This window comes from Scomber japonicus, chromosome 20 (genome assembly GCF_027409825.1).
Source record: "Scomber japonicus isolate fScoJap1 chromosome 20, fScoJap1.pri, whole genome shotgun sequence".
NCBI lineage: Eukaryota > Metazoa > Chordata > Actinopteri > Scombriformes > Scombridae > Scomber > Scomber japonicus.
Window position 1 is genome coordinate 18,517,077 of NC_070597.1, and position 69,298 is coordinate 18,586,374.

The 69,298-nt window shown below is 38.6% G+C and overlaps 9 protein-coding genes, 1 long non-coding RNA gene and 1 other non-coding gene across 13 annotated transcripts in view; 5 read left to right on the forward strand and 6 right to left on the reverse strand.

The window, feature by feature from the left end:
• Window positions 1–1,604: 1,604 nt before the first annotated feature.
• On the forward strand, window positions 1,605–1,698 carry trnai-uau (transfer RNA isoleucine (anticodon UAU)). Its single transcript has 2 exons — window positions 1,605–1,642; window positions 1,663–1,698. It is a non-coding gene; the product is annotated as a tRNA-Ile (tRNA).
• Window positions 1,699–4,414: 2,716 nt separating this feature from the next.
• On the reverse strand, window positions 4,415–9,099 carry faap100 (FA core complex associated protein 100). The gene is made up of 8 exons (XM_053341217.1): window positions 8,824–9,099; window positions 8,582–8,700; window positions 7,556–8,466; window positions 6,798–6,954; window positions 5,734–6,692; window positions 5,552–5,646; window positions 5,053–5,139; window positions 4,415–4,662 (listed from the first exon to the last, which is right to left on the reverse strand). Exons 1-8 carry the CDS (start codon window positions 8,977–8,979, stop codon window positions 4,531–4,533), a joined length of 2,616 nt encoding a protein of 871 aa, XP_053197192.1. The 5' UTR covers window positions 8,980–9,099; the 3' UTR covers window positions 4,415–4,530.
• Window positions 9,100–9,445: 346 nt separating this feature from the next.
• Window positions 9,446–11,751, forward strand: birc5a (baculoviral IAP repeat containing 5a). The gene is made up of 4 exons (XM_053341214.1): window positions 9,446–9,622; window positions 10,443–10,552; window positions 11,265–11,382; window positions 11,544–11,751. The coding sequence occupies exons 1-4, from the start codon at window positions 9,515–9,517 to the stop codon at window positions 11,634–11,636; spliced, it is 429 nt and encodes a 142-aa protein (XP_053197189.1). The 5' UTR covers window positions 9,446–9,514; the 3' UTR covers window positions 11,637–11,751.
• A 935-nt stretch (window positions 11,752–12,686) lies between these two features.
• Window positions 12,687–20,151, forward strand: tmem235b (transmembrane protein 235b). The gene is made up of 4 exons (XM_053341109.1): window positions 12,687–12,864; window positions 13,016–13,096; window positions 13,264–13,401; window positions 19,922–20,151. Exons 1-4 carry the CDS (start codon window positions 12,687–12,689, stop codon window positions 20,149–20,151), a joined length of 627 nt encoding a protein of 208 aa, XP_053197084.1.
• A 3,066-nt stretch (window positions 20,152–23,217) lies between these two features.
• Window positions 23,218–31,887, reverse strand: LOC128381254 (uncharacterized protein C16orf52 homolog B-like). The gene is made up of 3 exons (XM_053341213.1): window positions 30,998–31,887; window positions 25,134–25,346; window positions 23,218–23,998 (listed from the first exon to the last, which is right to left on the reverse strand). Exons 1-3 carry the CDS (start codon window positions 31,101–31,103, stop codon window positions 23,814–23,816), a joined length of 504 nt encoding a protein of 167 aa, XP_053197188.1. The 5' UTR covers window positions 31,104–31,887; the 3' UTR covers window positions 23,218–23,813.
• A 686-nt stretch (window positions 31,888–32,573) lies between these two features.
• LOC128381249 (cytochrome b-c1 complex subunit 2, mitochondrial) lies at window positions 32,574–39,413 on the reverse strand. Of its 2 annotated transcripts, none has more exons than XM_053341207.1 (14): window positions 39,318–39,413; window positions 37,375–37,476; window positions 36,952–37,101; window positions 36,488–36,552; window positions 36,327–36,383; window positions 36,051–36,175; window positions 35,580–35,677; window positions 35,421–35,478; window positions 35,137–35,232; window positions 34,388–34,584; window positions 34,114–34,194; window positions 33,927–34,003; window positions 33,056–33,209; window positions 32,574–32,947 (listed from the first exon to the last, which is right to left on the reverse strand). In XM_053341207.1, the coding sequence occupies exons 1-14, from the start codon at window positions 39,348–39,350 to the stop codon at window positions 32,864–32,866; spliced, it is 1,377 nt and encodes a 458-aa protein (XP_053197182.1). In that variant the 5' UTR covers window positions 39,351–39,413; the 3' UTR covers window positions 32,574–32,863. The 2 variants fall into 2 exon arrangements, with proteins under 2 accessions (XP_053197182.1, XP_053197183.1); XM_053341208.1 differs by lacking the exon at window positions 37,375–37,476 and adding an exon at window positions 37,513–37,599 and having other exon boundaries at window positions 39,318–39,410.
• A 1,591-nt stretch (window positions 39,414–41,004) lies between these two features.
• On the forward strand, window positions 41,005–42,648 carry snu13b (SNU13 homolog, small nuclear ribonucleoprotein b (U4/U6.U5)). The gene is made up of 3 exons (XM_053341216.1): window positions 41,005–41,185; window positions 41,352–41,472; window positions 42,168–42,648. The coding sequence occupies exons 1-3, from the start codon at window positions 41,183–41,185 to the stop codon at window positions 42,428–42,430; spliced, it is 387 nt and encodes a 128-aa protein (XP_053197191.1). The 5' UTR covers window positions 41,005–41,182; the 3' UTR covers window positions 42,431–42,648.
• A 3,635-nt stretch (window positions 42,649–46,283) lies between these two features.
• LOC128381261 (uncharacterized) lies at window positions 46,284–47,593 on the reverse strand. The gene is made up of 3 exons (XR_008323535.1): window positions 47,430–47,593; window positions 47,258–47,306; window positions 46,284–46,693 (listed from the first exon to the last, which is right to left on the reverse strand). It is a non-coding gene; the product is annotated as an uncharacterized LOC128381261 (long non-coding RNA).
• Window positions 47,594–48,115: 522 nt separating this feature from the next.
• On the reverse strand, window positions 48,116–53,860 carry LOC128381159 (tumor necrosis factor receptor superfamily member 14-like). Its single transcript, XM_053341110.1, has 7 exons — window positions 53,414–53,860; window positions 52,796–52,889; window positions 52,387–52,512; window positions 49,413–49,571; window positions 48,627–48,714; window positions 48,352–48,530; window positions 48,116–48,126 (listed from the first exon to the last, which is right to left on the reverse strand). The coding sequence occupies exons 1-7, from the start codon at window positions 53,489–53,491 to the stop codon at window positions 48,116–48,118; spliced, it is 735 nt and encodes a 244-aa protein (XP_053197085.1). The 5' UTR covers window positions 53,492–53,860.
• A 10,892-nt stretch (window positions 53,861–64,752) lies between these two features.
• On the forward strand, window positions 64,753–67,860 carry crym (crystallin, mu). Of its 2 annotated transcripts, XM_053341210.1 has the most exons (9): window positions 64,781–64,820; window positions 64,966–65,236; window positions 65,322–65,472; window positions 65,553–65,615; window positions 65,719–65,820; window positions 66,758–66,941; window positions 67,105–67,226; window positions 67,342–67,426; window positions 67,523–67,860. In XM_053341210.1, coding segments are annotated over exons 1-9 (1,053 nt in total). In that variant the 5' UTR covers window positions 64,781–64,819; the 3' UTR covers window positions 67,597–67,860. The 2 variants fall into 2 exon arrangements, with proteins under 2 accessions (XP_053197186.1, XP_053197185.1); XM_053341211.1 differs by having other exon boundaries at window positions 64,753–65,236.
• Window positions 67,861–68,601: 741 nt separating this feature from the next.
• The window catches only part of rac1a (Rac family small GTPase 1a), a 5,157-nt gene continuing 4,460 nt past the window's right edge, over window positions 68,602–69,298 (reverse strand). Inside the window, exon 6 of the mRNA XM_053341212.1 lies at window positions 68,602–69,298. This exon is cut by the window's right edge and continues 1,066 nt beyond it. The gene's annotated coding sequence lies outside the window, so the exon portion shown is untranslated.

Genomic DNA, 69,298 nt, shown 5'->3' on the forward strand with positions numbered 1-69,298 from the left:
TTACATGAGTGACTTCAAGGCAACAAAATGGTGACACAGGTGTATAATGATACTTGTCACTTGTCTATTCCAAGAAGGGAGTCAAGATGCCATTTGAGACAGCCACCATTAAGTGTGAGGTCACCTTTTAGAGGAGTTCAGTCATTAGCATTGGTAATACTGTCCAATACTGTTTATTAGCAGATGAGAATGATTGGGTTTCTAGTAAATGCCTGTAGAAATAGAAGAAGACTGTAACTAAGACTCATGTCCTATACATGGTAGCAGTACTAACTGGATCTTTTTAACTGGTGACTGGATGTGGGTGGGTTTTTCATTTGTGTCTCTGTTATGTTTTCTACATTTCTTCTTTCTTTTATGAACATAGAGATTAAAAAAACAAACTTTTATGGCTGGTTATATTTTGTTTTAGTAATGTCACATTTATTTTAGGACAAGAAGACTCAAGAACTCAAGAATCAATCTACGTATATAAGGGCACTTTCTCATCTTTTTTGTTATACAGACTGTAACTCAAGCCAATAATACAATAACAAAAAAAGTGTTACCTTGTGAGTTGAACACTTGTGTAAGACTACGAGGTAAACCAACTTTAATCTTAACTTCCATATGCACACATACCATTTCTAAAATATTCAAAATAACAGTAAGAGAGGGAAAACTCACTTTTTGGTTGAATTGTCCACTAATCATGTACATCCTATAGAGCAATAAGTGATTAGGGGTTACAAGTAGACATTGGTTCATTTCAGGTGGTCATAAGCCCAAAGAAGTTGCAGTAATATTGAAGTAAAAGTACAACAGAAAAAATTCCTCCTAGCCTATCAAAAATAAGACACTGTTTTATTACACTGGATTGGATACAACTGATGCATTACTGTGTAAGAAGCATTTTAATTGTTGAATTGAAGCTAATTGTTCATCAGCATCATATAAAATTGCGATCCTCAAATAACCTCAATATCCTCAAATTTATGTTGGCCTAGGCCAGTGCAAAGTGTGAACCAGAAATGTCCCTGTAATTCAGTACCTTTGTGCATGTGGAGACCAGCAGTTTACAGTTTCAGTCATTGTTGTTGCTGTTTTTCTGAGTAAAGCAGCTGCTGCCATGACAATAGCAGTAGGTGATGATCAACCAGTGACTGGTGGATGATGTCATTGGGTCTCTCCAGACCAGCCACTGCTCTTGAGTAGTTAAGTGCTCTTACAGCATGATCATTTACAGGAACTCTTTCTGCCATAGTAACTAGCAGTCTTTTGTTTTTAATTTGAGCTTAAGTAGTCAGTGGAGGCCTGAATTTCATTTTTGCCCCGGGGCCTAGATAGATAGGGGTAATCTTTCCTAATGTAAAAAAATGAAAAGAGCAGCAGCCCTCCATAGCTCACCAACACAGCTATTTTCTCTTGCTTCTTCTCAGTACGGTGTGGATGTGAACTGGCTGTGAGGGGGAACAACTTCCATCTCAATGATTCCTTTCTGATTTTGATGACCTCAGCAAACTCCCAGCATAGCTCTAGCCAAATTCAACCTAATAACAGATCTGGCCAAAATAATCACTCTGATCTCTTTCACTTGTTCAGTGTTGAACTCTGTCCCTCAGCAAGCTCCAGTGGCGCAATCGGTCAGCGCGCGGTACTTATAAGACAGTAACCTGCAGAGTGATGCCGAGGTTGTGAGTTCGAGCCTCACCTGGAGCAGCAGAGTTTTAACATACTGCAGAAGAAAAATAACAGTCTGATAACAAGACTGAACCAACAATATCAAGATTCTCTAAACTCTCTGTACTAGCCTCACTACTACTGTACTAATACTCATAAGACTCATGAATCAACACAAGTAGTCAAGGGGCAAAGTCATCTGCATGTGCACTGGGCTCTTTTTTCACTCACCAGTCTCATAAAAACATAGAGATCTCAGAAACTAATTTGGAGTGCTCATTGGCCCAAGCCATTAGTAGTTTTAAATGTGTGATGCTTTTCTTTTATTATGGAAGTGTGTGCCTTTCATTAGAATTTGAACAGTACCAGCTTGAGCAGAATAGTGTGCTCACATCTGTTCCAGTGGTGCAGTTGGTTAGTGTGTGGTACTTATAAGACTGTGACCTGCAGAGATTGTGAGTTCAAATCCTCATCTGCAGCAGTGAAGTTTTACATGCAGCAGGTGAGGTGAAATGACATCACTTACTGACTAATGATCATCCACACAGGTCTATCAGTCTAGTGATGGCTCATAAGAAGACAATCTGATAGTTCACATAGGCCTTTATGTGTTTCTTCTCCAATACTCCACACTGACCACAGGTCAGCATCTCTTATGTGAACATGAAGAAATTTGGTTAAATCACATTAACTAGCACAGCAAAACATGATATACTTATTCACTGAGTTGTTTATATCAGTTTCATTCTCACTGATAAGACCAATGACCGTGTCACATCACTGCTACCTAACAGACAATAGGTTCATGTTTGAGATCGGGCACTGCAAGTGGTCAACATTGGAATCAATTTCAAAGTCTCTGACCTCTCACCTCTGTACAACACATTTAGTGTAATAATGATGATGATACATAACAGAATAGAGTGGAATAAAATAGTGCTGATGAAATTAAAATGACATTTCCTTTCTCGTATTTTTGATATATACAGCCCAATGAGCCCATTGTAACAATAGACATGACTGCATTTTTGTTAAAGAGGGATTCCCCTCATAATGCAGTCAACCTTCTTCGTGTGTCTTCAGAGGGTAGCAGCTGACATAATGATATGAAGGTATGAATCCATAAAAACTCAAATACATTTTTTATTTATTTTGGATTTATAGTTAGTTTAAAAAAAATTTAAAATCCTATTTGATTTATAAGGTGGTTATTATTTAAGAGATTAATCTGTGTTACTCTGTGTATAAAGAGCTCTATCTTGCAGTTGTTCAGCTTCAAACATCACTGTCAAAGCAGCAGGACTGACATAAAGCCACCAAACAAGAGCTGCTGTATGTCTCCCCACATGTAATGGTGGGTGGAGGGGTCATGGAGGGTCACTTTTATTAATGTGGTGACTTCTAGGGGTGACGAGAGGTTCCTACTTGATCACCTTACTGGCAGCAGCACAAGCTTTCACTCACTTTTTTTTTTGTCCACAGACATACAGCAGTCAAGAGGTTATCCATCTCCAAAATGCTGCAGATTTAATTCCCGGAATAGCTAGCAGGTCTAACAGAAGTCAGAGGACTGTTGGTCTTCAGTGTATAATGTTTGATAAATGTGTAATTTTTCTGTTAGTGTCTCGTTCTATCTCTAGGAACATATGCATTTTCTTTAATAAGTCAACCTTCCACTCATAAAAACAACAAACTGGCTGAAGTCTACATTCACAACAAGAGCTGATCTGCTGCTATGTGAGGGATAAGACAAACATGTAGAAACAGTCACAGTCCACATATTTGAAGAGGACTGAGCTTTAATATCTATTAATATACATATGAACCACCTCAGGTGTTACTAATAATATAACAATGCCTCTGTTATATTCATGTTTCCCACTAAGCCGTGACAGTGAGTCAGCATGCACAATAAATTAGCAGGATGCTCAAACTGAAGCTAAATGGAATTCAGACTTAATTTTATTATTCAGTGCTTTCCCCACTTCAACATATAAAAATGTAATCTGTTAAAAAAAGGCCTGTATTGTATCTTGGTCAGTGCTTGATAAAAAAAAAGAGTTTATCTGAGTGCAACTGACCAAACATGCCTAAAATCCCAGACTAAAATCAAGACTGGATCATCAGTGGGAGAACTGCTCAATGGCGCCACACTCTAAGAGGCCCTGATAGCCTTCAATTCAGTGTGGCAATTGGTTTGTGTTGTAATTTTGTACTGGACTATCATAGCAAGCTTTATTCAAATTAATTCCTTACTTTTTAAAAATGTGTTGGTCATTCACAATCAAGCCCCTGTGATCTAGCAGCCAACTGTATGCATTTGTTTCCATGGTAAGACATCAGATGCTACATCACTGTTACACCTACATGTCTGGCACTATGTGAACCTGAGGGCTTTCATCCAGCTGTAAGACACACTCTTCCCATTTGGACTATAAATATATACATTATTACTCCACCTGAGCTCTTTGGTTACACTGTACTGAACACATTGGTCAGTAATGATGTAAGTGACCATTATTATTATGGCTGTAGGACAGAACAGAAAAATAATAATGGAAACAAATGAGTCACATGAGAATAACCATGAAGGATAAAGTACACAGAAATATAGTTCATTTAATTAATTGTCATGTGACTGGAACCAAATAATCACCTCTACACATCAGCAAATAAGATCATCTTCAAAGTCATGTCAAAAAATTCTTCTGTGTTAAATATAAAATGGTCACACACTCATTTAGAGCGATACAAAAGCATGAAGTATAAAGGACCATGAGTGCTTATTATTTTTTAATCAGCTGCAAAGCAAGATAGCGTAACAACGGAGAAAGGCCAAGGGCAGTGATGCAGGCTCAGCTGAGATAAATGTTAAATTATGAGGAGAGGATTTTCTCTCAGTTCTCGGTACACGCTGAGGAGAGATCGGGTCATCTGCCCTGCGGACACACCCACACCAAAGGCCCCAGAGATACGACTCTGCTGGATCTGCTGCAAGAGGCGCTGGCATAAGAGGAGGAGGGGGAAAAGAGTTTAAAAAGACAGAAGCAGAGAGATCATTTAGACGAAAACATAAAAATGGACTATTGATGTAAAGCTAATCCAGTGCACCTCTGTTCATAATAGCAACATTTAAAAAAATATTACAATTAATTTTAAAAATCTTTTTAAGACATGAGTCAAACATGGATTTATTTATTTATCAATACAATAATAAATCAGGTATGAAGTTAACTTAAAAAAACAAGCATTTGCTGATCAGATATCGAATACTTTTTCATTTTTTGGTCACTTGTTAATAACTAATTACTCAAAATGATAAACATATTTGTCAGTAATGTTAATAAAAATTAGTTGCAACTCTAATTAGTAACAAAATCAAGTTGGTCTTACCTCAGCCAGTTGTAGTGCTTGTCTTAAACCTAAACTCTGCATCCTCATTGAGGAGGCAGCCCTCTCAGGAGCCCTCTGCATCAGAGTCTGTGTCAAGAAACACACATGTTGAAACACAAGGAATTTTAAATATGAATTCTGAGAAACCTCTTTCTGTGTATCTAATCCCACTTCTGTGTATCTAATGGCAGGTACATTCTACATAAATCTTTTCATAATCCTCTAGTTTGGGCTAGAAAAAAAAAAAGGACAAATTATAATAAGATTATTTACAGTAGTGAAATAAAATTGAGTTCGGAAAAGGGGATGAAGGCTTATTATCCATTACATATTATAAAAGTGATACTGGACTATATATTTTGAATGTACCATGAAACCCAAGCTACTTATGTGTGTATGTGTGTGAAGCATAACATAGGAGACTCCAGATGTCCTATAAACATCACTGTACTTGTTTTAATTTACTAGTAATGTTGTGTGTGTGTGTGTGTGTGTGTACCTGTACTCTACGCAGGACAGCGTGGTGCACCCCACACACTGCTGCCATAGATGAGCTCTCAACTTGAACCTCCACTATGGCCTGAGACTCGTCCCCTTCGTATACCTGTACAACAAAAGGCATACAATACCTGTTTTATTAAATGCATCTACACCACCCAAGATGAAATATACATGGTAAACTTGTTAGGAGATGCTTTGCCTCTTTTGCAGTTAGTTTGACTGTGTGTCCATTGGGATCTCGAGCATGGACAGAGGAGCTGTTGATCTTGTCTCTTTGCTGTCCCGTCTCCACTCCTCCAGGACCTTCAGACAACAGCCAATCCAGTAGAGAAAAGCATACATTTGGAGGAGCCAACTTTGCCCCATGAAGGTCCGAATCTGAGGTTTTCAACATTACTGTATCTCTTAGTAACTCTGACGACACCCTCACACTTGCCGAATACTGCTCCTTCTCAGGGTTTGGAGCGCTCTCTCCTCCTCCGTCCCCTCTTCCTCTGCACCTCATCTGGCGTGACATTAAAAAAGCTTGGATGGGATCAGCGGTGGTGATGTTGTTGGATTGAGATGTGGTGTTCTTGTGCGTGGCTGTGGGACCGTTCACCTGCAGGGCATGCAACCAATCCACTGTCAGTGTGTTCAAGGGCAAACTGATGCAGGTGCTCTGTGAGCCAGGAAGGTTTGCCGCCTCCTCCTCTCCAAGGAGACTTGCGAGTGAGAAGATGAGTGAGCAGCTGACTGTAATGGGGAAGGATGTGCCACCTGTAGTTGCTAGGGGCAGTGACACCTCCAGCTTTTCCCCTGGATGCAGATTGTGAAAGGGGAATGAAAAATTTGTGGAGGAGCTTTCCCCTCCTGCACTAAAGGAGCAGGAGAGAGGAAACACAGTGATGTTCAGTGTCCAGCCTCGTTCCAGTAGATAAGGACTTCCATTATTCAGGATACATTTTAAGTTCAAGGAGTCTTTCTGAAGCAATCTGCTCCAAGTGGTTACAGCGTGACATCTAATTGGCTTCTCCTGGATGGGAGGCTGTTCTGCACTGTTTGCATTGGCTGCCAACAGGAAGCTGATGTTGAGCACCTGATTCAGGTGCCTCAAAGTTTGGTTTTTGGATTTGATGGCAGTTTTCAGACAGGATGCTCTAAAGGGAAACAAGAACAAGAACATTTATTTGCTGACAACAATAATTCTACAGAATTTTGTTTCAGAGTCGTATTGTTAGAAAAAAGGGGGATCATGCAGTTACCTTTCACAAGCATCTCCAATAGCTGACAGTAGGTCCCGCACGCTGCGGCCCACCTGTGTGGAAGGGAGCCCAGATGATCCTGCATCGTCTCTCTCTACAGGCAAGGTCATTATCTGCAGCTGTCCTCTGCTAGACAGCCCCAGCAGCTGAGTTTCACCTAGAATGTAAAAGCAATTTTAAGTTAGAAAAAAATATTCTAAAGAGCACATAGTGAAGTTCAGAGTCAAGAGGTAAGCAAATATACAAGGATACAAGATGAGTGAAACTGAGGCCCAGATAACAGAGGCAGCATACATTAAGGGCCAATTAAACCACAGCCAACATAATTGCAGTGAACTCACAGAGTGTCTTAGAAGCAGAATGCAGAGCAACAAAGTGGTTCAATAAAAAAGTTTTATCACCCCACTGTGATTTTATCTGCCAAATATTTAGACTAATGTTAAGAATGAGCATCATGCTCTTTGCAAATTAATTTAAAACAGAAAGGAATTCAAAAAAACAGACAACACTGCTTGCTGATGAAATTATATAAACCAGAGAAGAAAAAACATGAATATATACGAAAAGTGTTACATGGATCATGTTAATCGGGTGATTTCTTCAATTGTGGAGTTTCCCACAAGAACACAATAGCACATCTACAGTATGGAATGATTACGTAAAATTGTGGCTACAAAGGAAATCTCTCTAAAAATAAATTGTTTGATTTGTTAGCTCAACACTTATATGCATTTGACAGTGAACCTGAGTTTGATCACCTGCAGAGTTGTATGTGCGTTCAGTCAATGCAATGACTCTACACACATTTAAACTGGTGGGGCTTTGAAGGGCAGCTACTGTCTTGCTGTATGAATCCTCATCCCTTCCTTGCACTGCTCTACCAGATGATCCCTCTGATAGATCCAGTGCCAGCAGGTCTGAACCAGTGCTGTAGTATAGACAGTGTTTATCCACACAGGCACACAACACAGGCCCTGGTACACAACCTTCTGTAAAACCAGCTATCATACCCCTTCCCTCTGGCCCTCCCTCATCAACTTTTATCAGCACCACTCTCCCTTGTTCGCCCACTGCCACCAAACACTGTGCATGTCCTTCACTCGTTTCCATGACAACAGATGCCCGAACAAATATGACTGGTTGCTCAAGGTTATGCAGGACCTTGAGTCTTGATCCTGGGAGACGCAGAGGGAGGAAACACAGGCGCCCATCTGGCAGGCCGCAGAGTATAACTGGTGATTTGGCGAGAGCCGTGTCAATCCCAAACAGAAGTTTGAAGAGGACGGGCTCCAGGTGAAAGTGGCCACCAGTTAAAGCTGCCTCAGATGAAGAAGCGCAGGAAGACGATGGTAGTGTTGTATCGCCAGAGTGGACGCACATTAGCACGGGCCTTCTCCTTAGTCCACTCTTTCCCTCCGTGCTATCATGCGCAACAGCTGAGACCAGTGGGAGATTGAATGAACTGAGCAACTCATAGCTGCTGGATACTGAATGTGTTGGCGTTTTGTACAAAGTCAACAGCCAGGACGTGTCTCTCTGGGAAAGGCTGAGGAGTGCAGAGCCGACGAGGAGCAGAGACGACACTCCTTCCTCTTCAACGACAAGAAACTCTGAGGTGATTTTAAGCTGAGCCAGACTGGAGGATGCATCAGCCAGGGAGCTTTGAACCCTGCAGGTGTGAAAAGGTCACTGGAGTTTTTTTATACAACACATGGTCAATTCTACAAATATAGATTAGTTTATAAATTAGAGGAACTGAATGAAAACCTAGCTACGGTTTATACCTCGATAGCAAAAATGATGAGCTGACACAGTAAACTCCACTCCTACAGGCTACATATAGGAGCTGCTTGTCATGGCTCGCAACCAGGTCACTCACTGCAGCAGGAAACTGGAGGACAGCCTGCACAAATAAAACGACAGAACACAGAAAATCTCAGAAAATGTGGAGAATGATTTTTCTTGACTCTCCAGTGAAATGGTAGCACCTGATCAAAGTATAATATTGTACACATCAGTTACTTGCCTTGAGTTTTCTCTCTTGGGTATTGAAGACGTAGACCTCCTCGCTGCCAGTACAGATGCACACATCTGTCCCAAAACAGAGCAGGACCTTTTCTGTGAACGACGTCGCTGAGAAGCCAAACTCTGCCAAAGTCTCAACAGCACACCTTCCTTCCATAGCCACAACAGAAGAAGAAACTGTCGAGTCTGGATGTGTAGTTCACCGTGAGCACTGTTAGCTGAGTGAGGGGTAAGAAAGGTAAATGTTAACCATGATTCATGCCGAAAAGGTGGTTAAAGCTCTAACAAACTTCCCCGCGTCGCATTTTGGACCAATGACCGCCAAGAACTACATTACCCATGATGCATGCCGGCGGATGTGTCTTTTATAATCCAAATTCTTACTCGGCTCAGATAAGAGAGTGAGATAAACATGTTCTGTCTCCTTTAGAATACAATTTAATATGTATTGTAAACATATTCTTTAAATTTGTTTGACACTGAGCGTCTTTAGTTTCTGTCACGTAGTCTTCACACACCGGCGCAACGTAGTGACGTAACGAAAAAGTCACGTACAGTACGTCATTTTCATCCTCCAATCACCACAGCCGAAGAGAACACTCACCGAAATTTGAAAACGCCCTGTAGCTCGGTGGCTGTTTTATTTAGCAGACGGTGACACGAAAGTTGTTGACATCTACTGTTTTTTAACGATGGAGCAGTTTAACGAAGGGGACATGAAAATGTATTTTTATGAAAACAGGCTGAAAACTTTTGAGGGTTGGCCGTTTGACGCAGACTGCGCGTGCACCCCGCAGAACGTGAGTAAACGTTCAAACGGTTGACTTTTGCTAAGTGTTAGCCACTCTCAAACACAACAACTACTAATGTCAGTGTTAAAGCAAGTCAAACACGAATATTCATATCAGATGCAATTTAACCTTATGATTTAGATACACTAGTTCATGGTAACTATCAAATCCATATCGCCTTGTCGTATTTAAAAAGTAGCATTACCAAGCTTAACGCTAACAAAGTATCGTCACTCCCACAGTCAAAGCTAAAGTATCACAATGTCGACGCCAATATAATGGCAGCTCTCATTTAAGGTCAACTAACAAAGTAGCCCCAGTTTGTACCTCACATGTATGTTTGTCATAGACAGGATCTGTATCAGTCAAATATGCAGCATACAAAGACCGAGTCTTATCATTTCCTCCCTTGAACGCAACATAGAAGAATAAAAATAGCACAAGAGTAATGTAATAATAATGTTAATGAAATATAGTAGTATTAAAATTAAACGATTATTAACAAATCTAATTACAGAATGTAATAATAATAGTTTTGAAATGGGATATGAAAGTTGAAATGAATTATTGACTGTCCAAAGGAAATATGGACTGTGCTATGGGAGGAATGAAGTGTATGAAATATATGAAGGTGACAAATGCAAAAATGACATGTGACACTAATCTTTTAGTTATCTAGGTTAGTCCAGAGCTGAAACTACTGACTGACATTTTTATTTGATAAATAATACCAATAATGGAACATCACAATTAATTGACTAGTTGGTTCCCCACACAGCTCCCAAACCTGACAGCTTTTTTTATTGCCTCTGTTTATTTGTTTCCTCAGATGGCCAAAGCTGGCTTCATCCACACCCCTTCAGAGAATAGCCCAGACATCGCCATGTGTTTCTTCTGCCTCAAAGAGTTAGAGGGCTGGGAGCCGGAAGATGACCCTGAGTAAGATGATTGCATTACTGGGTTCAGGAGCCAAAACTCCAAATAAGACAATAGATTTTGTGCTGCTTCATTACTTTATCAATTTAAGTTCTTTTTATTTTTCTAATAAGTCTAATTCTCTTGGGAAATAGGTTAGTGTAACATCATGCAGCAGGGGAAAAGTGAAAAGGGTTTCAACAACAAGCTATCAAAACAAACACCGAAGTGGAGCAGGTTGTAAAGTGCTGTGGTCTTAGAAATGTTTTCAGTAAATGCATGTAAGTCAGAGCCTAGATGATGTCTGCTAATCACATAATCATCACAGTTATTTTCTCAGACTTAGAAAGTTCCTCCAGAGCCACAGAAGACATCATACAGCTGATTTCAAAGGATGTATGTTTATCCCCCATGAGCAGTAAACTTTTAAAATCAGCAGAGGGACTCATCTCATAGTCTAATAGCTTGAAACTAAATAGTGAAATTAGAAAACATAAAAAACAAAATAACTGAAGTATTTTTATGATTTAAAAAGATTTGCAGAAGTAAATATTAGTTGGAGAATATCCTTTTTTGCCATTAATTTTTGAGGCACTAGTTAAGAATATTATTTAGCACATAAGTGTGCTAAAAATGATGAAAGCACAGCAGAGATTTTTGCATGGCACCATGTCCATTTCTTCCACGTGTTTTCAATTATCATGCAACCCTCATCACTCTCTTGTTTTGTTGCCAGAAAGGAGCACAAATCTCATTCGCCATCATGCCACTTCATCACCCTGAAGAAAAAAGTGGAAGAGCTGACTGTGGAAGAATTCGTCAAACTACAGAAGGAGAGACACAAGTTCATCACTGTATGTTCTTTAGAGCACAACATGAGTTTTGTTTTTTCTGAAAGTGATTGCGTTAGCCTAGACATGTTGAAAAGTATACAAAATGTCCATTTCTAAGTTCCCATGAGAGCACAAGACCGTTTCATTATGTCTAATTCATGTATTCTTTCTCCTGCTTACAGAACAAATCCTGTAAAGAGTCCATCACTAAGTTTGAAGAGGCAGCCAAATTGAGAAGAGGAGATATTATCAAGACAGCCATGGGTGAAGAGTGACGCAAGAATATATGTGGATGTGTCATCGTTTAAGTCTACTGTTTTCATGTAATCTGTTTTTTATTCATTAAATGTATTTCTCTTACTTACATTGTATTGTATGTTATTAGTTACAGCCTCCCTCCACTCACATGTCTGTGTGGAAGGAGGCTGTTTTCATATTCATCTGCTGAACAATGAACATTTCTCTGCTCTCAGTGAAAAACTGAGTTGAAGACGGGTCCCTATGAGCATAGTGGTATTGAAGCCAAATGTGGTCCATTAGGCAACTTACACAGTGTTTTATTGAAGCCTCCAAAGCACTTACACTGAAAATAGACTTTGCAGTGTAGCTTGTTAGACATCTTGTCTCCAGCAGCTAAAGTGTTGAAATGAATGAAAGAGGGGGAAGGAGTGGATGTCATTTTAAGAATTTGCAACCAGGTAATTGAATTGACATTGTGGGGCCGTTTTATATGTCTTACAGTCCGTCTGGAGAGGATCTTTGATTCTTTTTTTTTTCTTTTTTTTAAGGGGTGTGGGGAGTATTTAGAGTGAAATTTTACCAATATACAGCAGGTGACTGGAAATAATGCAAGAACACTGTACAATCAGTACACTGTATAAAGCTTTGGCTCTATTCTTTTATGTATTTTATTGTATCTTTAAAATAAAACTACTTTTCCATTCTACAAACCCAAACTAATGATTTTTTTATTGATCTGTCCAGTGTTGCACATTTACCAACCTGTAAACTGTTATTTTCTCCCTCCATGTTGCGCATATTCATGTGTGCGCCTCCCGAATAAATTCAAGTCCCTCCCAAATAGACGCTGCGTGTTGTGGCGGAGGGTTGTATCTCTGTGTAGCTGTATGACTTCATTGAAGCATAAGTTCATCTTCTGTAGGTTAAAATTACCGCTTCCAACAGAAGGTGTTTGGGTTGAAAAGAGATTAATTGGTGCGTCTCATTGATGTGTATTTATTTCGCATATTTTAATGAGTGCGTAAACGTTTTTTTGGAAAGACTGGATCCGCGTTACGCATCAGTTAAACCTCCACCTGTACAGGATGAGGGTAACTTTTGGCTGTCTGGTGATCGCAGCCGGTATCTGCGGTGCCCTGAGCTTCGCTTTTTTGGCTGCTTCACTCGGAACCGAGTATTGGTACATCATCGAGATGAATCCAGTGAACTCGAGCGACTCGGAGGACATAAGCTCCCACTCTGGATTATGGAGCGTCAACGAAGGTAAAGGACTCATTCGTGACTTTTTTTCATGATTGACCTTTAAGAGCAATTTCAGAGCACTCTACTGTCTTTAATAAACCGAATAGTGATGGAGATGAAGTTGCAACTATTATTTAGATGCTTTTCTTCTGTTTTGAATTGCTTAAACCAGGTGGGAAGATGTATGCAGACTCTATCGACTCTTTCACAGCTGACTACTCCAAATACTCTGAGACTGAGCTGCGCATGCTGAGTGAGTCCTCTTGCTTTGATGAAACCCTGCGCTCATAACACATACTCTTTTAATGAAGTGTCACTGTCAAGACAGCTATGACTCCACAGATGCTCCATGATCCATCTGTCTTTCTCTCTCTCTCTGTGTGTGTGTGTGTGTGTGTATGTGTGTGTGTGTACACGCAGATATGCACAGTGCCATAGTGGTGGTTCTTCCCCTCAGCCTGGTCCTCTTGCTGTTTGGGGGCATCTGCGGATTGGTGAGCTCCTTGGCACGGAGCCCTGTCCTCCTCACTGGCACAGCATCCTATTTCTTCGTCTGCAGTAAGTGGAGGTTCAGGTTTACTCTCACTTTAGCAATGATCAGCTGCAGCCCGTAGTAGAAAGTAACTGAGTACATTTACTCAAGCTCCATACTAAAGTGCAGTTTTGCGGTACTTGTACTTTAGATGAGTATTTCCATTTGATGCTACTTTATACTTTCACTCCACTGCATTTCAGAGGGAAATGTAATACTTTCTACTCCACAAGTTATTTATCAGCTTCTGTTACTTTACAGATGAAGATACAATGGAAAAAGCTTTTAAAATAGGCTACAACACATTGTTAAAGATGATTCCAGTGGTTTCCAACCTTTTTGTCCTTTGACATCTTACAAAAAGCAGTGTGTAGTTGGGGTCACACCAAATAGTGATTTTTTTCCCCCTCTAAATGTTCAAATGATTCAATATTTTTTCTTCTTTCCTCTGCCATTGACCGCTCACATTTATCTGGTGACTCTTTACAGGAACAACCCATGTAACACAGTTGAAACTAGCTCCACCTACAGCAGCTACAGCAGTAACACATTGATGCTTCAGTATTGATAAGCTAACGATGTCATATATAATAATACATCTGCAATACCGCAGTACATTAAATACATTTTGATGCTAATACTTATGTACTCTTACTTCAGTAGTATTTTACTTGTAATGGAGTAGTCTATTTAAATTCCTGTGTTGGTACTTGTATTTGCGTAAATGGTCTGAGTGGTCTTTTTCCACTACTGGCTTCAGGGGAGGCTTTGACTTCAGTGTGTGTTTTATGAGGTAATTACTGCATTCGAAAACAGAAGACACTCAGTTGTGGAGGGTTTTTGTCTACTGAAATATTTTGGAAGCCATTCAAAGCCAGGTCCATTAAAACAAAAACCACAATCCTGTGTAGTGCATAAAGTGGGGAGTTCCCATCCACACAGTACAGGCTGCTGTCTCAGGACTGTGGTGCATGTGCTTCTTATTCAGAAGACAGTGCTTCTTTTTATCTCATTTAAGATTCAATAGTTAAAACACTTGAATCACACATTACTGCCATATATTTTACACGAGTGATGTGTTAATAAAAATAATTTTGCATTAAATCAATTCTGCTCTGGTTCATTTCCTTGAATGTTAAATAAAGCAGGAACCATTAGCTGATGGTATGAATGAGCCAACAGTCAGTTTTCCCGAAACATGTTGTTGTTGATCATTTCACTCAAATGGTGGTGTGTGTGGTGAGAAACATGATGCCACTCATACTTTTGGTTTTTTGGTTGTTGCTTTTTTTTCCATTGCTGACGTGCAATTAATAGTAGTAATAGTTATGGATGGAAAATAAATGCTTTAAAAAATATAAATTCTGAGTCTTAGGGTGCGATTTAGTTGCACAAAACATTTAAGTCACAGTTAATCAATAGATAATGACATATGGATAAACATAATTGCCAGGTATCTTTTGTAAGTCAATTTCATTTGATGCTTTCTGATGGAAAACACAGAAGAAGAAAAGAGGTTTTTGTTTTAGATGAGAAAAGGTCAGCAAAACACTAGAAAGCTGTGAAAGGTGTGGTGGAGTCTGTGTAGACAGAGTGTGGCAGTAAAGAAAGGCCGTGTGGATAATTTGAGCAGATGGGAGCCCTTTTATGTATGAGGCTGAAATTGACCTCAGTTATAGTTATTGACTTCTTGTGGCCAAATGGACTGACGTTTATTACCACCCAGGACTGATTGGTTGTTTGATTTGACCATATTGATTAAGTATGCATGAACAGGCAGGTGTGTCTGTGTGGGTGGGTGGGTGTGTGTGTGTATATTACTGCTCCTGGGTCTGTTACATCAGGAATGCCTCAGCCTGTACTCTGTCGATTGGATTATGAGAGGTTTTATTGGTCTGTAGGGAGGAACAACAGTTAAGTGAAATTGCTTCGGATGCAACTGCATTCCAAATTTCTCCTTTTTTCCTTTCACTCTGTGTCTGATTTCACATCGTTTGTGTGGCACAATTGAAAATAAGGTCTTGTCAAGGCATCCTGTTACCTGCACAGGCCTGGACATCAAATCTGTGGTTTAAAAAGATTATAAAAATAGAATAGCAATAATATATCTTTTCTGAGTGTAAAAGAAAATTGTATTTGGCAATGTGGTTAGTATAAGTGTTGTGGTGTGTTTGAGATTATTTTTAACTTCCACTTTGTTTCAATAAATTGGCAATATTACTTTGTAAAGCGTTAACTTGATATATTCATACTGTAACAATACCGTTGCAGTTTACTGAAAATGAAAGATAATACTGAATTTGATCTCTCAACCCTAATAAGTGTTTATAAAATATGAATTAATTACTGTCATAAATAGGAAGTAAGTTTTAAATCAACATAAATAATGACCAAGAGAATATTACATTTTAAGTGTTTTGAACATAAAAAAAATACACATTCTCAGTCTTTATTGATTTTGTGCTACTCTGTCGTTGGAAAGCCAGGAACAAAAAACTGAAATGTGTTCAGAATGAAGGAAAGATCTGCCACAACACTGCTGCCATGCTGTTGGCACTGTGCTTTTAATCCTGGCTCGCTTCAGTTCGTTTCAGTAACTGTATGTGATGGATGGTTGAAGAAGGTGAGGATTTAAAAAGTGGTTTCCAAGTTTTCAGATACGTAAACATTGAAGTAGTTTTTTTAGAGCTCCCTCTTTTACTTTGCTTTAATTTTATACAAGTGTCTAAAATCTAAAAAAAAAAACACATTCAAGTGTCTCTTAACCATACTTTCAATAACTCCTCTTTCCGGCTCATCAGCACTGATAAGTGACTGTCTTTAGTGTTATATTGTACAAGCAGCTTCTCTGCTAAATATACCACTGCTCTGATTGGTACTGCAGCAGACTGACTCTAGAGCTGATTCTCTTGGACAAATCCTCAATTTATATAATATATAGCCTCAAAAAAATCTGATTGGATTAGAGTGTATTAGATTATAAATTATTATACTTACGAAAGGACAAACACGCACATACAGTAAAATAACTGAAAAACATGGGATGAAAACCAACCAAAGAAAGAAAGACAAAAAATTCTGATTCTGATTCTGTCCAAACTTTACTGTTACTGCTTCACATGTCAACAACATAGAATTCTCTTTAAAGCTACATGATATATCTTCTTAGTACTGTTCGTTGTTCAAAAGGAGACATTGCTGTCTCCGCATTCATCATGTTGACCTGTTTAAAGTGAAAAGGCGCCTAGGGTAAGATTGAGAAAACTGGCATCTATTAAGACATCACAAACTTCATAAAAGCTGAGACAAAATGCTGCTAACTTGCAAAGACAAAAAAAGCCCAGCTCTGCCTAACAAGATTAAGACAATACTCCAAATACTGCAACCGCCATTTATAACCTTAACCTAGTTATCTGAATTTAAGGTCATAATCAGAGTGAGTGTAACTGGGTTACCATAGCTGGATTACTCATCCATCTTTAAAATGAAACTTACTATTCACACATCAGGATCTTGTGTCTGTGGGTGTTATTTTATTTCTGCACTATGAAGATAAAACTGTAAACTGCATTGTCACTGGTAGTTACATACATGCACCAACTAAACCTGTTTGTTCAAGATGATGTCTGCAAGTTGACCAACATTATAAAAATATATTTCATTTACACAGGTTCAATAATAAACACAGAAAAGTAGAAAATCCTTACATTTGAGTTGCTGGGACCAGATCAATTTTGTCATATGTTGCTTGATAATTGACTTAAACAATTAATCAGTTATCAAAATCAACTCATTTTCTGTTCAATCAACTTATCCATTAACTGACGGTATGTTTCAACTTTACAACATAGTCCCTCTCCTTCCTACTTCCTGCTCCTACTATTTTTGATCTGTCACACATCTGATCATTATTTCACTACAGTATCAAACAAACTATTTCAACTGGTATTATTGGGAGAGTTAGATTAGCGTTAACCATGTAAACGCCTTACACCATTACGTTAATGTGGGTATTAAAGTAATCACGTTATCCGTATGCACACAAACGTAGCGACTGAATGTCTAGCAGGGCTCTTCCCTCTGAATCTCTCGGGTGCTGTCCTGCCAACGCCTTATGACCTCCATAAAGGGGACCTTGTGATAGATAAACACTTTACTTAAAAAGACTCTTTATAGTCTCTTTAATAAGCAGCACATGGCAATGTGTGGGATGGAATAAAGGCTTGAATTAGATTGGAGTTGTCTTGTGAACTTGGTGACTGCCAGACTTCTAAAATATCCCACCCTGCCTCCAAGCCAGGCTTTTTTTTTCTGTCAGCCTCAAATTTCTTTTTGCCATGTTAGTTGTTCAGTAAAATTTTATTTCCATTTGAGTTAGTTACATTTGTGCACTCTCCATCTCTCTTTATCTCCTTTGCAATATAGTGCCAGTCATAAGTTTGGACACGCTTTCTCATTAAAGTGAATGTAATGTGTTCAAACTGGTACCTTTAGTGTAGCAGTGTTTTTTTATCAGTATTTTCTTTATACTGATGATTAGACATTCTCTGTTAATTGCTTCGTTCTGTCCTCTCGTTATAGTGCCACAGCTACTTTTCTCAACAACCATTAGGCAGCCTTAATAAGTATTTGTCTGGGCCCCCTGCAGGGCTGTTCCTTGGCGTCCCTTGCACTTCATTTTCAGTGTAATTGACATTCTGAGTAACGTTTCCTCTGAAATGATCACATTGCCAAAGCACTAAAAAGACACATTAAACAGTCCCCAAAAAATTAATGATGTGATGTCATTCATATTGTGAAACTGGGAGCATAATGTAGATTATTGCTGTTGTTACAATGCATGTCCTGAAAAAATATGGTGATTAAACACAATAGAAGCACCGGGAGGAACGAAGGGTAAAAACAGACTCAAGATATTTCTTGAGCTATTAGTTTTTGTTGTTGTAGTAGTGGTAATAACAGTAGTATTAATAGATTGGGCTAACACTACCAATTGCCTGTTATTAATTTCCTATTATATATTAATCTGACTGCATTTACACTGTAATATGCATTTTGTGTCTTGATAATATCCAGGTACATAGGTTAAATGGTAATGCAAAATGGAAATTGGGTATAAAAGTCAGAAGAATCACCAAATGTCTTTTGGGGAACATGAACGTCTGCACCAAATGTCAGAGAACAAAAATCAACCTGCTGGTGGGACCACAGGAAAAGTTAGGGACTATAGTCAGAAGGAAACATCATCTGGGAACCATGAATGTCTGCAACAAATGTGCCTATACATACAGTTGATGCTGAGATATTTTACTGGATAAATGAAAACCTTGACCTGCTGGTGTACTTGATGAAAAGTTAGTCAAAAGCAGTAGAATTCCTCCTCTGGAGACCATGAATGTCTGGTCAAAATTTCATTGCAATCCACTTGATAGTTGTCCGGGTATTTCAGTCTGGACAGAGGAATTGACTGACCAGTCACACTGATATTGCCATCCCCTAAAGCCATGCTGCTACTGTCTAAAAAAGCCTGTGAAAGTGTCCTTAATCCCAAGATGACTTCTTGCTCGTTTGGTTTACTGTCTGAAAAAAGTCTAAACCTTAAAGATATTCAGTTTCTTGTCAGAAATGTTAAAGAAAATTAGATCATTTTCAGATTCTACAAGCTGGTACCAACCTGCTATTTTTCCTTGAACAATAATTTAGTGATAATGAAAACTTTCTGTCAATCAATCAACTACAACATTTCAGCGCTATTAGTAGTAATTGTGATAATAATATATGTATGTATGTTTGCAATAATAATAAGGAGCTGCATACAGTCTAGTATGTCATGTGGTTGTGGTCTGTCTTTCACTGTTTCTCTGCCTCTTTTCTCTTCACACTCATACCCATAAAAATGAGACGTCAGACGCAGCTTCCGCATCATTCTCCATGCTCGTAGCACTTTGGGGTGTCATCATGATAAAATGATTTTTAGTCTCACCCTGGGTAGCCTTGTACTCCACTCGTATCCCGTAAAACCAGTAGCAAGTCCTGTGTAGTCCCTGATGATTGGGATGTTGTGTAAGAAGGCAACACATGCGTCAATGTATTTCCTGTCTCTCACAATATGAGATTTTCGGTAGCTAATGGCTTGATGTTATTGTTGTTTTCATTGATGAGTTCTGACTAGTGCAAATTTCCACTTCATAATTAGCAGAGTTTAATGCCAGCTTGTGCAGGGATCCAGTGTTTGTACCTCAAAGTTAAATATGTGTTTCATTGATTTTATGGCCTTTATGATACTAAGCTATACTTCCACTCTTCACATCCTGAGGAAACTACTTGGATGGAGGGATTTAATGTATAATAAAATATTAATGTTAACATTAGGGATTTGAACAGCATTTCTTTTGACAAGATAATGAAAATGATAAATAAGGCTTATGTGATAAGTTCCAAGTTTGTTTGTTTTTTCATTTTTTATTAAAGGTTAATGTTTAACCCAGGCATTGACTTAATATATTTTCTGTGTATGTGTATGTAATGAATCCCCTCTCTCTGCAGGCCTGCTGACCCTGTGTGGCGTGAGTCTCTACATCATCTACTCATATCTGGCCGTGGCTGAAACCGAGAGGCTGGTTGGACCAGAGGGTCTGGCCTACATCCACACCTCCTTCGGCTGGTCTCTGGGTCTGGCCTGGCTCTCCTACAGCCTGGAGCTCCTCAGCGGTATACTGCTGCTCATAGCAGCACGTATGGCCAAGCTGCAGCACAGCAGTCCCACCATGGCCTGACAGAAGCCTCCACAGCAGATGCAGCACATTCAGGACGGAGACTGTACTAAACTGAATTGTATGTGAATGCAGGACAAAGACCAGTCAGCTATGTACCTATGTACCTGAGAACAAGGTAAAAAGCAACGGCTGGACATTCTTAAGGCTTTGATTGACAAAGGTTGAACGAAAGATGATTTGGACTTTTTAAAAGTGTGATTTATAGGTTTAATGTCCTTAAATCTACTTCAGATTGGAGATTGACACCTCTTGTGATTCACAGTAAGTGAAAGGCTTTACAGTAATGGCGTTAAATCTGACCAATTGTGACACCTTGTGGTGAGAATTGAACTGGTTCATCATATCCACTGTGTGCATCTCACCATGCTGATTGTGATACTGTTGTAATTTCATTTGTGCCAGACTAAACCAGTGACCTTACAATTTAAGATATTTGTGTCACTTTAAATCTATAGACACATTTTTAGTCTCATAGTATACCACATAAACATTGTCAGTGTTTTTAGTAATGCAGATGAATTTAATGTAAGCTGTATCTGTTTGTTCTGAATGTTTATAGTGACCAAAGGTAGAAGAACCTTAAGTTAAAGCTAAAAGTGTTGCATGTCACATGTTTTTCTACTGATAGTGTGAAATAAATGTCTGAGATCAAATGCCAGAATGTGTTAAAAGCCTGGAGCAAAACCTCTCCGCTGTCAAATTTTTAAGGTAGGAGAGAGCACAGAACATGAGACACTATTTTTTATTCGTAACCATGCACTTTTTTTTAACTCTTAAATGAGAAGATTGGATTATCCTGATGTATGGTTCTTGTCTCATTTTGATCTAAGCTATTTTGCACCTACACCACAGATGTTGGTATGGTGCTTATGATCTATAATCTTTGCTTATACTGTTTGCATCCAATAAGGCTTCATATCATGAGGTGCTGGATTCATATCATGAAGTGTAGTCAGGCCTGAGCGTGTCCTCAAATTTAGTGATCATAAGTCAAAAAAATTCAGAAGTAAAATCAAATAAATAATAAATAAGTTCTTGTGTTAAACATTTGTGAAGCATCTTTTTTAAAATATGAAATAAAAATATGGTTGAAGACTTAAAATGACTGTGCTCAGAATGATTATTTGTGTTGGTTACAGTTTTTCCACAGAGAAATTCAATTACCTTGTTAGAAATCCTTAAAATTACATATCCTCCTTTTCCCTCATAAAAAACAATAACCACTATGAATGTATGAATATGCAAATATTAAAAGTAAAAGTTCTGCTGTCTCTTCACTCTTCGCTTCACTGTAAAGATCATTCTAAGTGTTTGTGCACTGGAGGTTTCAAATTTCCACATCACACTTTTGTAAGTTGCACACTGGACCACAACTTGCCTCTAACCGTTATGTCACAAATCATGCTTGTAGTTACACGTCTTAAATTAAGATTTGAGTTGAGCACAGACACAAACTTTTCTCCTTTGACAGATTAATGTGAAAACAGCCTTCTGGTTTAAAACTTTGCACATGCATCATTCTGCACAGTGAAGCCCAAACATCTGACTGACGTAAAAAAAAAAAAAGAAAAGAAAAGAAAAAGAAAACCTCATTTTTAACTTCTTTTCCTGCTTTGTTTGTTGCCATGGAAATCGCAGTATTCTCAAAACAGTAAAAATAAGGGCAAGGACACTGCTGGTTATGTCACAGTGCTAACCCATGCAGTCTAGAGGAGCTTGCACACTGGCCTCAAACACACTACATTCAACAAATCTATAATACATTACATCTAGCCGGCAATATAGATTTGATCTTATATGTAATTAAGGCTAAGTTACCATTGCACTGTGTAGCCCTGACCTCTGACACTATATCATGTGAATAATATAATGAAAAAGAGGAAGTGAAAGCATGCATAAAATTAAATAAAAACATATAAAACATCAGGTGAAGATTATTAGTGCCTCCACTCAGCCAATGTATACAGGGTACACTTAGAATAAATGATTCCCAGGGCTTAAAATAGCAGCACTTGTAGATTGGTTAGATCATCAAAGGCAGTAGTGGCAGTTTGAATACTTGATTTTTGGAGGCAATGGTGGATACAGATAACACACACAGACCTGGATTCCTGCTGCTGGCATCATAGCTCACTGGATTATTACAGGAAAACACAAACACACATCACCAAATACTTTTCTACGACGTTCCTATGGCGACCTAAAGATCCTGTGCATACACGCAAACAAAGGAAGGAAAGTGGGTGTGAGAAACTGCTGTAACTGAGCACTGCCTCACTGCAAATAAACATTAAAAGTATGGGAATCTGCATATAACTGAAGTTACATTTTAGTCAGCTTTTCCTAAATAAGGAAACAAACATTTTTCTAGCTTTAACCTTGAGATGTTTGACTTTATCAGAATAAAAAAAGATGCCATTGGTCACATTCTTGGTGTGATAAATATAACTCTGACCCTCAAACTTGTTGCTAATTTTGGAATCTGTCCCTCTGGTGTAGAAATTCTCATTATAAATTGATCTGGGAAATAGCATTATTATCTTTCAAGATAAATATATTACTAAAACAGAGACAACACGTGTTCCAAAGAGTTCTTTTTAATGAGATGAGATCCTCCATGCTCATACATGAGTATCACAGTGCTTCTATAAAATGACAGACTGGCTTTCTATTCATTTTACAGAGATGATGTCAACGTCCTAGATGTATAAAACAAAGTTGTTATAGATTAAGTCATTTCTTGATACAGTGTTTAAATAACAAGAAATATTCAATAAAAGGTGAAGAATACATTCACTATATCACTAAAATAAGAGTTTTAACGGAGACCAGAACAGGTTTCAGTCTTTCTCTGGTCCTGAATGTTAAATGTTTAGCTCAACATTCAACAGCATCATATTATCCTCCAAGAGATCCATGGACACTTCACATTACTCATCCTCATCCTCATCATGATATAAAGAAGTTTTTAAATGTTGACCAACACAATCATTTTGGAGAGATGTTGCTGATACCTCCATTTATGTTCCAGTTCATGTTTATTCTGAATCATTTCACACATCCAGAAATTTTAGAATTGATCTCACAACAACATGATGGTTATTTTAAGTTTAACAGCTCTTTAAGGCAAGGTGATACACAAGACATATTAATGGCAGGGAAACTCTGGAATACATTAGGCTTTTTAATTAAAAAAAACTTACAAAATAAATAAATAAAACAGATTTTATTTTAACGTACTGTAGTCGTGCTCAGGGAAGAATCTCCATTACGTTGGAGGAGACAATTTTTGGCCACGATCAGGCCTGACATCAGTCTAATCCCTGTATGCGCAGCTTAGTTGATGGGAAGAATTTGACCAATAACACAGTCAGTCCTGATGTTTTAATTCATTTCCATCAAGTTTTTTAATCTCCTGTCTCTTCAGCACTTAACACTCATCGTTCAGGATGGACAAAGATGAGGGCCCAGCTCCCTGCACCTGCTCAGTCTCTGAACAAACACGTGGACGGATCCAACGCACCGCCTCCGGCTCCAGTTATCATCGTGACAATTCAGTTTTGTTGTATTTCCAACGCTGCCACGGAGCAGTGAACTCAAACTCAAGTTGCCTCCTATGTCAGGGTTTTCTCCAAAAGATACAACAAGAGGAGGAAGGTATGTCAGCCGGGCAAACACACCTTACCAGCAAACAGCAGTCCCACTATGGTGAAGAATATGGACAGAACGAAGAGTACATAAGAAGAGCCCACCACTGTGTTGTTGGGCAGTTTATATGGCTGTCCTCCAACTTCATTGATGTAGAAGCCGATTGGGAAGATGAGAGCAGCCATACAGAACAGGACCACTGTGACAGAAGAAGAACAGAAGAACAGTTACTTTACCCATCTATATAGTTAAACAGTTAAATAGTTAGTTTAAAGAGATGAATCAACAGTTGAAATTATTGACTAAAAGGTAAATGGTGAAACATAAAAGTATTAGATAACCGATTCAAATAAATGGTGTTGACAAAGGCTACTTGAGTTTATCTGACAGGGTAGTGGGGGTACTAAAAGGCTGAAAAACCTTTCATGTCAGCCTAAAAATACTTGTTCATATTCTGGTAAATGACACATTTTTGAAGCCGCATTCAGGTGAAATGTGTGTGTGTGTGTGTGTGTGTGTGTGTGTGTGTGTGTGTGTGTGTGTAGAAAAACTGTCCTTGAATCTAAAAATTGCCCCAATGTTGATGTGTCTACTCATGAGAATCTGCTTCATATTTTTCCATATTTAGCAAAGCTCCATCTCTGATCCTCTATAATAGGCAAACTCTGTCTCTTTCCTATAAAAATAGAATCCTTGCCCATCAATTAGAGCTCTTAGGCAGTCACCTTGTCAAGACGTTCATAATTACCAGACTAAAAGCTTTCCTCAAATGACGTGCAGAATTCTGATGTCGAGGTAACCTCCATTTATTTTTCGCAGGAGATTTTTCTAGATGTATCTCTAACTTTCACACAGCTTTTATAAAACTATAATGTATGTGCAATTTAGCCTTGACCCACAATTAATATCCGACCCTGGTGTGGCTTTTTACCACTTGAAAAATGCAACTTGGATACTCATAAATCCTGTCACGTAATAGCTGCAAGCTGGGCAAAGATGTTTACCAACCCAGCAGATTTACACTGAGGGAAAAAGATGGAAGACGCAAAAGATCTAATGCTGATACATCCAGTCTTTCCCTAACAGAACACTTGATGTTTGGTAGACAGAGAGAGAAACAGAAAGACAATGACATCTATAAATAGTGTGGATTGGATTCTGCCTGGACATGGATGGAGGAGTATTTTTTCTAAAAGTATTGATGCAGTTCCCCACTTGTCAATAAGCATCACCTGCGTGTCAGTGAACACAGCAAAGAGTATTTATAGGTAGAGGAAGAGAAGAGAAGCTGCTCCTGATGGGAAAAAGAAAGAAAGGTGACAATGAACACCTACTCCCTGTGAAGGCGATCCATCGGGCGTATCGGGTGGCCTCGCGGTGCCAGTGAGACATCACCAGCAGACCACAGGTGACGGTGAGGGAGATGATGCCAAGGATGATGAAGAAGAGCGTGGTGATCCACTCCGGGGGCAGCTGCGGGGGGATGCAGCTCCGGTCTCGGCCGTGAATAGTCTGGCACTGCCGGACCAATCCCACGGTAAGAGAGCCTGGATGAAGAACGACAGAAGAGGCGGTAGTTTAAAAAAAACATCTTGTTGGGACCTTCGACAGAGCAGTGACAATCAAGGTTTGAGAGACAGCTACAAAAAACCAGCTCTGCATACACAAACTGTACAGAAGCCAAGCTCGGACTGTGAACACACAGCACACAGCAGTGTCTGGTAAATACAGACTATATTGATTAACCAGTGCCAGATATCGATGCTTACAGGTGACTCACAGCTCGGTTGAACTGAGTTGTTCAGCAGTGTGATCCTTCCACCTGCACTATGGGAATAACCTGGACGTCTTACCATGCTGATATTTGAGACATCGTCATTCTGGCTGTCAAAGAAGACACGGTAAAAAGGAGGCTGGCTAACACCGGTAGAGACAAGCTACTCATTTTACCTTTAGGGTCAAAAACTGTACCACAGATTGAGGGAACACTTAAATCAAACCCTACTCTGATGGGGAAAAGGAGACATTAAAGTGCTCCGGTTCAAGATGAGACCAAACTTTTCTACGAATTTCAGTTTTTGAGGCATGACAAAGGTCAAAATGTGGTCTGCAACAGACTAGGTAAGCCTTGTTTGTAGCCTAGCCGATTACCAGAAATGCCTTTTGCTATGTTGAAACACAGATCATGAGGACTGCTCAAACGACAAAAGTCAAAAATGTAACAATAGTCTCATAGCGGATCTTATCAATATCTATTTGAATTCACAACACATCTCAGCTCTCAAGGTACCAACATTTTGGCACCAATTGATCTAACGTGGCAACAAGACATGATTGGTTGTCCCTGGCAGAGACACGAGGATTCAGAACTGAAGCAGTGTTTGATCACTTGTGGCCCCTACCGACAGGTTAAAAGGAGTGAGTCAGCGGTGATATAAAATCGTTTTTTTAAACCACAAGAGGACCTTGAGCAAACTTGTCATAAATATGCACAAAAAATATGAGACTGATTGTTCTAGTAGTATGTGAGATTAGCTCCAAACACATTAACTCCAGACTTCCACCTTGCAGAGATAATTAGGGTTTTATAAAAAATATTCCACAGTCTATTACACATTAAATCCATTACATGAAAGGCAGCTTACAGCCTACCTTAAGTAGACATTTCAGCATTGAGTTTGTTCAATCACAACCTCAGTTTTAATGCACAGCAACACATGACATCATTGGTCCATATGTTGACCCTGGATGGAAAACATAATGATATCCCAGGAGTCCCTCTGATTCCACACAGAGACCTGGGGCTGATGAACCTGTTGATTTGCAAACAAGGCCGACCGACAGGCTTTGTGCCAGTGACCTGACCCGCAGTGATTCGGTATGACGTCAAACAGGTTCAGGGTTCTGGCACAAACTACCAAAGCATCACACAGAAAGAAAAAAACCAAACAGTAGAATAACAGTTAGGAGACACATCGCTCACAGCAGAGATGGAAATGAAGAGATCAGTGACCCCCCCCCCCCATCTTCTGTCTCCCAAAGCCTGGTGGGCGCTTGTGTGTTGATAGGTAGGAGGATTTCTGCATAGAAACAAAACCACATACACACACACACACACAAAACACACTTGGAGCCCAACAGAGACTACATCTGCTCAACTCTGACGACACAAGAATCTACAGAACATTGCGCATGTAATGAGACGAATGCAAAATTAAATCCACCCACACCTTAATTTATTCTTTTGTCTCCCACCTTATTCTTTGTTTGGCAGAATTATCTACAGCCAGCAGTTAGTGCCAGCCAAGCAGACACAGAGGAGCTTCATACATTTTATGCATTTACTCTAGAGAATTTAAAGCTAGTGACTGTAGAATTAACTTAATTGCCACGATGGCCAAAAATGTAAGCAACCAATGTCACTGTGATGCAGGAAAAACACAGGGAAGCACTGAAACATCTTTTAATTAGAGAGGAAATTAAACATTTTAGCTGCTTTTGAATAAACACCTAGTACTTAAAGCTATTAAGCCCACTCAATTTACACTAAATGTTTATTATTTCTGAGACATATAGGGTGAAAAAATATACAAAATTAAAATGATGGACTTGAAAGAAAAAAAAAACAAGAGCACAAAAAGCTGTTTGAAATTAAAAGTACCTCACAAGTACCTCAAAACTTGTATAACACACTATTGAGTCCCAGGATGGTCCTAAAAAGATTTCCCACCACCTCCCTCCCGTGTAAATTGAAAGTAATGATAATGAAAAATGAAATTAGCTTTTAAATATTTAATGTGGCCAACGTATGGATCAGCTTCAGTTCCTGATCATTGACACAATTCTGGTGGATGAAACCAGAACCAGGGTGAGGGGATCATCAGGCTGAACCACATCCTCCTGCAGGCTGAAGTCGTCCCCCTATACACAGGATATCCTGTTCCCTCTCAATACATCCTCTCATACCACACAGTGGGGGGGACAATGTTCCTCCATACAGGACTCCATATCAGAACATCACATATCCAACTACAATGTGTTTTCTTTTTTTCCATGCCATTATAGAAAGTGGCATTTGTTTTAATAGAAATATAGAATAGTAAATAATAAATTACAAAAACATGTGCAATACTAGAGGCATTGCTATGTGTTGGCCAATGTTTAAAAAGTAACCAAAATATTTAAAAATGTTTGAAAGAGTAACCAATTTTTTTTTGTTTATACTGTTTTTTCCCCTCCTTCTTTTCTAGAGAGGTGGGCCAAGCACTGAGGCACAGTTTAATAGAAAGATATGAGACGCTGATTTGCACACAATCATTTCGTTTTGTGTTTGTGGACTTGTACATATGCCCTAAGCACTCTTCATGAAAAATATAGTACGTCATGACAGAGCCGGAAGAGTTTTAATTCTCCAGGTGGAAAGCATTACTCTCCCCCAGGAGGCCTAATTAAAAATCACACATCTTCTTTCAAAGACAACACTTCCTGCCTCCTTCAGGTAATTACTATCCAGCTAATTAAACAGGAACAAAAGGCTTTTTAGTACAGTAAGTACAGTAATCTCACACCTTCATTTACTGTGAGGAGCGGGAGGTAAAACCCTCAGAGAGCCTTTTTGAACTATGACGATAGAGAAAGATTTTAATTCTGCAACAAAATCCTGCTTGTTATATACTAAGTACTCAGTGTTGTTTTTTTTTTTTTTTGGAAGAGATTAAATCCTGTAATAATCACCCAGCACGTGTGTTACCTGCTTATCTCAGGAGCCCAGTGCAGCATTAGGATGGAGGTTGACAGGAACCTCTGGCAGCTGTGCATATACTGCAGTGGTGCTGTTTGTCTGTTGCATCAGTTTTTGTCAATGTTTAGCTGCTGGACTTTGCATCAGAATATTACTTCATTGCAATAACCAGAGAGGCTGACTGTCAAGGAAAACCATGGTATTTGGTTAACACTTGGATTGAGTTGACTGTGCAATCAGTGAAATCTGCAATATGATCAAATGGGTGATGATAACAAATCCATCATCATTTCATCCAGAACACCTGCTAAACTTATAATGTTGCTGTCAGATGCCAAAATGTTAATAAAACAATATAGATAAAAATCATCAACAGCTGTAATTTTGATAGCCTTAATAATCAGGATTGTCATTTCAGATTTCAGTAATAAATAATAAATATATTTAAAGCCCCGGAAGACGTGATTTCATTAAGTATTCATGACTAAATAATAAACCATCAAAGCTGAAGTTCAGAAAGTCTTCCTCAGTTATTATTTATTAAGGGTTTAACACTAAACAACTCTGCTAATCCACTTCATCTGGACATTTTTGGTTTGATCAGATTTAATTCACAGTGACCTGGAAACAGCATTAATGAGGCATTCATGTGACGCTGGAATAGTCAGAAAAAACAGTTTTCCAACAAAGGCAGAAACATAGGTCATAAGCCTTAAAATCTCATGAACACACCGCACTTCTCGACTCAGGACATGGGAGTATCCGAACAGCACTTGAATGCAGCATTACATGTTGCTACACTTTGATAAAAATGTTTCTTAATTCCTGATTGGTATACAAACAAATAAAAACAAATCCAAATGCAGAAATCTTTGAAGCAAAACATCTAAAACTGTTCTAATTTCTCCACAAAATTGTGTTTTCATGTAGGTATTCACAGCTCACAGTAAGACATTAGCTGAGAAAATGAGTTTTCCGCTGCACTAGTATAACAGTATATATTTACAGCATGAGTAGCTCCAGGGCTTCTTTTAAAATGTGTCATCATAAACAGGAAATCTAATTTTGTTTAAACTTCTTTGTTGTCGAGTTCTTAGGTTATGTTGTTAGCAGGAAGTTAAATACAACTAGACTTGCTGTGTCATCTTGAGGACACATTTCATGTATCCTCCAAGAGTTTGTTACACTAGTACAGAAGTGTCTTTGGAGAACTGTCCCAGAGTGAGGTATAAAGAAACCCCTTATAGACCCTTTAACCTGCATATAATCCACACATGCACACTTAAACATAGGGCTGGACAACATCAAATATCACAATATTTTAGACCAAATCCCTCGATAACGATATTACAGCAATATTGTAGAGATGACTGTCGATACTTTCACTAAATATTTACACTATGAAATCTTTAATAAATAATCATCAGTAATGTGGATATAATGATAAAGTGGGTAAAAAGTAAATGGAACAGCTAGAACAGTCTGGTGAGTTTAGAAAATTACATATTTTACTGTAATGCAGCATTTAAAAGCAGGAAATGACAACTCTGATGACATATCACGATATTACGATATTCAAAATCTAAGATGATATCTTGTCTCATATCACAATATCGATATAATATCATTGCCCAGCCCTATTTAAATAGTATAAACACACTCATTCACAAATGTGCTGTGGCTGCCACTTGATATTAATCTGTGATAAAAAGCCACAGAGCAGAGGAGTTGTTGATACTGTTAGCTTCACTTTACCTTTCCTGAACTCAGGACACTATTTAATATTTAAGGAAGTGAATAACCAAACTTATTATGCTATCAGACTGCAGTAATTATTTCCTTTTTTCATTGTCGCTTCCTACATATATTGTCACGTTCCTCTTACTATCTTCTAAACCTGTGGTTCCCAAACTGTGGGCCAGGACACTCCAAAGGGCCTCCAGATAAATCTAAGTGGTCCCAAGATAAAGAAAAAAGGGTCAGATACAGAATATAGTTTGTTTTTTCTGACTTTTTCTGTTGTGTTGACTTTTTTGTGATGAGGTCACAGCAGGACACTGTCCCATTTAAAAGGTGCATGAGGCAAAAAGATGAGAAACTGCTGCTTTACATACTATACCTGCACTGTAACAATATTTGTGTGCAGCTGGTGCATTTAATATTCATCAAAAACACAATTCATCCAGAGCTCTGAGCAGATACACACATTATGACACGACTAATTACTTTTTATGTGATGTTGCTGTTGTCTGCAAAGCCTCACACTTCAGTTTGGACGACTTAGGACTCATGACACATTTAAAACATTATAATAGACATATTAATGAATCACCCACTATGATCTTTATTCTATTGCCCTATAAACTGACCTCCTATCAACACCCAGAAACAATGATCAACTCCACTTCCTCAACACAAACACGAAGCCGAAGTGAAGCAAAGCGCCTTTAAACCCACCAGCTGATTCTCCAGTGTTGATCCAGTCCGGGTTGACGACGCTGGCGATGGCGAAGATGTCTGCAGCGAGGAAGAGACATCCTGAAATCACGGTGAGTTTATCCATGTCGGTGCGCGCAGGTGGAGGTCAGAGCGTCTTTGTGCCTCTATCTCAACCTTCTTGCTTTAAAGGGAAACGGGACATCCAAAAAAAAGTCCCTCATGCCCCATCATCACCCCGGCCATCGCTGCGGTGATGGGGTCGCTCTGATTCACGATTAGTCCGCACATGGTGTTTTAATCGCAGGTAGAAACGATCAGCTGTTCCCCTCAAAACAATCCACCTTTTATTTTTTTAAATTCCAGTTTGTGCCGACTTGCTGGCCCTTCTCCAGCCCAGGAGGAGAGGCTTGCTGCCCGGGCTCATGCACTGACTAGCCCCGGGATGCTCCTCCGCATCCCGGTGATTCTTTTCCCTCTTAAAACGAAATGAGAGATTTCATAGAGATTTCTGGGTGTGTTTGCCGCAATCTCTCAATAATTCTCCAGCAGCGAAAAAGACGGATTCATGCAAGCAGTCGACTTATTTCCTGAGTGTGCATTATGCCCCCCGAGCTCTCTTCTCTCTCCCCCCATACGGACGCTTTTTCTCTCCTCTGGACGAGCACAGACGGAAAGCGCCGCCCATGTTCACATCAAAGCGCTTTGCTGGAGTTTACACATATTCCCCTTTAAACACTCAGTCGCTTCATATATCCTGATGTTTTAAACAAGCTCTCGAACTCACAGTGTGTGTGATGTCTGCAGTATGATGCTGTCCTCCTCTCCCTGCAACGCAAACTCAAAAAACACTCAGATCGCTTCTCCATTTCTGTAGTATCCAACTCTCGCGAGAAAATGTGGAAACAGCCGACAGCTCTCCTGCTACTGTGAGCATCATCCATACAGTCTATGTATGGCATCATCCCCAGGTCATAATGCTTTATATACTGACAGAGACACCTTTGAATTTTGCTGTTAAAGTTACACTGCCAGCTCAAGGCCCACTATACTCCGGACCTTTCAGCAATATTACCAAGTCCTCATCAGCAGATTTTTATAGTTTTAATGAAACTTTCCATTATTTGGAGCTCTTCGAATTCATGTTAACTTAAAAGTTGAGTCACTCCTATTTTGTCTACCCGACCGATATATCAGTCAGCTGATATTGCCCTATCACTGCATAGGCAACTAATACATTCTATGAAGTTATATAGGCTGCATATTATATTTGATCCGTTTCCTTAATCCACGTTTAATGGGCTTTTTTGTTCTTTTTTTATTCTTAGCTAATAATGATTGAATTCCCCGCAGCATTTAGTGTCATTTTATACAACAATTGCTAAACTGTAATCAATCAATACCCATTGCATGCCTTTGATAACTACATTTGAGTGGTCATTGTAAAAAATGTGTGTTTAAATTCATATTCTGTGCATATAACATTATCAGCCCTTAAAATCCAGTATCGGTCGTGCCTGTTAGCTGCTTGTTTGCAAGGTCAAGAATGAGCTAAAAATAAAAGTCACACATTTCACACCACAACAAACAATAACTGCCTGGTTGGTAGATAGAATTTATTTATTATTTTACATCAGCTATACAGTAAATGAGGACAAAAACAAATGGAGAGTGATAGTGTGACGCGCCAGGGTGGCATCACCTGAAAATATACTGTTACAACACCTATAAATATCCAGTGGTGTTATGACGCATCTCTCACAACAACAGCGTTAGAAAGGTGATGATGACCTCTGCTTGTTTTCTCTTTTTGTCAAAATGTGGTGGAAATGAATTCTGCTTTGCCGTCAAGAGTTAGGGTACAGTACACGGTGAGAGGGAGGGGCTTTAGACCTCATCCACGAAGGGTGTTTTAATGAGGTTGCCGCTGGATGCCATGGCCTTCTTACCAGACACGAATTTCTTGGCAGCCTGAAAATAAACAGGAAGACAGTTAAGTTAAATAAGGGAAAGATTCAACCCATCGTATCGTTATTATCTAACTGAAGAAACACAGTTATGCAAAAACCGCTGTCTTACGTTGGCGACGTCGGATAAGGAGACGTTGTCGATGTCTTTGCAGATTTCCTCAGAGGTACGGTAGGATCCGTCAGCCAGAGCCTGAGTGCCCATGGCCTCCAGCAAACCCTCCGAAGTCTCCAAAGACATCAGGAAATGAGCCTTCAGCTGGCCCCTGCAGGGAAACAGAGACCAGCTCAAAATGTATAACTTGGAAAAAAAATGATTAAAAGTTAAATGATGATTATAGTACACTTATATTCTGTTTTTTCTGTGTATTGTGTTATTGTGTCAACTATCCACTTCATTTTAGGAACATACGAAGGCTTTGTGGCATAAGAAAAAAAAAAAAAATGGCACCACCAACAGGCACCAAGAGGAAACTGTTTTATGAAGGAGAACTTTAAATCAGTTTGAGACAACTGGATTTCATTACGTTTCAGTATACTTATGATGATGATGATTATAGTCACCATTAGTAGGAATGAGATGCATCTTAAGTCCCACATACTCTGCTAAGTGTTTATATCCACTGTACCTACCCAGCCATTACAGACCTGCACAAACCTAAGAGCAGCCATGATTAATACACCCACTTCTTTCTCAGCAAGTAAAGACACCAGTGTACCTATCCTTTATTATATCAAGGCATTGCTACCATGGATTGTTCCCTGTTCATTTCATTTTTGCCCATCAATAGTAAATTATTAAATGTGTTGTAGTGTGGTAATGTTTCTGTCTGTGTGAGTGTCTTACTTAATTAAATCACAGGAGTGCATAATACAGTGTGCAGGTGTGTCTTCCTTTTCATTACAGCTACAGTTATTTTCACCCAGCGCCTGTTAAATTAAGTTTAGATGTGCGTGTGTATTCAGTTTTTTGAGTATCTTACTTGGCCTGAGTGAGGTCAGCAGCTGTGACGGAACCACCGGCAACAGCCTTCACCGCGCCAACAGCAGCCTTAATCACCTGGACAGAAACAAGCAATGGATTTATAACAGTTTATGGTTTCTTTTTTTTTTAAATGACTGCAGCTACGTTGATAAAACAGGCGTTTGTCGTGACTGAGGGAAACTCACATCTCCAGCAGCTGCAGCTTGGGAAATGGTGTAGACTCCAAACAGACCAGAGTCGGAGTAGCCTGCATTGAAAGCAGTGACCTGTGAAGAAAGATGTTTTTACAGGTGATGTTGCAGTTAGGATTCATCATACATTCACAATTGAGTACATGTGATCTTGTACCCCACACACACACACACACACACACACACACACACAGCAAGCCAGAGAAAACCTTGCTGTATGAATGAACTATTTTACATGTTTTAAAACAAAAAATTGACAACCACTCACATCAAAGGGGTCAACAGTTGCCTTGGAAACACTGTTCATCAGTTTGCTGCTGCTGGATCCCCGCTTTACATGTGGGCCGGTTCCCAGTATATGCTGCAGCACACCGAAGGCCAGAGCCTCGGCGGTACCTGCCACTGCTGACTGGCTCACCACCGCTGAGTGGACCAGACTGCTGGTGTTGCACACACGAATGTCACCTGGAGACACAAAACAGGTGTATCATTTTCTTGGGTGTAGCTAAAACCAAGGACGTGTGTATTGATTTTAAGTGTAATAAATGGCCAGAGTGTAGAAACAGAGGAGTCTTTTAAAATATTTGGGAAGTATAATTGACTATAAATTTGTCATTTTAAAAAGGAAAACACAAATATGCTGTGCAACAAAAAAAAAAAAAAGCCAGCAGCATCTTTGATGTCTGAGACCGCTGCTAGCATGGCTCTCTTAATGTTAAATAAATGTTGTGTTTCCTGTTTTATCTGACTGCAGTGTAAACAAGTGTAAGCCCTTTAGGGACAATAAAATGATTACATCTTGAAATGTAGAGTTCTCTATCATTGTAAATACAGCCAGTCATGCAATCCTGATGTAGACTCATTATACCGGTCTGTTATTTAAAAAAAAAAAAAATTATACTCTTGAATTTTCTTGAAAGTTAAATTTAAAAAATAAATCAACCAAATGAATCCAAGTTGAAGACATGAGTGGTGTGTGTCCAACATGCAGTTTGCTACAGTGTCTGCTCAGCTCACCTCCACGAAACTGAGCTTTGGCCCCCGTGCTGCCCGCTCCACCACGGATGTTGAGGAACTGCTCTCCAACTTGCGTCAGCACAGTATGATCAACACCTGCCAAAAAAAAAAAAAAAAAAAGGTCATCAAGGGGCCTCCATACTTCTTTGGTCATTTATTATAATTCTTTGTATCATACTTTAATGTCTATTTCCTTCAATAGTCAAATATAATCACATCAGGTTTACATGATATTGTTGTAGTAGTATTATATCTGTATGTGCTGAGAGCATAATGACTCTTACCAAGTCCAACAAGAGCCATTCTTGCACTTTTGAAATTATTCTGGACAAAGTGGTGCAGCTGGAGAAAAAAACCCAAAAAACAACAAAGATTGAGAAGTGGGTTTAACGTCTATATTAACACCATCAGTGTCAAACTAAAAGAAAAGAAAAAATGCTCACATGGTCAGAGTTGATGTTGCCAACCATGTGATCTGGACAGTAGAGGGAGTTGCACAGTCCATTCTTGAAGGCAACTTCATGCAGACTTTCAATCACACCTGGAAAAAAGAGAAAGAAAATCAATCTAAAATGAATGTCTTCTTTATTAATACATGATTATTATATCTCCTTTAATGCTGGAGACTGTGTAAACATAGTGAGTGGGTTTGGTGCATCTGTCTGTCTAATGCCAGCTATTCTTGTCACTGAAGTAAATAAAATGAACAGACTTAATGAAATTTGCTTTGCATACAAGCAACAACTAGATCACTGGTTTTGAAAGTCTGAGACAGTGGGCTCAATCAAACCACACACATCTGTGCTATTCTGTGTCATCTCCTTTTTTAATTTCCATTAACTGAACCTTCCCTGAAACTGTTTGGATTTTACCAAGGTGAATATTTAGAAAGTGTGAAAGAACTTAATTCCCACCTATCTGAGCGCTCTGTGCAGCCCGGGCCTTGTCAACCTTCACTCTGGGCGTGAGGTCAGACACCTCCCATGGCCGAAACTCCTGGGCTGTTGTCACGTTGATCAAATACTCCATCACTGTGTCCCTGCAGATCAGTAACGAAGGGTCAGAAAAACATGTGTGTACTGTGCCATCATCCTGAAATACAGAACCACTCCCTCCCACAAAAGCAGTGCTACATGGGATATTTCATCACAAGTCCCAGTTCATTTCTGACTCTGGTAATCATAACTCACATGTCATCTCTCAAGCAGTCGACGGTGTAGATCATGTTCTCTCTGGATGAAGTCACGCTGCAGAGGCACAAACATGCAGATATCCACATAAGAATACTGATCTAGAAAAGGCTGTAGTTGTATTTAATGGTTTGTTAGAGCTGTTGTTGGATGTTACTGACCTCAGGCCGCCTCCCACTGCCTCAACACCACGGCATATCTTGAAAGATGAGGCTCCTTTGGTTGTCTGGAAAAAGCACAAATGTAAGTCACACACAGAAGGATGTAATTATACTCCAAATATATATTAGGCATGTTCTGGCACTATTGTATAGCTATTTAAATACTAAAAATGGGGGCTTAAATCTTTATCAGCTATTTAACCACCTATCAAACTCAGAATACACCAAAATTATAGAGACTGAAAACATTGGCAGTCAGTTTTTCAATGTATAAATGAAAAATATCTCAAACATTCAACAAATTAATGCTAAATGTGCAAAGTCTGTCCTTTATAACCTCTGTAAGTTGCCATAAATATTAGGTTTATTTATCCCAACAGGTGAAGCTACATTTCTTTCTATCATTCTTGAGCACAGACAGCTCAAACAGATGAATGAAGACAGATTGTATCGATGTATCATACCAGGCTGGAGGCTAGTCGGAGGAGGTGGGTGACCCCCAGGTTGTCAGGGGTCTCATAACGGCAGCCCGCCTTGACAAACACTCCGATCTTGGAGGTTGGGGAATAGTTCTCCAGAGAGGCGATGACCAGTCCACTGGGCAGTTTGGTCACCTAGAAAGAAGGACACATATACAGAGATGTCCTTTTTAGTTTCATTATTACAACAAGTATATATAGAAGTTAAAACATGAAGCGTAAGCTGTAGTTTATACTTCAAACAGCTTAAGACAATTTGGACATCAGTTAGATGAGTTATAACGCATATTATCAGTATTTTTGACATAACTAGTGGTTTCTTTAGGCAAACCAATGAGTATCTTTATTCTCAGACTCTACACCACAAACGGTCCCCAGAACAACCACCATCATTCCTCCGCAACATACATGTACATCCTGGTGGGAGTGGGCAGCCCCCGGAGAGACCTTGAGGCCGGCCAGGGGCTGAGCAAGGGACTGGCCTGATCTGGCAGCCGCATGGAAGCGTCTCTGTGGAGGAGAGAAAAAGAGTTAACCACCACTGACCTGCACATCCTGCGGCTGAAACTTTACGTGTTCGGCAGCCCCGGTGAACTCCACCTTACGGGCAGCCTGGGCCGCGTAAAGCCTCGTCTGGGAAAAAACAGAGAACATGAAAAGGCGGGACATTACAACTAATGTGTTGCTGGCTTGCTGACTCAGGAAAGGGGAATCTGAGGAGAAAGGGAATCTGGGCATGAAAGATTTTAAAGTGATGTTGTATTTTCTGTCCGCATGTTTTTCATCAGTATGGAGAAATTAAAATGTTTAGACGTCCTTCTTCTTTGACATAATGTAGCTGGATGCTCTGTACTGCCAGGGCTGTTAAAGTACTGTATGTCTTCTTATTCTTATTTTTATTTATTGCAGGAAAACATACAGAAAACAGATGTATTAGTAGTTATTGGCCGTGAACTGAAGTCACACAGTTGACTTAATGATCTCATCACATGGTCCAGTTAGTATATGTTCTGGAGCATTCAGTCATTTCACAGTTTTCTTCGAATTATGAGAGGTGCTCAAAGAAATCAAAATTTGAACATCTACAGTTCTACAACAACTGGGCACACTCCACCTCTTCTTGAACATCATGCAATGTGATTGAAAGCTCCAAAACAGCTACTAAATTAACCTTGTTTTGTTTTTTAATTTAAAGGATTTCAGATATTACCTCCCATCTATGGACTTTGCCTGCAGTCAGATATCTCATATCTGTAAATCTATGCCTGTATTTCAATAGTTTCGTAAAGTTAAAAGAAATAGTACTCTGGTTGTACAATTTAAATGATGTGTTATTCCACCACTGGAAATAAGTATTGTTACGAAGCACTGTCCTATGTTTTAACCAATGTAGTCATAGCACAAGATGTCTCCCACTTCTTTGTAAAGTCAATTCTCAAAGACTGTACACTGGAGGCTTCAAGTGTCCACATCACACTTGTGTAATTTGATATCTGGGCCATGATTGGCTTCAAAACTAGTTCTGATGTCATAAATCCTGCTCAAATCGTCTCAAGAAATATATATATATATATATATATATATATATATATATATATATATATAACACCCCTTAATATCTGATTTTCAACCACCACAGACAAAAGTGTCCACTTCTCAGAAGATGAATGTGAAAACAGCCTTCAAGTGTCTCATGTCTCTATGTTATTGGTATGAATTCTCAGTATAGATGATTAGTATGCTATGAATTACTGCTATTTGTTACCAGCAGTTTTGTATTGTTTTGCCCAGAGGAGCCTGAGAGGAGGGTAGGTGTGGGTGATGAGTGTAGAAGATAATATGACATGGTACAGACTATCTATGTTTTACTTCTATTATTCTCCTTTCTCTTTGTCCCATTTATGTTTAAAATGATTGAAAAGTGTTCTTCTTTCTCCAACGTGTCAAACTCTTCACATTCATACATTCTGGACAGTGAACTTCAAACATCCAGCTGCATGACCAGGAAAAGAAAGACATATTTTTGAACAGAGGGTTGTTTTTTCAGGTCAGCTGAGGCAGAGATGCTCAACATATCGGGTTACACAAACACGAAGCGAACTTTCACTTCTAAGGTAACTAACTGCTGGGTTATTTAAGTTGAAGTATATTGAGTTTAACAGTAGTTTAGGTGACGACTCGACCTGTGTGGAGTTTATGATGTAACTAGCTGGTTTAGTGCTGATTGAGCGCTGTCATATCAGGCTTCACCGGACAGCCTCATTACAACTTCTTTACACCGTCTGACATCCACAAAAAGACCGAGACAGGCAGCGACACGGTCAGTCGGACACATAACTCTAAATCCTTACCGATAGCTGACTGATTCCCCGGATCCCCTTCATCTCCTGTCTCCTTCTCCTTCAGCCAGGACGGTGAAGCAAATATGGCCGACCTGAAAGTGCCCTACCCAGCATGCCCAGCGCGGCCTTTGCTCGCTCCAAGTATAGCTGAGCCAATGAGAGTGCGCCCTCTGTTGCCACGGAGACGACTAAAATGAGACCTGAATGAGACCGAGTATAAAATGGTGCTAAATGCTCATTGCTTCAAAAATGTTCTTGCTTTTGTTCTAGGTTGAGGCACAATAACTTGAGGTTATGGTTAATAAGGTATAGTATTAGTGAGGCAGTAGCCAAACAATCTCTCAATGAATATCAGAGAAGACATTTACTGTAGGTGCTTACAAGTAGAAAACATATTGATATTAATTGCACATTTTATTGTAGTTCTCCTGAGACTGCTGTTCACCTGTTTTTGATTCTGCCCTTTTGTGAGACTCTTGAGATAATGCGTGTCTTTGGGTCTTTATCAACAGTCTTATTTTATATTATTTTGGAAGCTGTTTATCTTTTGAAATTAGTCCGAAAACCAGAAGAAAAAGAAGAACTCCAAAAAACAGAAAAAGAAAATATATTACTCCGAAAAACAAGAAGAAAAACTTTTTAAAATTATTTTAAGTGAATGCAATACGCTTCCGTACAATGGCTATAAAATCGTGAATACCTGTTTTATTTAAATAGCCTATTGGTATGAACTGTAACTCCCTCTAGTTGTGTATGAGTTTGTATATGATCATTCTGTAGAAGAGGAAAATTTTAGTTTTACATGTCAATAAAGAGAAGGAAAAAAGTGCTTACATGTGAAAAACGAAACAATCTCATTTTGAATTTTAAAGCTTTAACAACTTTAAGATGCTTTAAAATGGTTTTAAAAATCTGTTGACTAATAATGTCCACAGGATATAATAATGAGCAGTGTCTAATGGTTCTCTGGCTCTAAACAAAAGTCTTTCTTATCCATGTATGTTTCTTAAGAATAATATGAATGTATTTTGCTCTGTGCTTCATTTCTCTGGCAATGTTACTACACTAAAAGTCTGTCATTTTTCATATAGAATATGAAAAGCACCTACAGACCTTTCAAATTTGCACTAATAATGCAGGAGGCTGTAAAAACTGTTAGTGTTTTGTTAAGAGTTATCCAAGAGTGGACATGTATAAGTCTTATATAAAACGTAGAATAAAAATGATATATGTTAACACTTGCAATAAATAAAACTGAAAACCTGAAAACATTAATACAATACTCATTTGAACAAATAAATAATACTCATTTTAACTGATAAATAATATTGTCATATTAGATGTTCACAAGGTTTAAAACTTGATTGCATTATTAATTAAATAATTTCAAAATGTAAAAAAAAAGAAACAGGAAAGGGCAACAAAAAAGCATTTCCTGTCCTTTTTTAACCGGTTGTTGCCAGTGCGCATGTGCATCCTCGCACACGTGCGTAATGAATTTTTGTCCTAGGATGGCGAAGTCATGACCCGCCTTACTCTACCTCTGATTGGCTTACCCTGGCCGTAACCAATCACACTCCTCATGCCTAAATCTAACCAACCCAACCAACGAAGACAACGACTACTAGCCAATCATGGGTAAAGAAGGGAGGCTAAGACTTGGCTATCCTAGGAAAAGGAAACTACCGTACCGCAAACGTTTTGGACCTGCTGCATGCGACACAGCACCTCGAGTTTGTAGCTAACGTGACTGAAGTAAAAGCAAACTTATCCCGCGTCTTGTTGTTCCTTTTATATTGAGGAGACAAAAAATAGTCCTCCGTGAAGCATTTCGCCGAGAGGGCCGGAATACTAGAAAAACAACTTAATTCACAATGGTGAGTGTTGTGGCGTGAATGTTAGCTGTTAGCTGGCAAGTTGAAGAAACTAGACTGTCGAGGGAAATGTAATGTTAAACTTCATTTAAGATCCTCGTCGCTGTTTATGTTATACAGGGTTTGTGTTTTCATGTGGTCACCGTGGTTATATTTTGTTTTCTTACAGACTGAAGCACCAGTGAACCCTAAGGCCTACCCGCTGGCCGACGCCACGCTGACCAAAACCATCCTGGACCTGGTTCAGCAAGCTTCAAACTACAAGCAACTCAGGAAAGGAGCTAATGAAGGTGAGGAGACATAAACATCTGTTTGAACTATAATGTAATTAGTCAGTGAGTTCACTTAAAATTTGCCAATCAGTATCATTCACCCACTCTCAGAGGCAGTGTGATAATACAGGGCTGTAAAACGTGGTGTCTTCAGGTGTTACACATCTCCAGACACCGGTGGGCTTTCTATCAAAGCTTCCCACGTGTGTGAATTTAAAAGGCCTGGGAAAGTACTTCCAAACAGCAACATATGATCACTCTCACGTAAACTTTTTTTTATTATATGGCGATATTTTTAAATTAAATTTTGTTTTTGTAGTGTTTGTGTTGTATCGCCAATAGCCTAAAAATCTAAATTAAATACTGAAATTATAATCCTACATCAATGCTGGTTTAAGCAGCAAATCAACTGCAAATGTTTGCGGTATTGATGAGAGAAGAATCACATTTATTTTTCAGCTGTACATTTATTGTCATTTTGCTCAAAAGTCAACAAATAATCTGTGAAACAAAGTTTATTTTAGTTTATGTATTTAGAGTCAAACTAAGTATCTGCACAATAGAATAGTGCAGAGTAACAACATATATTCTGTGTTGGTTCAGAGACTAAAAGCTGTTGTGTCTCAGTTACTGGACAGTCTGTCTAAAGCTGCTAAAAAAGATCTTTGAACTGTAAATATATTGTACTTATGCTTCTCTAATTCTTCCCCCAGCTACAAAAACCCTGAACAGAGGTATCTCTGAGTTTATTGTGATGGCTGCTGATGCTGAACCACTGGAGATTATCCTCCACCTGCCATTGCTCTGCGAGGACAAGAACGTCCCATACGTGTTTGTCCGCTCCAAGCAGGCCCTGGGCAGGGCCTGTGGGGTGTCTCGCCCCGTCATCGCTACCTCAGTTACTATAAAGGAGGGATCTCAACTCAAACCGCAGATCCAGTCTGTCCAAATGGCTATCGAGAGACTGCTTGTGTAATTTTTTTATTTTTATTTTTTGCACTGTTGTGGCAGTGTCTTCTTTGAAGAAAGATGAAGACAAATTCCAGAGCATGAATAATGGCTAATGTTTGATAAGAAACATTTGTTGTGCATTACAAGGAAATTTATCTTTTCTTATTTTTTAGGACAGTGAGTCCACTTCAGTGTATCAGTTTGACATGGCACCGCCTGATTCATAATAAAACATTTTTTTATTTAAAACTTGGTATCTTGTTTCCTAGTATTCATCCTGAGTGTGTAGTCAGCCTTTAACGATAAAACATGTGCGTAAAAAAGATGGTTATTATAATTTTGTCCCAAGGACAGGTAATGTTGCAGAGATAGTCTTCATTGTTGATGAATCAGCTGACTTCACCTAGAGGAGTTGCTCTATTTCAGAAAGCAGGTTTAACAAACTGAAACAAATCCTGAGATAGACAATTGAGTTTTGGGTTCCAGTGCAGTTACTCAGAGTTGAGCATGGTGAATCAAAAAAAAAAAGCCATCAATGTGAATCTTAATATCACAATTCACCATGGCAACAGGTAGTCAGAGCCTCCTGTTGAATCCATTGGAGGCAGAAACACTAATATATGGGTATGTGGACTGAATGTTTTTCTTAAAAGAAGACAGCAGTGACTGAACCTGAGTCAGAGTGGGAAAAGGTTACTAAGTTAACACTTTTTTTTTCAGCATAGTCCATTCATTTATTATTTGCCAGACGTGGGGTTCCACAATGGATGATAAAGTAGTGGAATCTGACTGCAGACTACGTTTCATTTTTCACACAGTATATGGTTTCAACTGCAGGAGCACCTCTATCCTCCTGACTCAAAAGTATTAACATATAATCCCCAATGTGACATGAAAAAATAAGAATATTCACTCTGCGACCAATCACATCATGAGCAATGGATATAATTATTAATTGATCTTATGTGTCTGAAGCTTCATACCAATATTAAATTCAAACTGAGACTACACATTATGTGCAATGAACTTTTCAGTGCAGCTCCAACAGCCTGACAGCTGTTTTATCAATGTGCACAGAGTCAGTGTTATATAAGTAAAACTTTTATTCTGAGCTGAGGTGAAAATGTCTCATATCCAAACCTCTACCTCTGCTGTTAACCAAAGGTAGAAGAAGTACTCATATTGGAAGTACCAAGACCAATGTAAAAATACGTACGTGAATAGATTAATACGTACATGTACGTGCATGTATGAGAGAGCTAAGTGACTCTGAAAAAACGTGAAATTTTGGGGGTTTTTCAAGAAATTCCCTTCATTTCCAATGAAGAAATCTCCCGGTTTTTTGGGAATAACTTTGGGGAAAATTGGAATTTCAACACCAAAAGTCATAGCACCTCTTTCCCGATCGAGCCGCACGTTTTGATGTATGTATTGTCGGGGTTTTCTCAAAGCTGTGGGAGGAGTTACGCGCCGAAATTTGGCGGAAGAAGAATAATAAGTATGGAGAAGAATAATAGATTTTAAGACATCTATCAATCTATCAATCTAAGATCTATTAATCTCTCTATTTTAGTGCCTCGGAGCTGTGCATCCGTGGCACTAATAAGTATGGAGAAGATTAATAGATGACTCCTTTCCAGCTTTACTGCTGGAGAGGAGTGCCTCGAAGCTGTGCACCCCTGGCACTAATTATCCATTGCAGTATACTGTGATTGTTAAAATTACTACTCATACTACTCAGAGTTCTTCAATATGTCATTCTGAAAACTGATGATCATAATTAGTTAGCATAGCTTTACATCCATATGTGAATCCTTACCAACCTCTACCTGTCAGTCTGGTCAGGCTCACAGTCTACAGATAGTTGACTCTGAGGTGTTGGATCATCTGAGCAGGAAGAAAGGGATCCTAATTCCAGCATGTGTTGTTAATGTGATCAGGAATGTCTTCCCATCCACAGAATGTCATGGATTTAAATATTATGACTTGTTAAAATGTTCTCTCAGTAAACATAGGCTGTGTTTCTCAAATTATTAATTTGTTTTGCCCTGTATATTTATGCTCTCTTTGAATTCCATGTTCACATTACACTAGCTTATCATACGTATTGTTCTTTTTTTTTTAATTATATTTTTTTGGGGCTTTTTGCCTTTAATGTACAGGTTAGTAGAGGGAAACAGGAAATGGGAGGTAGAGAGGGGGGAATGACATGCAGGATAGGACCACTTGGCATGTGATTTGAACCGGGGTCACCTGCAGTGAGGACTGTGGCCTCAACACATGGGGTGGGTTCTCTACCCACTGAGCTAAACACCGCCACCATATTGTTCTTTTAACATATTCTTTCCTCAAAGGTTTAGTGTATCACTAATGCTGGGTGTATATTAATGTCACCTTAATTAAATGTACTTTGGGTCGTGACTCGTAAGAGTAAGAAACAGCAAGGGGAAAGCTTTTTCAGAGAGCAACTTGTGTACTCTTAATATCTGCCTGAATGAAAGACAAGTGGCACCGTGGTGGCACCACCGTAACACTGACTAACTTGACACGACTTCACTGTACAGCATCACTCCTCCTAATCTAAAGCTACATACTACATATTAGGATGTAGTTCCCAATGTACACAACATATGAAGGATATATTTATTAAATCATTAACATTTATTCAATTTATTTTAAAAATCCAGTCAAAAATAATATATTCTTTAAAAAAATAAAAAATATCTTACACTTTTTACACTTGAAATGGATACAATTAATTCAATGAATACACAAATAAAAAATGATCTGGAAAAAAATTAAATCATGCATTATTGTTTATTATTTATTATTTATTCATGCATATGAATAAATGAATATCATCAATTGGTGTACAGTAGATGTCTTCTTTGGACTCAGTAACCTACTGTGCTCTGAACACAAAGCAGATTGTATGACCTGGTTATAGTTCATGTATGTACAGTGGTCACTTCCTCACAGCCCTGTGAACAGCTGGAAGCACAGGTTGAGAATTGCCTCAGGTGTTTAGACTCTGTGACATCACAGCCAGGAAGGGGAAATGCCCGGCCCTGTCCATCAGGTCTTGTCCAATGGGAGCGGAGAATTTGACTCTGCTGCTGTAAGTTGAGCAGAGCATGGTAGGAGTTGTTTGGGTTTGGAGTCCTTTTGTTTGACTTGGTGCCTTTCATCAGACTGAGTGACTGCTAGCACGCCTGATGTAGTCTCATGCATGTGCTAACAAAGACCATCATCATTTTGACCCAGTTTGTACATCCTCCTCATGTCTGTGTGCATGTCCTCCAGATTCCTCCTACAGACTAAACACATGCATCATTTCCTTTTTCATCTACGTTACATTGCAAAAAATCAGACACATTCTGTGGCTCAAAATGATACTGAAAAACTAGTCCATGCATTTGTTACTTCTAGGCTGGACTACTGTAATTCATTATTATCAGGCTGTCCTAACAAGTCTCTAAAGACTCTCCAGCTGGTCCAGAATGCAGCTGCTCGTGTTCTGACAAAAACTAGAAAGAGAGATCATATTACTCCCATCTTGGCTTCACTGCATTGGCTTCCTGTAAAATCTAGAATAAAATTCAAAATCCTTCTCGCCACATTCAAAGCTTCAGGCTCCATCCAAATTTTTCTTGAAGAGCTCATAGAACCTTTTGTACCTAAAAGGCTTAGACTGCCGGGGGACTCCCATGATGCACTGAGCTCCTCTCTCCTCCTCCCTCTCTCTCTCTATCTATCCATCTATATCCATTAACATTCATGTTCTATTAATGTATTCAATAACCTAAACTTCTTCCCCGGAGTTGTCTGTGCTTTCTCGTCTCACAGGTAATCTGGGCCTGTAGACGTCCAGATGACAGATTCCAGTCCCGGACCTTCTAGCTCCATCGTTGATTTTCATTGTGCTTCTCTCCTCTGTCCTTCCTTTCTCTCCTCTCAACCCCAACCGGTTGAGGCAGTTTTAGGGTTACCCTGACTCTGAGTCTGGTTCTGCCTGAGGTTTCTTCCCATTTAAGGAGAGTTTTTCCTTGCCACTGTTGCCAAGTGCTGCTCATGGAAGACTGTTGGGTCTTGTCTATACCTGCTCTATATGTTAAGTGCCTCGAGATGAATTTTGTTGTGATTTAGCACTGTATAAATAAAGATTGATTGATTGATTGAGCTGTCCTGTGATAGATTGGTGACAGGTTAGCATCCAGTGTGTCTGAGAACAGGCTTCCATATCATGGCCATCGCTGCCAGGTGAACATCATGGCTGACCGATTTCAACCTGGGGATAGAAATACATTTATCTAAAGCAGAAGCATCGTGCAGACTTGTAAAGACATCACAGAGTGTAAGTTAGGAACATTTCAGAGAATACATCACTGCCTTACCTTCATCTACTGACAATGAGGTTGTTTCCTCGTCTCTTGGGGATTCCTTCTAAATGAAATAATAAATGAGTGACCTCAGTTAGAGTACATACAGCATGATAAACTGTAAAGTCAAATTCTTTGTATGTACAAATCTACATAACAATAAACCTGTTTGTAATTCTGAACATACCTGTGATGGAGCACCTTCACCATTTCCTCTTTCTATATTAAAACAATATCAATGAGTAAATCATCTTAATAGCATTATGATGTGACAAAAAGTATGATCATCTTACAGAACTATGATGTTTATATAATTCATACACTCATACACTTCATACTTTTGCTGTGGAAAGTCTTCAGGGTCCCCCAATTGGGGGACCGTAGAGTTAATGCAAACACTCTGAATGTTCTATAATATTAGCAGTAACAGAGTGTAAGTTAGGAACATTTCAGAGTATACATCACTGTCTTACCTTTATCTACTGTCAATGAAGTTGTTTCCTCGTCTCTTGGGGATTCCTTCTAAATGAAATAATAAATGAGTGACCTCAGTTAGAGTACATACAGCATGATAAACTGTAAAGTCAAATTCTTTGTATGTACAAATCTACATAACAATAAACCTGTTTGTAATTCTGAACATACCTGTGATGGAGCACCTTCACCATTTCCTCTTTCTATATTAAAACAATATCAATGAGTAAATCATCTTAATAGCATTATGATGTGACAAAAAGTATGATCATCTTACAGAACTATGATGTTTATATAATTCATACACTCATACACTTCATACTTTTGCTGCGGAAAGTCTTCAGGGTCCCCCAATTGGGGGACCGTAGAGTTAATGCAAACACTCTGAATGTTCTATAATATTAGCAGTAACTAATGTTAGAGGAGCTAAAGTAACATTAACTTGTTTCACTGTGGACTAAGTTTAACTAACAGGTTCATTTTCAGCACTCATAGATTAGATGCACATGTTTTTAATGAAAAATTGTGTAACATATTGTCTCCTTCTCAGTTCTCCCTCTGGTCTTTCTTTTCTTTTGTTTTTGGAACCCTGATTGTATTTTATGAAGCTATTGAAACATTACCCTCCTCCTCACTCACAATTCACTGCTGCGCCTGGTTTGGAGGCAGGACTGAATCATTTCATGCAAATAGAGCTGGGTGTTTGGGCAAAACAGAGGCTTTGGATGGTACATTTACAGTACATTGTAAATAAAACATTTATTAATATCTATTAATGATGATAAGTTAATTTAAAAAAATAACTATTTTTGTGCCCCTGTCACAGGCTCTTAGAGTCATCCTAACCTTTCACCCCCTTATGGCGTCCCTGAGTGGAGGATATTTTTGGTTAGAATTAAGATTAAAAATCAAAATAGAAAATTAAAGCTGTAGAATTATTATTTTAGTACACAACTAGGAATAATTAAGCCATAATTAAACATAAAAAGAAAAAAAATGTTTTAAATGTAAAATAGAAATGTTAAATGCAAAAGTATGTGACGAAAAGTATGATCATCTACAATGATGTTTATTTAATTCATACAAATCTTACCTGAGCGTTGAGGACATCTTTTTCTAATACAGTAAAATGCAAATCCCCCCATTGCCACAAGCACCACAGGCACCACAACAGCGCCCACAATTACTGCTGTGTTTGAACTTGTTTCTCCACATTGTGCATCAGTTGAAGCAGTTCCTGCTTTTATCAGCTGCAGATTTAGTGACTCACATCTGGAATAATGGAGGGAAACACATCACAGGAACAGTTAGAGATATATTACATTTACTGCAGTTGTAATACATTTGACTATCTGTCGTTTCACTTACTTTGTATGTGACTGACAAGATGGAAATGTCCCATCTGAAAATGTGTCACTACTGCAGTAAGCGCACTCAGTATCAGCGAAGGCTGTTCCTGCACAAATACAACAGATATGAGGTGAATCTAAAAAAACACTTTCAACAAGAACTGATCACTGGACAAAGCAGCGTAAGAGAATCAGATAATGTGTAAGTCATCACTAGACCTGTCATGATATCTACTTTTGTTGGACAATATGTTGTCACAGAAATAATCACAATAAATGATATTATTGTCATTTGAACATCATTTTATACCACTGATATAATGATAATATAATTATAATGCAAGGGGGGCTGGGGGTACTACACTTTTGTAAAAACACAGACTGGATTATGGTTGGGGATTATTGTGGCAGGCCTAGTCATCACCATTAACATCAAGAACTTGCGGCACAACATGTCATGCCCCAGTGATATACACACACTCAAACATGAATCAGATCAAACCATAACATGTGGACTTGTCTAAGGATTATTAATATTGTATGTTGATATGTATATATATATCATAGTATGTGTTGTTACCTCTCTTGTGTGTCAAACAAGGACCATTTAATCATTATTATATCTACTCTAATATGAGTTATGTCACTGTATGCATTATTTCATGTTTCAGTTGTGCACAATAATAACTCATCATTCCTCTATGAAATCATAAAACTATTAAAGTGCACAAATACTCTTACTCTTGTGTTAAGTTGCTCTTTAAAGAATGTTTGATGTTATCATTTCAAACTTAGGAAAACCAACCTTTGTGGCTGATATATTGTCCTGGTTGACAGCTTGTATGTTTCTGTGCTGCTATACAGTTTTTGTCTACTGCAGAGTCTGTACAATAGAATCCATCCAGAGGTTCACAAACTGTATCTGATGTTGTTGTGCATAATGTCTTCATCCTCAAGCCAAAACCTGTGAACACATCAAGATTACATATGAAGTAACTAATAAATGTACTAAAGAAAAGCAAAATGATGAAATGATGTCATCCAATGAAAATGTGACACAATGTTATTAATTAATACATTCATGAGACAATGTGTTTGAAATGGAGTCATAATTCTAATTGGTGTTCCATCATTATATTTAGTACAAAGTTACACTACCAGACTATAAAGTTCTGCATCACTCACATACACTGTTTACATTTTGTTATTTATCTGTTCAATATATACTCAATATCAGAACCATGACATCATATCTTCTTTTGGAGCTTCAGAACTTGTAGCTGGTGGAAACTGGTTATTTGTTTAAAAAGATCCTTCCCTGGTTAGTTTTAACATCACTCCAGAAGGTAACTCTATAGTTACATCATTATTACCCTTTATTATAAAATGTTACCCAGTAACTCATTATATAAGATCCTGATAGGGCAGGACATCTTGTGGGTATTTATAGTGGAAAAATGACCTGATGGGTGCCCACTGCCTACATTACAGTTTTTTTCTATTGGTTTGGCTCATTTCTTGAAACAGAAATTACATTCTCAAAACTCTAAGATCATTTGGCAGAACAGTCTTACAGTTCAGCACAACACCATAGTTCACTTGCAAAAGCTCATATCTCTCCCAAAACTGTTCACTCATGCTTCAATACTAAATTCCTTTCCCATATAAATAGTCAATGCCACCAAAAGGCAAAAGATCCTTCTCAATTGCTTTGGCTCATTTCTCGAAACAGACTGGACATTCTCAACACTCTTGGTGCTTGGTGCCAAAATAACCTGGATGGTTCAGCACAACACCATGGTTCACCTCCAAAAGCTCATATCTCTCCCAAAACAGTTCACTCATGTGCCAAATTAAATTTCTTTCTCATATAAACAGTCAGTGCCCCCAAAATACATTGTCCCTTTGGCATTGTGTGAGCACTGCAAGTCAAAATGGTTAGATGTTTTGTCACTATGGCAGAGGACCATTGAAATATCCCTTATGTCCACCTCTCAGTCTTAGCACAGTCCTTCATTCACAGTGGTTACTGTACTAGTTGTTTTGTCTAGCTAACAGAATACAATTGTGTATAAAACTGAAAAAAGAAAAGAAAAAAAGGACTTTACGGTAAGAGTACCCTCCAAACACATTGCACTCATACTGCCAAGGAAATTGTAACCATTTTTATTCATACACATAAAGTAACTTCCATACATCAGAGTTACTAAAAGAAAATGTATACAGCACAATATACTGTAATATAAACATATACACAAAAAACAAAGAAAATTATATGTAGCCTACAGTGCTGTAAATAAAGCTGGAGATTTAAAACTAACATTTCTTCACTGGTCGCTGTCCTCACCCTCCCTCTCCTGGTCATCATCCTCACCCTCCCTCTCCTGGCCATCCACATGCTGCTGTCTGTCTGGCCACAGATTCTTGTCCACATCACAGTGTATATTCTCCCTTGCGATGCAACGAAGGAAGAAACGACGTGCGTGTCGCAACCATCCCCTGCACTGATCTCCTGTAATATCATCACACGCAGCGTCCATTGCATGGAGCAAGGACCTCTGATTTTGAGTCTGATGTTCATACACTCTTCACCTCCAAGCGGAGAAAAACTCCTCAATAGGATTGAGGAAAGGAGAGTAAGGTGGTAGGAACACCATGACCATCCTTGGATGAGTAGTGAACCAGGCTCTGATGAGTGGGCCACGGTGGAAATTCACATTGTCCCACACAATTACATACTTTGGTAGGTGAGGCCCTTCGAGACCTCTCTCATTTTCAGGGATCAAATCAGAGCCGCTGGTTGATAACATGGTCTATAAGTGTGGCCTGAATTTCATCTGGAACAGCATGGTGTATTCTTGCTCCTCGACCTCTTCCCCCTATTCTACCACCACGCACCCTTACTCCTCCTCCTCTTCTTCTTCTTCCTCCTCTTCCTCGAGCAGGCAGTTGCCCTTGTTCATTTAATTGGACAGGTGCCTCCATGTTCACAAATTGTACTAGTCCTGGTCAAGCTCTATATATACATGTTTGGCAGCATTCACTATCATGGACAGCACCTGTCAGGTAACTAAACATATTCTTTGATTGGTCATCTGAGATGTGTGAAACTCCTCCTTCCTTAGTCAAGTTCTATTTTCACCTGACTGTCAATTAATCAATTTATCAAATGTTCCAAGAGATTCATATATGATATTCATGGTATTAGGTTCTTGACTTATTTTGACAATTGAACAGACTATTTTGCATGTGATGACTTATAGAATGAAATGATGCTGACATGTTTTGGAGAGAACAACCATTAGACTGAGAATCAATCAATCAGTTTAGATCAACAGGATCTATTCACTTGGAAATTGTGCTAAATGTAGGCTAACTGTGCTAACTGTAGGCTACCTGTACTTAATCATTTGCAAGGATGTACAAAGACATTTGCAAAGTGATGAAATCAATGAGAAATACAATTCTGTTGTGAACAATTGCCAAGTAGTTTGGAGGTTTGTCCATGGTGTTTTGAGAATGTAATTTCTGTTTCAAGAAATGAGCCAAACCAATGGGAAAAAACTGTAATATATATATATATATATATATATATATATATATATATATATATATATATATGTATATATCAATCAGTTGAAAATATAATAAATTGTTGAGCTTTAAACTTCAGAGAGAAACATAACTCTGATCTCAAGTCAAAGATCATACTTAATATCAGACTATGGAACTGCCTCTATATGTGTATCTGTTACTAATGATAGAAAACACAAGTTTACCTGAATCACAGTTTGTACAGGGGAAGCACTGTTTACGTCCTGTTGGTTCATCCATGAAGCTTCCATCAATGCAGGGCAGACAGGATGTACTTCTGAATTCTGTACAATCTGTTTTAACTCGACTTCCTGTAAAGAAACAAAACAAATATTTTTTCTGATTTTTTGTGATATATTGTGTCTATTAATTGTCTTGCTGATCAAATTCAATTTTAAAAATGCTTTGAGCACTTTAAATGAAATAACATTCTCTCTCTTTTAGATCAAATTAAAACCATCAAGTCTGGTTTTTCCGTCTTACTGGTTCTTGTACTTTGTAATTCACTAATTTATAATTCCAAGTACTTGAATCTCTTGAACAGTGTAACAAAAAGAATTGAAGAAGTAAAAATGTCATTTAGTTTTATCTTACCAGGAGGACACTTTGGACAGCATTCGTAACCAATCAAGTACTCTGCACGATGACATGTGATGCTAAGAACACTGAAGACATTCATCATGATTATCTGTAAACAGTGACACAATGAACATTAGTCACTTTTTCTTAAGTAAGACTGTGTGTAACTGAAGACATTGACCAAATACAGAAATAACAGTTATCAATGATTACACTGAGGTGTGTGTCTATTAAAATCATCCAACCAATCACCATAGAGAAAACTAAAAATAAATAAAATAAGATGTTTTGTCAGATATCTACTGAGAGGATTTGTCATTTGAGTCATAAGAGTAAAGATGTGAAACTATCCAAACTAACTCCAAATCACAACTTTACACAGAAGTCATCACCACTGAATACAGCTGATGGAACCTCTCCAGTAAACAAGTAAACACTTTGAATTTCACAACTTTCTTTTAACATCTTTTCCCCACTAAAATTCATTTTTTTGTATGTCTAAATGAATGTCTTTCTGTGTGTGAATGTCTTTCTATGTGTGTGTGTGTGTGTGTGTGTGTGCGCGCGCACGTGTGTGCGTGTGTGTGTGCGTGTGTGTGTGTGTGTGTGTGCGTTTGTGTGTGTGTGTCTTACCAGAAATGTTACAGTGTTCAAAGGTTTCCTTCTCCAAGACTTTTCATATGACATGTTAGCAGTTTTCATCAACTCCATAGACTGTAAGTGAACCTAAAATCTTCATTCAAAAATAGGGCAGGTCAGGGTCCTATAGTATATTCTAATTTTCCCCTTCCCTCTTGTGTTTGTTTGTCCTGAGCTGGGCAGAGGTGGAGCCTTCATTCACTTTTCACCTGCACACTTGCTGTTCCTCAGTTCATTAAGCCATCTACTCAACTCCTAGTTAAAAGCCCGGTCTTGCTCTGCAGTCTTCTCCAGATCATCTGCTCGCCTTTGTGATTCCTGGTTTCCTGATTTCTGTCATTTCATTGGATCCAGAACTCCACCCTGCGCAGTCAGCCCAGCTTCTGAGTCTTATGTCTGCTTTGTGGGTTCAAGTATTCTACATATGTTGTGACAGGACTCCTGGAAACAAAGAAGACAACATGTACATTAATGTTTAGTTAACAACAGACAGCAGTTAAACATATTCATTGTATTACAAGTTCTAGTTCACTTTAGTACAAATCATCCTGAACACAAACTGTTATCACCTCTGTGATACTTCTGATTATCCTCTCATCAGCAGATATGTTTCTCAGGTGCTGAACCTTCAGCTGAAACTACTGTATAGTAAAGAATATTAGACTGACATGATATGAATGAATGATGTAGCTCTATGTCTGCTGGATTGTAAAATGAGAACTGTGTCTCAAACAGTAGAACATGGAGAACACATGACACCTCATCAGTACAATTCAGTGCAGATGACCATTGTGGTTGATCTCCCTCATGAAGTCCACCATGTTGATTCAGCCAGGTTGTTTTGGATGTTTTCAGCTTAACATGGCATTCCCCATTCCCCCCTCCCCCTTTAAACTTTAAACAGAAAAGTCTTTACGTTCCTTAAGATAGACTCTTCCTTGTGTTAATGCCATCCATAATAACAGTTAATATGGGAAATAAAAGATCATGAAGAGAAAAATCTTTTCAATAGATGAAGAAAGTTTTTTGATCAGATGAACAATTTGCACATTTCTCTCATCTGTTTTCACATCCAAAGCTACTGTAGCACTGTTCATCTTTGTTTTGTTTGGCTTTTATATATTCCATGTTCATATTTCTTATTTGTCTCTTAATGTACAGGGAGTATGAGAGCTAATTAAAAGAAAAGCTTCATTTTTGTTTTGTGGTTATTAAATTAAGGATATCTATTTTCAAAAGATGAAGCATACAATCATAATCAGTGAGGAGGAAAAGCTATATTTTCCCATGCTTCTAATTTTTCAGGGGTTTTTAATTTCACCTTAAATTTAATACAGTGACATTTTTGTAAACAGAAGTATTGGATGTTGGCAGATGGATTGAATCTATTAATCCATTACTACAAAAATGGTCCATGTCCAGATGGATTACCTTAATAATTCTATATAACCTTTTTTAGGATTTAAAACAAATGTCATTGGAAGTTTCTGTTGATTGAGATGTTTCAGTGTGGATCAGAACAACTTCCTGTTCAGGTGAGGATCGAGGATCAAATATCCTAATAACTATCAGAGCTGCAGCCTTTATTTCTTTAATTATATCACTTTATCATATAATGTGGTTTGTTTCTTCAAATGAAATTTAGATTCATTAGATTAATAGATTTTGTCAGTTTATTTGGAACGGCATTATGCAGATTGAGTGAAAACAACACTTTAAAGATAATCATTTTAAAAGATCATGAATATAAACTTATTTTCATTGTGATCAACAGATCACACTGTTGTTTTGTACAAACATGGCAGCTTATCTTGGGTAGGCTATAATTTGAATTTGAACGGGAGTGGCATATTTTTACTTTGAACCGTCAGTGTGGAAGAAAAAAAACACGCAGGTTCAACTAAAGTAACAGAACTGTATAAACTGGAATTATTAGTGCCACGGGTTCTAGCTCCGAGGCAACTATTAATCTTCTCCATACTTATTATTCTTCGTTTTTCGCCGTTTTGTGGCCGCGCTCCCTCTCAATAAATAAGCGGAACGGATTCAATAATGAAAGTGAAAACAGCTCTGAGTAGATAGACTGATGGCGTGGTAAAAGCGAAAGGGTCCAAAACTAGTTTTAATAACATACTTCAGTATTATAGAAACAGCAGCTTGGCGTGACTTCGTGTGAAAACAGTCATTTGATTGCGTGAGATTTGACAGTCACTGTAACAGTCTATGTAGCAATATCAAAGTCGTTCTAAGTGTGTGTGTGTCCTAAGCGTTATATAAGTTACTGTTGATCTATTTCGTTGTTCAAGCAAGGAGCGAACACACATCACATACGAGACGGAGCCTGACGTAACAAGCATTTAAAGAGGCATAAACAAACTGACTGTACGATAATAAGGACAACTTTTACCAGAAGAAAATAAGAAAGTCTCTCTACTTACCAGTGAACTGCAACTTTCGGCTCGGCAACCCAGTTATGTTGAGACCACACCTACTTTCGTTTTCCATGATAGCCTAGATAAAGAAATCCCAGATAGCAAAGAGTAATTGAAACAATGTTAAATCAATTGTTTTGTCAACGTTGAGTAATTGAAACAACGTTGAACTCTGACGTTGATTCAACATCATTTTTGCACCCTCAATTAATATTGAAACAAAGTTGATTTTCTGACTAAAGATCAACAGAATTTCAATGGTATTTCAACCAACACAAATGTTGAAACAATGTTGAAATTTCAACCTAACTAGCCTATAGATCAACGTGCTTTTAATGATATTTCAATATTAAATATAATAATATTAAACCACAATAGGCCTACTAAATATGCCTATATAAAAATAGGCTAATAATACAAATCCTGCTTTATCTACAGTCAGGGTGTTATAGACATAGGCCTAAATATGATGGGCCTTATTAAACAGGTTTTTATCTAATAGCAAATGACAAATCCACACAATGTTGAAAAAAAACTGTGAAACATTGTAGGAGGGCAGCAGTGAAACCATAAGCAAAATAAAGTTTTCACAAATCTGAAAGTGGGTTTAAGCAACGTTAAGGCTTTTGCTACGACGTCTTACACTTTTTTTCTAAGTGTAATTAATGAAAAGCTGAGAATCCACCGCTAAATATCGTTATTTATATTTCCAATAACTTTTCTAAACCGAATAAGAAGCTAACTTCAGCGTCGTATTGGTTACCATGGCCGTAGTGGTTACCATGGATATAATGGTTGCTAAGGATGTATTGACGGCTCACTCGACTTCTCACCGGAAATGCAATTCACTCTACTGTCTGTTTGGGGAATGTGGCGCGATAGATCCAGGCAAAGCTGTGTACATACAAACTTCTGCCTGGATCAAGATCAATACATTGCTTTCTTTCGTCACTGTATATAAAGTTTGTTTGAGTTTTGCCTGCTTTATGAAGATAAAGAGAAGTTACACTCAGTAAGAGACAGAAAGATTTTTTTTCAGACATACGTGAGAGGAGCTTTTTTAAAGTAAAGGGTGAAATGGTTGGAATGTGGAAAATCTTCTGTATTTTTGAGTATGAATAAAAAACAACATATTAAGGCAAAGAAAAAAGTCTGATGAGAATAACAAGGCCATTTCCCCATTTATCTAACTCTTACCAAAAGCTTTATACTTCCTTTGACTGCAATCTATTAATCCATTACTACAAAAATGGTCCATGTCCAGATGGATTACCTTAATAATTCTATACCTTTTTTAGGATTTAAAACAAATGTCATTGGAAGTTTCTGTTGATTGAGATGTTTCAGTGTGGATCAGAACAACTTCCTGTTCAGACGAGGATCGGGGATCAAATATCCTAATAACTATCAGAGCTGCAGCCTATATTTCTTTAATTATATCACTTTATCATATAATGTGGTTTGTTTCTTCAAATGAAATTTAGATTCATTAGATTAATAGATTTAATAGTTTATTTGGAACGGCATTATGCAGATTGAGTGAAAACAACACTTTAAAGATAATCATTTTAAAAGATAATGAATATAAACTTATGTTCATTGTGATCACACTGTTGTTTTGTACAAACATGGCAGCTTATCTTGGGTAGGCTATAATTTCACTTTGAACGGGAGTGGCATATTTTTACTTTGGATCCTGTCAGTCTGGAAGAAAAACACACACAGGTTCAACTAAAGTAACAGAACTGTATAAACTAGAATTATTTGTTTTATTCTTGTTTTGATCTAAAATATCTGACACTGTCATACTAATATGCAATTGCAAACAAATGATGTTCTTTATCTTGAAAAAAAAGGGCTATTAAATTTCATTTTTCATTTCAGCAAACCTTTCAATAGCAGCACATTGGTATGAACTTGAACTGGTTATTATGTTTCTTGTTTTCTGTGAAGACCTTTGTATAGAACCTGTACTCTGGTGGTCTCACTTTCAGCCTGCTGGTCTCTGCCCTGAGAGAAATGGAATGGCCTTTATTACTTTGCTGTGTTCTCTAATTGAGCAATGCAGGTTATATAACAAACATCTATATAGTTTAAAAATGAATAAATGTATCCAATGAGTTATCAAATGAGTTACATTCCATATTTCTTTTTCCATCCAAGTTCCCAGAAACAGTTATTTCAGACTTGCCAGAATATCTGTTGTTCCATAGGAGTGTATTGTGTGTGAGTAAAATTATGCTTATATATTTGTTGTATTTGTTTGTATTTGTTATTATTGGTGGAGATCTGAGAGCCTCACAGGCAGTTTGTATAAATCATAATCACATTGCAATAACAAATCAATTCATCCTGTTTTTTGACAAATTGTATCAGTGTTGCTAAACCAGAACAAGTCCTTGTGCAACATAAAGAAATGCAACTATTTCTATTTTAAAACATCATTCATGACGGAGAAATCAAGAACAAACAGAGACTTTGTACCAAGTCTCTCTCTGAGTCACTGTCCTCTTTTGATCGTCATTTCGGATAAAAATGTATGAAAAAATATAAATGTACAGTAAACAGCTTTCTTTTCATTTAGTGCAGGAAAACCATTAACTTTATCCTAACAGAACATTTCAATCAGAGATCATACAGGAACAATAATCTGATGTCAAGCAGAGAAATGTTTTCTGTTTGAGAAGAAATGGAAGAAGAAAGAGAAAGTTCAGCCAGTTTTTGTTCATGTGATACTGTGTCAGCAAACTTGTTCACGTGATACTGTGTCAGCAAACTTGTTCACGTGATACTGTATGTCAGCAAATTTGTTCATGTGATACTGTATGTTAGCAAACTTGATCGTGTGTCCATGGACCTGAGAGAAAACAGATTTTAAGCCTTCAGCTAAAAGAAAAAACAACTCCTGTCCTCAGGTTCAAAAAGAATAGAAAGGTTTAATATTTAACCAGTAACACTAAAGATAAACTAAAGAGTTTGCTGCTGATCTGGTCCTTCTTGTGCAGTAGTGAATCAGTCCAGTTTATTATGAACAATAAACTGGACTGGACTGGTAACACCACTGCACTTTATAAGAAAGGCCTGAGCAAACTGTAACTGCTCAGGAGACTGAGGTCTTTGGAGTGCAGGTGGCATTCCTGAGGACATTTTATGATATTGTGGTAGCATCAGCCATCTTTTATGGGATGGTCTGCTGGGGCTGCAGCTTCTCAGCTGCAGACAGGAAGAGACTATATAAACTGATCAGAAAATATATGTATGATCACTGTCTCTGCTGCTATATTCAATTTATTTGTGGTTCTTGTTATGTATGTATGTTTAATGTATAATTTATGTATGCACTGACGCTACTCATACCCAAGACACATTTCTAACCCTATCCAATGAAGCACATTGTAAGACTATTCTAGACTTGAATATACTAACCATGACATAATGAATATTATAAAACACTATCATTTATTATAATGTAGAACTAAAGCTGTCTTTAGAGTCCAGGCAGTACCAAATTTTATTTTTTAAGGATGTTAAAGTGGTGGAATCTTACTGTGTATAAGGTTATACGGTACATTTAATATAGGCTACTGTGTATGATCTGTTAAATGAAAAGAGAAAATATTTTTTAAAGACTGCAACTTGTAAGTGTTTAACAATCAATAACAGTCTCTGCTAAACATCAACCAATTATAAACACTGATAAACACACTGGGTACTGTGTGTAGAAACAAGAGCAAAGATCAGCAGATAAGACAGAAAATGAAAGTCAGCTCAGGACAAATACAGGCCCTGTCAACATCTCTCTCTCTCTCTGTCTCTCTCTGTCACACACACACACACACACACACACACACACTCTATCTATCTCTATCTTTATTTGTATAGCGCCAAATCACAACAGAGTTATCTCAAGCAGGGACGTGCACATAATTATAGAAGGGCAGGGGCTCAAACTCAGAAAAGGGCAGCATGTGCCCAGTTTTTCCGGTCCTTTACACAATATGGAAATTAATGTAAAATTAAAAAATAAAGTGCTAATAGAAAGCTAACTACTTAGCTGTGTGTCCTGTGTAGGTGAAAGTGATATGTATTTCCTCTTTCTTCTGTGTCAACAAATTATTGTCAACATGAGTTCATTCACATTATCAAAGTCACAATAAACTTTATATCTAAACCTCGGACCTGTACTTCAGACCAGTAGTGAGGGAAATATGATACGCCGTAAACATGGTGCATTTTATTTTGAAAATTAACCCAGTGTTTTATTTTGTATTTTGTACACGATTTCCTGTCCCGCACATCTGCTCTGTGCTGACACATTGACTAAAATAGAGCGTTTTTCTGAAATAGTACTCATATTTAAGCACGTTGAATAAGTCGACTAGTTAGACCATAACTCACAGGTTCACGTTGCTCCACTGTCACGTGTCGTGTTCTGATTTGAAGAAAGCAAGGTGGACGGTAATTGAGAGTTCAAAAGACAATGTGTTTATTTGACAAAACAAAGAATTATACGCAGCTGCAGACTTGGTCTACTTCACTCGAGAGATCTGCAGAAGAAGCCCTGACATATGCAATATTAATTCCCTTTATACCTTACAGTTTGGGGTGATGCTATGTGCCACTACCTCATCGGCTCACACTTGTTGCTATCCAGTTGCATGTGGGACTTTCCATACTGTAGATGTAGCTACGTGACATTTCTTTAATTAATTGATGACTCATGGAGCCGCAACGGACAGAGAAGCGGCAGTCTCACGCAACAACCCCGTATTACAAGAAAATTACAAGAAAATGGATACGGTAGAATACCGTTGAGTTTTTGTCCCGCCGTTTATTTTACACCCCAAACAGGAATTTATTAATGTTGTTTAAAAACACACACACACACACACACACACACACACACACACACACACACACACAGAGGACACTTTTTAATACGAGGCAAAAAGGGCAGGGGCTCAAGCACCCCTAGGGCCCTATGTGTGCACGTGCCTGATCTCAAGGCACTTTACACATAGAGGAGGTTGTAAACCGAACTCTTCAGGTTTTAACTTTAAAGAGACCCAACATTCCCACATGAGCAACAGTGGAGAGAAAAAACTCCCTTTTAACAGGAAGAAACCTCAGAACCAGACTCAGAGTGGGCGGCCATCTGCCTCGACCGGTTGGGGTTGAGAGGAGAGAAAATAAGGATAGAGGAGAGAAGCACAATGAAAATCAACAATGGAGCTAGAAGGTCCGGGACTGGAATCCGTCATCCGGACGTGTACACACACAGACACTCTCTCTCTCTCTCTCTCTCTCTCTCTCTCTCTCTCTCTCTCTCTCTTTCTCTTTCTCTCTCTCTCTCTCTCTCACACACACACACACACACACAGCCTGTTACCTGAGGCCTGTATACGAAGCTGGATTTTCTCTTATCGAGGTAACTTCAGGGTTAACCCTGGGTTTTCCGTCCTACGACGCTGGTTCACTTCTTACCGGGGTAAATCACCATGGTAACTTGTGCTGAACGGCTAACCTGCTCCGGAGCAGGTTATGTTCTGGATAAGAGATCGAGTATAAAAGCACCACCTCCTGACCAATCAGCTCTCTTAGAAAATGGCCTGCCCATTCTTAAAAGATCCTGTCAACATTGGTGCGCGGATCGTGAGAGGAGACGTAAGGAGAGAAAGAGTTTTTAGGGATAGATGCAATTTTTTAATTGGCCAAAATATCTTAAAAAAACAATCCTTGAGGCACATGAGGGATATTAGTCTGTGTGTTATACAGCTGGTTTGACATCATTCACTCAAATGGTTGAAGCGCATAATAGGTTTGTATTTTGAATGTTGAATATTAAACTAACTTAATGTCGCTATGAAAGGAAGGGCAATGAGGAAGCGCTCTGCCCGAAACGTCTGTGCCGTAATAAAGTGACATTGAATGATCAGAGTGCTGTCCGTTTATATTGTCCAATTTATTAATATTGTAGCTATAATCTCACAAATTTACACATTAACAGAGTCAGCTATTTTCTGCCAGCATTCCTTCCTGGCTTTTGCTGCAGCAACAGTGTTGCTTTTGGCCTGATGATGTGTTTGAATTCTTCATATTTTTGAAGAATAATTGTCTGCTCCTCCATGGTAAAGTAGTCTGCTCTGCAGGGTTTCTCGTTTGCGATTGGTCAGACGCTGCAAACACCTCCCCTTTTATGTGAGCGCGCAGTGATCCAAATTGGAAAACCCTGGGTTCAATTACCAAGTTGATAACTTCGTAGTACCGCTTATCATGATTGCGAATGTCTGGGTAAATCAACACAGGTAAAGGAGAGATATCCTGGGCATGTTAAAGGTTGAATATGTAGAATATTTATTAAAAGCTATATATATATATATATATATATATATATATATATATATATATATATATATATTAAATAATACAGCCAGGGGGCGTTTTGACGGGTACAGAATGAAAGTCTATTGCTTTTCCATAAAAAAAAAAAAAAAAATGTAGTCTGAATTAATATTTTTAAAAATTTTTGACGGGTTCGACAATGACATTCTGTGTACATTGTACCAGCCAATTAGCGACCGGAATTGCGGGTTGCCAGGGTTGTCTGTTGTTCCGGTGCAGCTACTGTAGGCTGGCACTGGGTGAAATGGAGTTGTAACCATCAGAGCCGTGTTGGACTTACTAAAACCAGCGTTTTTTTGCTCTCAAGTACAACTTTTCATCACAAAACTTCGAAGGTAAGACAGAATATATGTTAGTCGCTGTAAATAAGTGGTTGTTTACCTTTGAATTCTTTGGCTGCTGGTTCACTGAGTTTTCACTGTTGAACTTGCCAGGGTCTTAGCTTTCATATGAGATGCTATTTGTTTGTGTACCATGAAGTATCAAAACGGTAGCAATGGAAATGTGGAGAGTGGGTTGACTTTCTGACGCTATTCGGATTTTGATATTTGATCATTAATATGCTTGGTGTTTGAGTTGTGTTTGGTGTGTGTAAAAATGACGTGCTCGTAGCGGAGTTTCTCCTATTTAATTTGATGTGCAGTATGACTGTATTGCTACAATCATCCCTTCTCCGGGTCCTATGTTCCCCGCTTTGTATGTGACGGGGAACATAGGGATAATCCCGTCTACAGTTAGCGAGTTAGCTGAGTTAGCCGCCGAGTTAGCCGCCGAGCTAGCAACCGAGTTAGCCGCGATCGGGAAACATAGGTATGCTCCCCAGGTTTAACCATAGACATAATAAAGTGCTACTCCCACTGGCGTTACAATGTAATGTACCTCGGTGGTTTCAAGTCAGTTACAGCGAGGGTATGTTCGCTTCCTGTTTTCAAAATAAAAGCACCAACTCTATCGTTATGGTTTTCTTAATAATAAAAGGCAACGGGTGTTTTATTTTGTGAAAATGACCGGAAGTGGGTTACTCGCTACGGCTAACTTGAGTGGCTCCGAATTCGCAGGAACAAAACTTTAAGCAGATGTTATTTTGACAAATTAACGTCACATTGTGGATCTAAAGGGTTACTTTCTCGCCTAAAAATGTTAGACATGTGGATAAAGTGGTATATTTACAGAGTTAGAGCTAACATAAAATCCGCTTCAGCCTGCTGATTTCAGTTTGGGTAGGAACGAAATACATTATGGGTTATCGTGTAGTTTACTGACTGGTCTGCTCACGCCGATCAGGTTACAGAAACAAGCAATCATTTTGAGTTGGGAGCTAGCTAGCTAATCGATTACACACCACTCAAAGAAAGACTTCCAGTTGAAGACTTACTAACGTTAAATACTGTTGAAAAATTAATTGGTCGAAATTAGTCGTTACTCTGTATGATTCATCACTTGACATGGCACAGGCTGATCGATTGACACACTCGGCAACGAACCTGGCAACCCGACTGCTGGAATTATTTTTGGTTGTTGCGACTACGATCTCGAGACACTAGATGGCGGTGTTCTGCTCATTCTCCATATTCAACTTTTAATCCAGCTTCGTAGTACAGGCCTCTGGTCCTCTGTAAATTGGTATTCTGTTGGGAAGTCAAATGGTTTGGCTGAAAGAGGCACAACTGCTTTGGAAAACCTTTCTACGTGTACAACAATCCTGTTGAGACACAATATGAAATCATACAGTCACTGTTTCACTGCCTGATGAACTCTGGTGCAGTTCCAATGGTGAGAAAGCAACCTGAAACAAATAGGTAAAACGATCTAGTTGTAATGAATTATGGGTATGCATGTTCACATCAAAAGAAAGTATGTTCTAGTCTCAATATCTCTTCCACAGAATCCACATAAGTTGTTATCACAGTTAAATCTTTCATGTAAGACATGATTGGAAGGATATATATTATTTAAGATTTTGAAAGTCACTTCTTTGGCTTTAGATAAGATTGCATAGGACAAATATTTATTTCAAAGGCCCTGCGGTTGCTACGGCGATTTGAGAGTCTGCTTGGAAAAAATTCTCAAAATTCTGAAGAATTTGGCTTCTGACAAGGTCCCGAACAATTGCAAACTGTGAGAAAACCGTAACCCCTGTCCAAAAAACGAAAACACCGTGAGAGCCACAGAAGCCGGCAGATTCTGACAGTGTTTACTTTATTCAGATATTCTTTAAAATTATGCGTAAACTCAATGCGAATTTTTTAAAATAAAAATTAAGGTTATTTTTTACTGCTTCTCACACTCAAGCTAACTGCCGCTTCCACTCTAACTTTGACGAAAAAGTGATTTCCACTCCTCGTTTGACTGCTCATAGTTTGAAAAGTTTACATTTTTATGCAAAAACAGTTTGCTATTTTTCCAGAGAGCCACTATTTGTTATAACACTTCATAACACCTTATGCAATGTGGATTTTGTAATTTTTGACTTCCTTCTTTAATTTTGAAATAATCAAAATACAAGTGATTTAAGGTCATGTGATTATGTAATCAGCCTACACGTGAAATCTGATCTTCATATCTCAGTAAGTACAACAAAGCTGAAAAATAAGTAACTACATTCACTAGACTACTGTTCTCAATTGTAATTTTGAGGTACTTGAGTATTTCCAAGTTATGCTGTTTCACCTTCAAGTATTTAACTTAGTTACAAACTATCGGGTCAAACAGTGCGGCTCTTGAACGCAGCACCACTGCAGGCAGCGACTCGAACTTTGGACCGAATACTCCGGACTATTCATAAGTCTCGTCTTTCTTCGGTCAGAGGCGGAAACATGGCCGGACCTCCAGTTATCATATGGGAGCATGAAGTGAAGCAGCTGTTGCGTTACAGGGAGCTGATCCCGCGTCTGGAGGTCGCTTTGGGGAAATTCTCCAAACGGGACAGCGCGGAAGTGATCCAGCCTGTGCGTACCACCGTGCCCCTGCAGAAACATAGCGGGTAGGTCTGGCTGCGGTGTGACTCCAAGTGTGGTCAGAAGAAAACACATTAATAATGTCATTACACGAACTCACTTTGTTTGCAGGTTCCTGGGAGTGATGCCTACATACATGGAGAATGATGGAGTCCTGTGCTCAAAGCTGGTGTGTTTCTACAAGAGGGAGGATGGTTCAACTTTGCCAGCCACCCAAGCCACAGTGCTGCTGCTGGACCCAGAGTATGGGAATGTCAAGGCTGTAGGTACAACTGATGCATGCAGATGACTGAAGACCTGTTCAAATTCACATTCAGATCTCAATGCTTTAACAATCTGCAGGTCATGGATGGAGACGTCATCACAGCCATGAGGACAGCTGCAGTCTCGGCCATCTCTGCTAAGGTAGTCATTGGTAAACGTGTCTGACATTTAAACATCTATTCACTGTTTTTCTGTTCTAACTATGACACTCTTTTCTTTTCTGTCATGGTGTGTGTTAACGCAGATGTTGATGCCTCCTGGAGCAGAAGTTTTGGCCATCCTGGGTGCAGGCCACCAAGCCCTGAGTCATTACAATGTCTTCACTGAAATATTTTCTTTTAAAGAGGTACAGTATATAAAAAATGTTTAGACTTGCTTTAAAAAGCAAAGTCTGAACAGAAGCCTGTTTGACACAAAATACACACACACACACACACACACACACACACACACACACACACACACACACACACACACACACACACAAAGAAACCTAGCTGTCCCACTTCAAGTCCCTCTTCTGCCTAATCCCTTTCTGCAGTATCACTTATGAGCCTCTTACTGCCTGATTTTTATCTCCCTGTATATACATGTGTATATATATGTAATATACTAGTAACTTCTTTATGTAAACGTCACACAGAACCACAGTTAATGGTTTAATTTGAATACACTTGAACCAGTGAATGGAATGTGTAAGCATGGATTACTACATTTATTAGTCTAAAAATAGGATACTGAATACACAATTTTGTAGTGGGAAAAACACTCTTTTTTTATACAGTAAATCTACTAGAATATGATTCATCACACGTCTTGTCTCCAAGTGTACCAAAGTAAAAGTAGAGGTTTTAGCAGTGTACCTCTGTGTGCTCTGTGTGGCAGACCTCTCTGGCTCAGTCAGTGACAAAAAAGAGAATCACATATGAATAAAGCTTTTAAAATGACATTTACTGTCAACTTCAGATAAAATATAATAATATTAGTCAGCTAAGTCAGTAATGAATGCAATGTGTGGATGAATGAAGTGTGTGACTCATGCAAACAAAACAAAACTGTAACCCATCTGGCTGTCAATATGTCCTCCTTAACAGTTCACCAATTTTTAAACAAATGATCTAGTACATCTAACGATAAACATATTTACAATTATTACAAGTCTGGAGGGACAGACACTGAATCTTAAACCTGAAATGTAACCAAACCTCTCTAAAGTACTGTTTATATTGTTTAATGTTTTCTTGGTTATACACTGTCATACTTCTCCTGGCTCTTCACCACAGGTACGTGTGTGGAGCAACAGAAAACAGAGCGCAGAGAAGTTTAGCCAGTCTGTCAGTGGCCCTGTGACGGTGTGCGGCTCAGTGGAGGAGGCGGTGAGGGGAGCGGACGCTATAGTGACAGTAACTAGAGCAACAGAGCCTGTGCTCTTCGGTCAGTGGGTCAAACCAGGAGCCCATGTGGCAGGTGAGTGAAACATACATACACAATTAAAGAGGAAATATGCAAGATTCAAACCTTTCTGCAAAATGTGAGCAATTTAGGTCCATATTTAGCACTCAAAAGAGAGATTTGGGTTGAATTATAGCACTTTGTAACAACTCTGTGTTTGTCTGCTGTTGCTGAGCAGCTGTGGGAGCCTGCAGGCCAAACTGGCGAGAGCTGGACGACTCATTGATGAAGGAGGCGGTGGTGTACACTGACAGCAGGGAGGGAGCAATGGCCGAGTCGGGTGACGTCATCCTCTCTGGGGTCAGTCTGTCATTGTGCTTTCTGACTGACGTGATAAGATAACTGAGGCGTATGTTTTTGGCTCCCTTTGCGGAAAATGTGTGCAAAAAGTGGAACTGGGTTGGTTTGTTTTCAGGCGGAGGTGTTTGCAGAGCTTGGAGATGTTGTTAACGGGACAAAACCTGCACACAGAGAGAAAACCACTGTGTTCAAGTCCCTCGGTAAGCCATATCTGATGTCTTCCTTATCGTGAGACGTGGTTTTTTTCAATTTGATATTTTATTTAACTTTAAAACTTTTTTTTCTTACATTAATAGGAATGGGAGTTGAAGATGCAGTGTCTGCTCAGCTGGTGTTTGATCAATGGAAAGCCAAAGCCAGCAAACCATGACCAAGCTGGATCTAGATCAACACAATATCACAAGGGATGGCAAATAATACATTTCACTCCAAATGTCCTAGTTAAGTTTAGAACTGCAACAATTCATTGAATTTTTTCTGCATTTTACATAACAGTGATTTGAACACTTTTGGGTTTTAGGCTCTCTGGACAAATCAGTTAGGCACTGAAAATTATGATGGGGGAAATGATGATGATTTTTACTGTTTTATAGACCAAGCCATTAATCAATTAAGAAAATAACTCAGATTAATCAGAAATTAAAATAATCTTTAAGGTTTTTTTGTTTTTTTTTAGAACTTTGATCATTGATTTGTTGAAGCACTTTTTTAAACGACTTAAAGTTGACAGTCTACTGAACTTGAAATAAAAATTAACATGCTCACAATGACAGTGCCTTATATGATGTTTTGCAAGTCTTAATATATTTACCATTTTGGTTTAGTGTGGTCATGTTAACATTCGCCAACTGGCATAAAACACTAGTATGTATAACGAAGAATAAATGTCAGTGTCTTAAGTTTTGCTAGTATTTGGAATAAACTGAGGTATTGGACAATCTTTGACCTGCTGGTGGCACTAAATGGAAAATCTGAGGAACATCACAGTCATTAAGACTCATCATCTGGGGACCATTATTATATTTATCAAATTTAATGGCTATCCATCCAATAGTTGTCATATTTATTTTGATCAGGACCATAGCGATGTGCTAACCAGCTGACATACTGACCTCACAGCTAACGTGGCTAAAGCTAAGCACTTGCTGAGTCCAGCTTCTCGAACATGAGTACATATTCCTCTCTCTATTTTAAAATCATTGTAAATCTTTTATCTTTATATGTTGGACTTTTGGTCAGACTAAACAGTTATTAGACATCTTGATGTGCTCACAGGAAAGTGTGATGGACATTTTTCACTATTTTCTGACAGTTTTACTGAATGAAAAGGCAGTCTACCATAGACTATAAACAGAAGACATTAAATTCAAAAAAGCATTTTCAATGAATTTATTTACTTTTTAAAAAATCAGCACATTACACTGTGAAAATGAAACCACATTTAGCAAGAAAGTAAATCCATGTGTGCACTTCCACTGCGCCAATTAAACACTGATAAAATTAAACTGAAATGAAGACTTACAGTGGCTGCCCGAAGCATTCATGCATTTTGATCTGTGCTCATTTAAAAATGAAAATGCATTTGCTGAAAAGTTACTGTTGAAGGTCAAATTGTACAACAGATACATTAAAATCAGTTGCAAACTCTGAGTGTTTATAGTCTGGCTCATTAACTGGAAACACAGTAGTAGATTGGGTCGAAACGACATGGTTACACACCATCATGAGAGCAAAGTGAGCATCATATACTGAATAAAGCCTAAATATCCAAAGAACTCTCTGAGGAATAATTTAGTAAGAACTTGAATGTTTGGTATAACCTACAGAAAAATGGAGAGTGTACCAGGCAACAACACTGGAGAGTAAAAATGTGTTGCTGACGACACGACAGTCACATCTCAGGCCAGGGAAGCGACAAACAAAAACCATTAGGTTAATTAAACTTCACAAAGAAGCCTCTGCTGACTGATAATCTTCAACTGTCTCCACGGCACCTTCACATGCCCGACAGTCAGCCATGAAACACTGTGTGTGTTTTCTTAACACGTAGTGACATGAGAGCGATGGGCACA

Bases quoted from the DNA above. Each gene is read 5' to 3' on its own strand.
- faap100 (XM_053341217.1), bottom strand. From the start codon at position 8,979: ATGGAAGGAAGGTGTGCTGTTGAGACTTTGGCAGAGTTTGGCTTCTCA. The intron at 8,467-8,581 runs GTATAAACCGTA...TCACACCTGCAG, and splicing joins TCATCATTTTTGCTATCGAG to GGTTCAAAGCTCCCTGGCTG. The intron at 4,663-5,052 runs GTAAGACCAACT...CTCTTATGCCAG, and splicing joins AAGCACTACAACTGGCTGAG to CGCCTCTTGCAGCAGATCCA.
- birc5a (XM_053341214.1), top strand. From the start codon at position 9,515: ATGGAGCAGTTTAACGAAGGGGACATGAAAATGTATTTTTATGAAAAC. The intron at 10,553-11,264 runs GTAAGATGATTG...TTTTGTTGCCAG, and splicing joins GAGCCGGAAGATGACCCTGA to AAAGGAGCACAAATCTCATT. The intron at 11,383-11,543 runs GTATGTTCTTTA...TCCTGCTTACAG, and splicing joins AGAGACACAAGTTCATCACT to AACAAATCCTGTAAAGAGTC.
- tmem235b (XM_053341109.1), top strand. From the start codon at position 12,687: ATGAGGGTAACTTTTGGCTGTCTGGTGATCGCAGCCGGTATCTGCGGT. The intron at 13,097-13,263 runs GTGAGTCCTCTT...GTGTACACGCAG, and splicing joins GACTGAGCTGCGCATGCTGA to ATATGCACAGTGCCATAGTG. The intron at 13,402-19,921 runs GTAAGTGGAGGT...CTCTCTCTGCAG, and splicing joins ATCCTATTTCTTCGTCTGCA to GCCTGCTGACCCTGTGTGGC.
- LOC128381254 (XM_053341213.1), bottom strand. From the start codon at position 31,103: ATGGATAAACTCACCGTGATTTCAGGATGTCTCTTCCTCGCTGCAGAC. The intron at 25,347-30,997 runs GTGGGTTTAAAG...TTCTTCATCCAG, and splicing joins CAACACTGGAGAATCAGCTG to GCTCTCTTACCGTGGGATTG. The intron at 23,999-25,133 runs GTAGGTGTTCAT...CTTCTGTCACAG, and splicing joins ATGGATCGCCTTCACAGGGA to TGGTCCTGTTCTGTATGGCT.
- LOC128381249 (XM_053341207.1), bottom strand. From the start codon at position 39,350: ATGAAGGGGATCCGGGGAATCAGTCAGCTATCG. The intron at 36,176-36,326 runs GTGAGTTATGAT...ACTGATCTGCAG, and splicing joins GACTGCTTGAGAGATGACAT to GGACACAGTGATGGAGTATT. The intron at 35,233-35,420 runs GTAAGAGTCATT...TTTTTTTGGCAG, and splicing joins AATGGCTCTTGTTGGACTTG to GTGTTGATCATACTGTGCTG.
- snu13b (XM_053341216.1), top strand. The intron at 41,473-42,167 runs GTGAGGAGACAT...TTCTTCCCCCAG, and splicing joins CAGGAAAGGAGCTAATGAAG to CTACAAAAACCCTGAACAGA.
- LOC128381159 (XM_053341110.1), bottom strand. From the start codon at position 53,491: ATGGAGTTGATGAAAACTGCTAACATGTCATATGAAAAGTCTTGGAGA. The intron at 52,513-52,795 runs GTAAGATAAAAC...GTTTCTTTACAG, and splicing joins CTGTCCAAAGTGTCCTCCTG to GAAGTCGAGTTAAAACAGAT. The intron at 49,572-52,386 runs GTAAACTTGTGT...ATGTGTTCACAG, and splicing joins CTGTACAAACTGTGATTCAG to GTTTTGGCTTGAGGATGAAG.
- crym (XM_053341210.1), top strand. The intron at 65,473-65,552 runs GTAGGTACAACT...AACAATCTGCAG, and splicing joins AGTATGGGAATGTCAAGGCT to GTCATGGATGGAGACGTCAT. The intron at 67,427-67,522 runs GTAAGCCATATC...TTACATTAATAG, and splicing joins CACTGTGTTCAAGTCCCTCG to GAATGGGAGTTGAAGATGCA.